Source organism: Salvelinus sp. IW2-2015, linkage group LG1, assembly GCF_002910315.2.
Source record: "Salvelinus sp. IW2-2015 linkage group LG1, ASM291031v2, whole genome shotgun sequence".
NCBI classification, from domain to species: domain Eukaryota; kingdom Metazoa; phylum Chordata; class Actinopteri; order Salmoniformes; family Salmonidae; genus Salvelinus; species Salvelinus sp. IW2-2015.
In genome coordinates, this window is record NC_036838.1 from 43411940 (window position 1) to 43470538 (window position 58599).

The 58599-nt window shown below is 42.6% G+C and overlaps 1 pseudogene; it reads right to left on the reverse strand.

The window, feature by feature from the left end:
* Window positions 1-6264: 6264 nt before the first annotated feature.
* Window positions 6265-31811, reverse strand: LOC111968130 (coiled-coil domain-containing protein 3-like; annotated as a pseudogene).
* Between the last annotated feature and the right edge of the window lie 26788 nt (window positions 31812-58599).

The window sequence follows — 58599 nt, forward strand, 5'->3', positions numbered from 1 at the left end:
GGTGCTAATCAGAAGCTAGCAGGAAAGCTGACCAGAAGCTAGCCGAAGCTAGCAGAAGCTAATCTGCAATCTGCCCAGAAAGTTAGCCGTTGCTGGCTAGCGTTGGTGTTTCAGCGTGCACACCACGTTTTGTGGTCATCAGCTATTCCTTTAGCTCGAGAAGTCTACCGGACTTTTGTGCAAGGCGCGCTCGGCACCGGCGCACGACCGGCCTTTATTCTCTCTCAGTTTCCGCCAATTTCAGCCGCAGGCTTGGAATTTGCACGCGTTGATTTTTCGCAGCTAGCTAGTGAAACCGGTGAGCTATGGTGGCTTAGCTGTCGGAGTCTGCCCCGGCCGCAGAGCGAACGTTAAATGTCCGAGTCGACTCAGCGCCAGGGCTGAGGAGTCCAATCAGCAGTCTCCTCGGGCTACATGTCAGCTTCGGACGCGGCTTGTTTTTTTTTTTTTGCTCAGATAACGAGCCCCACCGGGCCTTCACGACTGACTGCCGACGTTTATTGCCCCGAGGAGTTATCCAACTGGCACCTCCGTCGCGACATTACCTGAACGCTCATCGGGGCCGGCTAATCGTTAGCTGTTCTATCGGCTGCTATCTGAATAAGTATATCGGACAATTTTTTTCTGGGTCACTATATCTATTGCCAATTGGATTGATCCCCTCTACACACGAACCCCACTAATCTACCGACGGAAACGCACGAGGTGTCTAAAAAATAGACCTCCATCCTATGCTATCTTGCTACCCGATAGCCATCTACCCGGTCCAGCTGTCTGGATCGCCGTGACCCCAACCACCTCTACTCACTGACCCTATTGATCACTCGATTAGCATTGCCTCTCCTTAATGTAAATATTGCCTTGTCCATTGCTGTCTGGTTAGGTTTATTGCTTATTTCACGGTAGAGCCTCTGCCCTGCTCACTATACCATATCCAACCTTTCAGTTCCACCACCCACATATGCGATGACATCACCCTGGTTTCAATTATGTTTTCTAGATACAATATCTCTCTCATCATCACTCAATACCGTAGGTTTACCCTCCACTGTATCACATCCTACATACCTTTGTCTGTACATTTATTCCTTGAAGCTATTTATCGCCCCAGAAACGTCCTTTTACTCTCTGTTCTAACGTTCTAGACGACAATTCTCATAGCTTTTAAGCCGTACCCTTATTCCTACTCCTCCTCTGTTCCTCTGGTGATGTAGAGGTGATCCAGGCCGCTGCACTAGACCTAGCTCCACTCCGTATTCCCCAGGCGCTCTCTTTTGATGACTTCTGTAACGTAATAGCCTTGGTTTCATGCATGTTAACATTAGAAGCCTCCTCCCTAAGTTTGTTTTGTTCACTGCTTTAGCACACTCTGCCAACCCGGATGTTTAAGCCGTGTCTGAATCCTGCTTTAGAAAGACCACCAAAAATTGTGACATTTTCATCCCCAACTACAAGATTTTCAGACAAAGTAGAACGGCAAAGGGCGGTGTTTGGCAATCTACTGCCAAGATTCCCTGCAGAGTTGCTGTTACTTTTACTATCCAGGTCTGTTCCCAAGACAATTTGAACTTCTACTTTTTAAAAATCACCCTCTCTAAACAGTCTTTCCACCTGTGCCGCCTGCTTAGACCACCCTCGTGCCCCCAGCTGTGCTCTGGACACCATATTGAATATTTGACTTGCCCCCATCTATCTTCAGAGCTGCGTGCTGCTAGGCGACCTAAATTTGAAACATGCTTACACCCCAGCCATCCTACAATCTAAGCTTGATGCCCTCAATCTCACACAAATTATCAATGAAACCGTACCAGGTACCACCCCAATTCCGTAAACACGGGTACCCTCATAGATATCATGTCCTAACCACTACTGTCTCCTCCAATCAACCTCTGCTGTGTTTTCAACAAGATTCTAGCGATACGGCACTGCATGCTGCATCTGTAATGGGTCGGCGTCAAACGGACCTCCACTCATCACTGTCAAACGCTCCCTGAAACACTTCAGCGAGCAGGCCTTTCTAATCGACTGCTGCCGGAGTATCTGGAAGGATATTGTCTCATCCGTCAGTAGAGGAGTGTCCTGGATATTTTTTTTAAATGCCTTCCTTCACCAATCTTGAATAAGCAAGCCCATTCAAAAATTGAACCACGGAACAGATATAGCCCTGGTTCTCTCCTGACCTGACTGCCCTTAACCAACAGAAAAAACATCCTATCTGGCTTCTGCATTAGAGCATCGAACAGCCCCGTGATATGCAACTTTTCAGGGGGAGACTAGAAACCAATATACACAGCCAGTTAGCAAAGCCAAGCTAGCTTTTTCAAGCAGAAATTTGGCTTTCTGCAACACAAATTCCAAAAAGTTCGGGACACTGAGTAAGTCCATGGAGAATAGAAACCTTCTCTCCCAGCTTCCAACTTGGCAACTGATAGATAGGAAAACACTTGGTACACACCGAACAAGTCCACTATAGTTGGAATTAATAAGAGCATTTTTCCTACGGGCTGGCCATGCTTTCCACCTGTGCATACCCCTTACCCCGCGGTCAACCACTGCTAATGCCCTCCCCTCCTGCTACTCTGCCCAAGCTTTCCCGCATTTCTCGTCTTCTCCCAAATTAACAGTCACTGATTTCCTGACGCATGCCCAAAAATCTGACCTTCTTTACAATCAGCGGGCTAATAAATCCTGGCGTACCCTTCTTTCTAAAAAACTATTCTCTGGCTAGCTTCTGATTAGCCCCTGGCTAGCTTCCACTGTGGATTTTCAGATTTGAGGTAAATAATACTTTTTTTGTAATTGGTGAGGCGGGTTGCAGKAAAGCTTTTGCAGGAAAGCTTTTGTAGTTGAGTTCTTGGATAATAAAATATATAAAAGATATGCGAAGAAAGGTGTAAATATATATATATACAGGACACGACAATACGAGGACAGAAATTACGTCTGACCTGCTAAGCCATCTTGGATGATCTTATAATGAACTGTATGTGTAAGGAATTGTATATTTCATGAAATTAGGCAGGGATTCAATCCAATCACGAGTTATAGACATTTCAGGTTTTAAAGGCAATTTCCGATTGAGCCAGCCTTTAAAAACTGCAATGCTTATAACCCCTACAGTGTATATCCAGGCCTTAGTACTTTACATAGATAATTRATGCAATATTTTCAAGGGAAAACTGACAGTTGAATATTCCTAAAATCCCTTTACCGTTTATTATCCCAGCAATCAGAATATTCCAACATTGAAATTATATGAAAACAACAACATCCAAAAACACATAAATAAAATAAGACCAGGTCTATAATTAGACTGAATGCACCAGGGAGGACCACCACAAATGCGGCCATATTATCTGACATCTGTTTTGCAGCTTGTCGGTGCGCGCAGGGTTTATGTTGAGAAGGCAGCGTGAGTATATCATTTTTGGCCCACTTCCACAGGGCTATGGCAGATTCCTGCAGGCAAAGCCGTCTGATGTAGTGCTTTGGGAGAGGGGGGATGGAGAGAGTTATATTCTGCAACTGTCTCCCCTTCGGAGGTCAACCAAAGCCTGCCAGAGGCCCCAAACACAGAGACAAGGCTCGTAAATGTCCCTCACACTCACCCATACTCATATTCTCTGTGATATGTCTCCTTTTTCACGACTGGAAGAGGCTTACACACCGTAAAATGTGGTCATTTCTGAGTTTTACTACCCCTTTTCCCTTTATTTTTTATGAAATAGCCTCATATGGAAGAGTTTGGGTTCAGTTCTCTCCTGGAAATCGTACAGAAAATTGAGAATGGTCCGAAAGAGTATTCCAGATTGGAAATTATCCTTTCCCCATCGCTATGCCCAACTATGTACAAAAGGCTCTTGGGAAGAGGTCAAAATATGGGCTGGCTATTTATAATCCTGCTTCATATTGATGGAGAAGAGAGTGATTTATTCATTTTGTATCACATTGAAGATCCCATAAATGCCAGAAGTAATCTATCACATGCCGTCACAGAGGAGAACAGAGGAAACATCTTGTCTGTTTTTGATTTGAGTCCTGTTTGAAAACAACAAGTCTGTTCTGCATGCTCTCTTTGCAACTAAATTCTCCCGGTGGTAGCTCTGACATTTGGCTGTACTCATCTATGTTGAAATACCAGAGCCATGGATAAAAAGAGTTTGGCAAACTAAAGAGTTTGGCAAACTATTCCTGATGGCACCAAACATTCCATGACAATTTGAATGTAATCGATTCGTAACCTTTGGTGCTAATATGGCACCCCTTGGAATTTTAAATCCCAAACAAATTCTCCTCAACATCTTACCAATGGCTCTGGGAACTCTCATGGATTCAAAGATCCTCCAGTCTATTTCTAGGGTATACTGTACAACACAAATCTACTCCAAGTGGTGGGGGAGTAGAGGGACGAAACTGCTTTCACACCTCAGCCTAATGTGGAACTAATTTCAGTTGATCTCTGTGCTGAAAGCTCTTTGGCTGACTGGGTTATCTGTAAATCAGCCCTGTCCCGTGTAACTCTCTGGGAAAAGGAGGTGGTAATCTGTAGATTTATCTGGTAACTTCTCTATAATATTTGTTCTAACTGTCTCGCCTTCCAAACCACATGTGAGAAAAGTGCAGGTTTGGCCTACAAAACACAGAACATAATGTAAAGTGACATTGATCTGAACGGTGCCAAATACTTATGTTCAGCAGACTACTTTGCTAGAATATGAAGATCTTGTTCCATCGGGATGCCGAGCTTCACACCAGTGACCTGGATGTTGCTAATGAGTGCTGGTCTATAATGAGATTCTGACATGGTTCAGATTGTGGAATGGTCAGTGTTGATCTTTGCGGTGCTACACCTGCATCTATGGAAGGTAATCACAACAGTTTTGCTAATAATATGCTGAAAGTTCCTACTTTTGAGAAATTGCAAGATGACGAAACAAACTTTGTAAAAATGAAAGTTTATTTTTGCCATTATTTGCTATMATACATGAATTAAAGGTTAAAAGCAACCAGATGCTTATTGTTTGAAAAGGACATAAACATACAAGCCAAGTACAACACATAATAGGAGACTAGGGATGCCTCTYAGTTCTGACACAGGAAAAGATTTTACGGTACCACAACATGCCTCATTGGCTAGTGGTTGTATTTATTGAGTGCTCAGCACCCTGTTTTCCAACATAAAAACAAAWTTTTCCCTCAGTATACTGTAACTGTATAAAACTATCCACAAAAAGCTGGAATCTTAAACAAATTAACAATAAATGTGGAAGTCCTTGGGATAGTTGTTAAAAATAGCTGAATTTTAACAGAATTTGGGGGGTTTCAACTGAATTTAAAACCCCTAGGTATCCTTGCTAATAAGAGTCTGGGCATGTTTGTTAATATCATATTAATATTATTTAATATACCATGAGGAGTGTGTTTACCTGTTCTTATGGCCAACCATACACTATCCCTGTGTTTACAATCCTCGGGCCTGAAAATTGGTTTCCTGTAAGTGCAGTGACGGTGTTGGGTGTGCTGTGTTAAAAAGGGAGGGTTCCGTACATTCTGTCATAACTGGTCCAAGGCAGCTCTTGTTGTTTGGTGTGAAATGGTAATGGCTGGGACTGCTGAGGGAAGGGAGAGCTGATCAGAGCCATAGATATTAAGAGTTCARCAGATTATTGCCTGTGTTGTCATTAAATCAAACTCCCTGTACTCTGTTAGCCTCGCAAAGCCGCCTGATCCTGTGAGCTCACACAAATGTTGCTGTATGGATATCAGTCTGGTATTTACGAGGCTAGTACTCTGTGACTCTGGATYTGATCCATCATCAGTTGTTAAGGACAGAATTGAACCTTTTACATGTAACACAATGCAGGTGTTCTTAGCCAGCAGGCCTATGACTGGTTTAAGTTCAGCATCCTCAAGTCAGCAGTGTGAGGTCCCTGGCATGGTATTGGCATCACACATGTAGCCCTTGTCTTGACTTTCCCACTAGTTCTCCAAAAGGTGTCAGCTACTACGGCAGCATCTCACCTGGCATTGAAATGGCATGGAACTCCACTCTGGGGAAAAACCTGTCAGCAGGAAGGCCTGGGCATGTTTGGGATGTGCGAGGTGGGTAGAAATGACAGGGTGAGACTTTATTGACCTTATTGAGCTGGGACCAGCGTTGAGCTATTTACAATTTGTTCAGTTGTCAATATTATATCCTCACAGGATAAGACTTCACAGAGCAGCACTGATCTCTACTGTATGGTATTGAGGTGAGGGGAACTAGGAAAGGGGGGATATGGGAGCGAGGTTGGGATTAGATATGGGGTTAGGAAGGCCCGGTGGGATGAGATGGGGACTTTGTGATTACCATATATCCCCTGGCATGCATTTTTGTAAGGAAGCAGTTGTATAACCAGTGAGTCATAATGAAGCATGAGAGCTGTCTTAGTCTGTGGTTGGAAATCACATTTGATCCAAGCCAACGTTCCCCTCAAATTGTCCTGCTACTCTTTCTGTGGTAAGAACAGTGACACAATGTGATTGCTGTGACAAGAAATGCTTATCACATTGTAGTGTAGGCATTTCACATAGATCTAAACAAAGTGTATGTGATGTGAAATAGGTGTGAAATTACTGCATTCATATTTAGAAATGTTGAAGGCTATTCCATAGCGTTATATTAATGTGGGGAAAAATAAGAAAATTCTGAAGAATACAAAACATTTTTGAYTTGCTGAAAGCACTTTCTTCTAAAGGTGTGACTAGTCTGCATCACATTAAGGGTATGCAATTCCTCTATCTCCTTAACTTGTGACATGATACAGTATTACATACAGTACCTATCTTTAGCATACCTACCTTTCCCCTGATGTCACATACTATACAATCCTTATGTCCTTTTATACAACCTGTTCGTGTCTGCAGTGCAACAGCTGGTGGTGGCGGCTGGTTGGGGTTCAGTTTTTAATCATCTTGGTGAGGATCTTTTTGAGTGCGGGTCTCTTCTGGTCCTGTGTGGTGTCTTGGTGTGGGTGGGAGGGCTTGGCGTGGTGCAGCTGTTTCAGGGGGAGGGTCTGCTGGTCCTTAGTGTCYCGTTTGGCCTGGCGTAGGAGGCGCTTCATGTTCTTCACCTTGTCCCGCAGGTGGCTGTTGGCCTTCTCCAAAGATCGCACCTTCTGRGAGAGAGTCTTCACCCTCTCCTCCTCCTCAAACAGGGCCTTCTGCACCGTTGAACACAGCAGCTGGAGGAAAAAGGATGTTAGTCAACAGGAAGTGAGAAGAATGCTAATGTACACCACAGATTGAGGTTGAGAATTGTTAATTGATTCAGATGATGAGTGAGTTCAGAGAATAAAGTCTCAGGCTGTTGTTTAACATGATGACCACATCCTTATTTTAGACTTTTGATGATCCATTACACAAACCCCAAGTTGTTACACTAATTCAGCCCTGATTCTTTGAATCATCTGGTTACTCAAGTTCCTGATCCAGTCTTAATGTTTGGAAATCTATAATTTACTTCAAAAGGCAAAGATATTAAATCTCAAAACCTCTTTAAAAAAAAACACATTTCAGGAAACAAATGCTTGCCTTGTGTGAATATGCTAAAATGGTAATGATGTCAATCCACATTAATTCATTAGAGATAAAAAAATAAAATAAAAAAAGTTTAGAAACTGTTCCACTTCAGTGATGGAAAGTCTGAGACAGATTCTAAAATTTTTGACAAGTTTCAGAAGAAAGTGCTTTGTTTAGGGCCATTTTGAGCCTGTAATCGAACCCACAAATGCTGACGCTCTAGATACTCAACTAGTCTAAAGAAGGACAGTTTTATTGCTTCTTTAATCAGAACAACAGTTTTCAGCTGTGCTAACATAATTGCAAAAGGGTTTTCTAATGATCAATTAGCCTTTTAAAATAATAAACTTGGATTAGCTAACATAACGTGCCATTGGAACACAGGAGTGATAGTTGCTGATAATGGTTCTTTGTACGCCTATGAAGATATTCCATAACAAATTGCAGTTTCCAGCTACAATAGTCATTTACGACATTAACAATGTCTACACTGTATTTCTGATCAATTTGATGTTATTTTAATGGTCAGAAAATGTGCTTTTCTTTCAAAAACAAGGACATTTCTAAGTGATCCCAAACTTTTGAACGATAGTGTACATCTCAAAGAGACTGAGTGAGAAACCTCTATGTCCAACATACTAGCCAACTGCCATTTAGTATACACATCATCAACCCAAATAAGGAATATTCCCTTCATTCAAATAAGTATGTCGCACAACTTCAATGATTAACAATAAACACAAGGTAATGTGTTCAGAATGATAACATGTGTCATCATTTAACAGTGGTAGCACTGAGGAGAGTAACCTAGCATGTTGATTGTGTTAAATCATCTAAGACAAACAGCTAAGTCTACTTGTATTTCATTCACAGGCGGCTTGTGGCACCTTATTTGGGAAGGACGGGCTCATAGTAAAGGCTGGAACGGAATACATGGAATGGTATCAAACACATCAAAGACGTKGTTTCAATGTGGTTGATACCATTCCATTTACTCCATTCCAGCCATTATTATGAGCCGTCCTCCCCTCAGCAGTCTTCTGTGATTTCATTAATCTCTTTCCCTTTTGAAAGAGTTTAAAACCATTTGTTATATCCTGTGTGATTTTCAGTCCTGCTGTTTTTGATAAGTGATGGAACCCCATGTACAGGGGCTTTGTTTAACGGGCAGGAGTTGTGGAACGTAGCATTCCTTGGCCTGTCCAGCAGAAACAACAGCTCATATATATGTCTTTCAGCATATTCTGGGCTTTTATTATGAGTGAGCCACAAGAGGTTGGATTTTTTTCGTTAGCAGCAGGCGTGCCTGTGGCCAGAGAACTAATACAGAGAAGGAAAGAAAAGGAAAAATAGAAAACATGTAATTTAAACAGAACTAATCTGATGGGGGGGTGGGGGGTTCTCTCCAGGGAGCGGCCTAAGGACATGTGGAAATATGAAAGTGGTTGGTAGAAAGATGCATGGCAAATGCCTTGTGCATTAGAAATGTGGTCAGAGTGGTGGGTGAGCTGCCCCTTATGGTCCTAAGTAGCAGCCTCCAACACAGAGCTGAAACCAAACAGTGTTAACGAAAAAAATKATATMTTTTTATTTATTTAACCTTTATTTAACTAGGCTATTAATGCTGGGGTCTTGGTCACACTTTATTTGGATAGTCCGGATAATCCATCTGTAGATGCTCTACAGATGATCATGCTATCAACAAACTTTCTGTAGATAAGCAACTGCTTGCTAAGGTTACGGTGAGGGTTAGGTTTAGAATAAGGGTTAGGATAAGGGTTAAGGTTAGGATTAGGGTAAGGGTAATGTTCAGGGTTAGGATAAGGTTTAATGTTAGGGTAATGTTTAAGTTTAGGAAAAGGGTTAAGGTTAGGGTTAGGGTAAGGTTTAAGTTTAGGGTTAGGATTAGGGTTAGTAGATAGTTAGATGAAATGTTACTGATAAAGCATCTACAGATGAGCTATCCATATAAAGTGCTACCAGGGTCTTTCCTGGGAGAAGCATACAGTGGCTTGCGAAGRTATTCACACCCTTGGCATTTTTCCTATTTTGTTGCCTTACAACCTGGAATTAAAATTKATATTTTGGGGAGTTTGTATCATTTGATTTACACAACATGCCTACCACTTTGAAGATGCAAAATATTTTTCTTGTGAAACAAACAAGAAATAAGACAAGAAAACAGAAAACTTGAGCGTGCATAACTATTCACCCCCAAAGTAATTACTTTGTAGAGCCACCGTTTGCAGCAATTACAGCTGCAAGTCTCTTGAGGTATGTCTCTATAAGCTTGGCACATCTAGCTGCTGATATTTTTGCCCATTCTTCAAGGCAAAACTGCTCGTTCTCCTTCAAGTTGGATGGGTTCCTCTGGTGTACAGCAGTCTTTAAGTCATACCACAGATTCTCAATTGAATTGAGGTCTGGGCTTTGACTAGGCCATTCAAAGACATTTAAATGTTTCCCCTTAAACCACTCGAGTGTTGCTTTAGCAGTACGCTTAGGGTCATTGTCCTGCTGGAAGGTGAACCTCCGTCCCAGTCTCAAATCTCTGGAAGACTGAAACAGGTTTCCCTCAATAATTTCCCTGTATTTAGCGCCATCCATCATTCCTTCAATTCTGACCAGTTTCCCAGTCCCTGCTAAAGAAAAACATCCCCACAGCATGATGCCTCCACCACAATGCTTCACTGTGGGGATGATGCTCTCAGGGTGATGTGAGGTGTTGGGTTTGAGCCAGACATAGTGTTTTCCTTGATGGCCAAAAAGCTCAATTTTAGTCTCATCTGACCGGAGTACCTTCTTCCATATGCTTGGGGAGTCTCCCACATGCCTTTTGGTGAACACCAAACGTGTTGGCTTCTTTTTTCTTTAAGCAATGGCTTTTTCTGGCCACTCTACCGCAAAGCCCAGCTCTGTGGAGTGTACGGCTTAAAGTGGTCCCATGGACAGATACTCCAATCTTTGCAGCTCCTTCAGGGTTATATTTGGTCTCTTTGTTGCCTCTCAGATTAATGCCCTCCTTGCCTGGTCTGTGAGTTTTGGTGGGCGGCCCTCTCTTTGTAGGTTTGCCGTGGTGCCATATTCTTTAAATTTTTTAATAATGGATTTAATGGTGCTCCGTGGGATATTCAAAGTTTCAGATATTTCTTTATAACCCAACCCTGATCTGAACCACAACTTTGTCCCTGACCTGTTTGGAGAGCTCCTTGATCTTCATAGTGCTGCTTGCTTGGTGGTGCCCCTTGCTTAGTGGTGTTGCAGTCTCTGGGGCCTTTCAGAACAGGTGTATATATACTGAGATCATGTGACAGATCATGTAACACTTAGATTGCACACAGGTGGACTTTATTTAACTAACTATGCGACTTCTGAAGGTAATTGGTTGCACCAGATCTTATTTATGGGCTTCATAGCAAAGGGAGTGAATACATATGCACCCACCACTTTTCAGTTTAGAATTCTTTTGAGTTTTTTGAAACAAGTAATTTTTTTCATTTCACTTCACCAATTTGGACTATTTCGTGTATGTCCATTACATGAAATAAAAATACATTTCAATTACAGGTTGTAATGCAACAAAATGGGGAAAATGCCACTGGGGGTGAATACTTTTGCAAGGCACTGTACATCAACAACAGCCTCAAATCAGCCATAGGTGAGCTTCAATGCGTGTCCATCTCCTAAAACATTGATTCCCTGCWCCGATCCTAATGCTTACACATGGAGCTGAGTAAAACATTGATTCCCTGCTCCGATCCTAATGCTTACACATGGAGCTGAGTAAAACATTGACGTAAATGCACTACCATCTCTGATAGGACTGTGTGGAAGGGGTTTTATGAAATTCAAAAAATTTGGTGGCTGCTGCCATCCTGCATCATCAATTAGTGTGTCACTTTATGTTATATTTGCCTACATTTGTATCCAGTGTGGTTTCTTCTGCAGCTCTGCCACAGGGCATTCTATCAGCTGTTCGGGCCCCAAATCAAATCAAATGTTATTGGTCACATACACATGGTTAGCAGATGTTATTGTTAGTAGCGAAATGCTTGTGCTTCTAGTTATGACAGTGCAGCAATATCTAACAAGTAATCTAACAATTCCACAACAACTACCTAATACACGCAAATCTAAGATAAGGAATGCAATAAGAATATATACATATAAATATATGGATGAGCAATGACAGAGTGGCATAGGCAATATGCAATAGATGGTATAAAATACAGTATACACATATGAGATGAGTAATGCAAGATATGTAAACATTATTAAAGTGGCATTATTAAAGTGACTAGTGATCCATTTATTGAAGTGGCCAATGATTTGAAGTCTGTATGTAGGCAGCAGCCTCTTTGTGTTAGTGATGGCTGTTTAACAGTCTGATGGTCTTGAGATAATAACTGTTTTTCAGTCTCTCGGTCCTAGCTTTGATGCACCTCTACTGACCTCACCTTCTGGATGGGAACGGTGTGAACAGGCAGTGGCTCAGGTGGTTGTTGTCCTTGATGATCTTTTCGGGCCTTCCTGTGACATCGGGTGCTGTAGGTGTCCTGGAGGGCAGTTAGTTTGCCCCCGGTGATGCGCTGTGCAGACCGCACCACCCTCTGGAGAGTCCTGCGGTTGTGGGCGGTGCAGTTGCCGTACCAGGCGGTGATACAGCCCGACAGGATGCTCTCAATTGTGCATCTGTAAAAGTGTGTGAGGCTTTGATGCGCTGTTGCACCTTCTTCACCACACTGGCACCMTTTATTTAAATTTTATTTATWAWWTTTTTTGAAAATGCACTGTTGGTTAGGGGCTCGTAAGTAAGCATTTCACTGGAAGGTCTACACCKGTTGTATTCAGAGCATGTGACTAATAACATTTGATTTGATTTGATTTGTCTGTGTGGGTGGACCATTTTAAATTGTCCGTGATGTGTACGCGGAGGAACTTAAAACTTTCCACCTTCTCCACTACTGTCCCGTCGATGGGAATAGGGGGCTGCTCCCTCTGCTGTTTCCTGAAGTCCACGATCATCTCCTTTGTTTTGCTGATGTTGAGTGAGAGGTTGTTTTCCTGACACCACACTCTGAGTGCCCTCACCTCCTCACTGTAGGCTGTCTCGTCGTTGTTGGTAATCAAACCTACTACTGTTGTGTCGTCTGCAAACTTGATGATTGAGTTGGAGGCGTGCATGGCCACGCAGTCATGGGTGAAAAGGGAGTACAGGAGGGGACTGAGCATGCACCCTTGTGGGGCCCCAGTGTTGAGGATCAGCGAAGTGTAGATGTTGTTTCCTACCTTCAACACCTGGGGTCAGCCTGTCAGGAAGTCCAGGACCCAATTGCACAGGGCGGGGTTGAGACCCAGGGCCTCAAGCTTAATGATGAGCTTGGAGGGTACTATGGTGTTGAATGCTGAGCTAGAGTCAATGAACAGCATTCTTACATAGATACTCCTCTTGTCCAGATGGGATAGCGCATTGTGCAGTGTAATGGCAATTGCATCATCTGTGGACCTATTGGGGCGGTAAGCAAATTGAAGTGGGTCTAGGGTGACASGTAAGATGGAGGTGATATGATCCTTGACTAGTCTCTCAAAGTACTTCATGATGACAGAAGTGAGTGCTACAGGGTGATAGTCATTTCGTTCAGTTTCCTTTGCATTCTTGGGTACAGGAACAACGGTGGCCATCTTGAAGCATGTGGGGACAGCAGACTGGGATAGGGAGAGATTGAATATCTCCGTAAACACACCAGCCAGCTGGTCTACGCATGATCTGAGGACATGGCTAGGGATGCCATCTGGGGCCYTGCGAGGGTTAACGCGTTTAAATGTCTAACTCAAGTCGACCTCGGAGAAAGAGAGCCCACAGTCCTTGGTAGTGGTCYGCGTCGGTGGCACTGTATTATCCTCAAAGCTGGCAAAGAAGGTGTTTAGTTTGTCTGGAAGCAGGACGTCGGTGTCCGTGACGTGGCTGGTTTTCCTTTAGTAGTCCATGACTGTCTGTAGAACACATACGTCTTGTGTCTGAGCAGTTGAATTGCGACTCCATTTTATCTCTGCACTGACATTTCACTTGTTTGATTGCCTTGCGGAGGGAATAACTACACTGTTTGTATTCAGCCATATTCCCAGTCACCTTTCCATGGTTAAATACGATTGGTCAAGCTTTCAGTTTTGCGCGAATGCCGCCATCTATCCACGGTTTCTGGTTAGGGTAGGTTTTAATTGTCACAGTGGGTACAACATCTCCTATACACTTCCTTAAAAACTCACTCACCGAATCAGCGTATACGTTGATATTATTTTCTGAGKCTACCTGGAACATATCTCAGTCCGCGTGATTAAAACAATCTTGAAGTGTGGATTCTGATTGGTCAGACCAGCGTTGACTAGTCCTTAGCACGGATACTTCCTGTTTGAGTTTTTGCCTATAGGAAGGGAGGSKCAAAACAGAGTTGCGGTCAGATTTGCCGAAGGGAGGGCAGGGGAGGGCGGGGGCCTTGTATGCATCACGGAAGTTAGAGTAGCAGTGATCCAGTCTTTTTCCAGCGCAAGTGCTACAGTCAATATCCTGATAGAAATTAGGTAGCCTTGTTCTCAAATTTGCTTTGCTAAAATCCCCAGCTACAATTAATGCAGCCTCAGAATATATGGTTTCCAGTTTGCATGAAGTCCAGTGAAGTTCCTTGAGGGCCGTCGTGGTATGGCCTTGAGGGGCGATATACACGGCTGTGACAATAACCAATAATTCTCATGRGAATTCTCACAGTCGGCATTTGATTGTGAGGAATTCTAGTTTAGGTGAACAAAAGGACTTGAGTTCCTGTATGTTGTTACAATTACACCATGAGTCATTAATCATGAAACATACACTCCCGCCCTTCTTCTTCCCGGAGAGATGTTTATTCCTGTCGGCGCGACACACAAAGAATCCAGGTGGCTGTACTGACTCCGACAGCATATCTCGAGAGAGCCATGTTTCTGTGAAACAGAGTATGTTACAATCCCTGATGTTTCTCTGGAAAGCAACCCTTGCCCTGATTTCGTCGACCTTGTTATCTATAGAGACTGGACATTAGCGAGTAATATACTCGGAAGCGGTGGGTGGTGTGCGCGCCTCCGAAGTCTGACCAGAAAACCGCTGCGTCTTCCTCTTCTCCSGTGGCATTGTTTTGGGTCAGCCTCTGGAATCAGTTCAAATGCCCTGGGTGGTTCGGACAAAGGATGTGGACGGTGCAGTTGCCGTACCAGGCGGTGTTACAGCCCGACAGGATGCTCTCAATTGTGCATCTGTAAAAGTTTGTGAGGGTTTTAGGTGACGTCGTTCTGATATCCAATAGTTCTTCCCGGCTGTATGTAATATCACTTGGGATAACAATGTAAGAAATAATACATAAAAAAACTAAATAATGCACATTTTCCTAAGGACCAGAAGCGAGGCAGCCTTCTCTGTCGGCACCATCTTGTTACAGAAAAAGGGTAGGCAGATTGCCCCAGGCGGTAGAGCAGTGGTCCTCAACCGGTCGATCTTCAAGGCATTCCTAGACGATCACCGGACATTTCTGTAGAAAAGCCAAGGATAAAGGCTTGCTCTCCTTTTCTTTTGTTATGCATGTTGCGCTGTTTCCAGTAGGTGCACTTGATTCAGAAGCCCTATACATCGGGTAAGGAAAGTGTTCCCATTTTGAACCATTTGATTTGTCTGAAAAGACAAACTCTGCCTACCCTGTGTACCGGGAGATCTGGGGCTAAATCGAGTGTGCYTACTGAGCTGGCCAATCGGATAGCCGTACCTCCAGCTTCCACGACCCCGGACACAACAAGGTTTGATAGTAGCCTATGTGAGTGTAACTTTTAAAACCAAGACCACAGAGAGACTGTCAAAGAATACAGCAAAGAGCTGTTTTTTTATGAGTGAGTTCATGTTTAAGTTTTTATTCAGCACTGTCCACACTGTTTTTATTCAACCCTATTACAAAACACAYTTCTCCCTACTTCCACTCGCTCTGCAGCTGAATTGAATGAGTACCCAAGTGTTTCGATAGCCCTGCGTTTTGATGATTATTAGCAGCTCGTTGTGTATTTTAATATCAAGGAATATTGCACTTTCTCTGGTCATATGAACATCATGAATTAGTGCATGAGGCAGATGCGGTGTGACTGGAGTTTAGCCATGAGGTGGAAGACGATGTCCCCTGTTTTTCTGGTCAGTCTCACCAGAGGAAAGGAAGGAGAGAGCAGGAACTGTGAGAGGCGGACCCTCTGCTGTTCTCTCCCTCCCTCCACTGAGACTAATGCTGGGTTCTAAACAACAGGGAACTCAGAAATCTCAGACTTCTGACTTCAGTGCATTCGAGACAACTGGTAACTCTGAAAAAAACTAGATCCAACTAGAAACATTTTTGAACGATCATCCAACTTGGAATTCCAAGTCGGAAACTTAGACGCTCCAACCTGAAGATCACTGGCGTCATGATTTGACCTTGAGTTCCCAGTTGTCTTGTAAGCACCATGACCGTCAGATGCAAGCACAATCAGTCCAGTAAAATAAAAAAGGAAATTATTTTCTAATTATTTCAATTTYTGCTCAGCAGTGCCTTGCAAAACCAACTGATCTATTTTGTTATCAAACCTCGAGATTTGAAATATATTATGGTCTGAGAAGAACAATATTGGCAGCCTAGGTATATACCAAATATTCTGTGATAATGCTATGGCGCCGGAGGGGATGGCTGCCGTTTTATGGGCTCCGAACCAACTATGCTATTTTGTGTGTTTTTTTGCATTGTTTGTAACTTATTTTGTACATAATRMTGCTGATACCATTTCTTATGACCGAAAAAAGCTTCTGGATATCAGAACAGTGATTACTCACCTCGAACTGGATAAAGATTTTTCTTTAATTAATGAGTCCGACGCAAAGGATATACTGCTTCTCCGAGACCAGGCCCAAATTCCCATCATTCACGTGAAGAAAAGACAGAAATACATGGGGCAGAGATCAGGGTGCCATGTTAGAATTCATCGGCGAGTGGGCAACCCGCCTCTACCATCCGTTCTATTTGCCAACGTGCAATCACTGGAAAATATATTGGATGATCTCCGTTTGAGACTATCCTACCAACGGGACATTAAAAACTGTAATACCTATGTTTCACCAAGTCGTGGCTGAATGACAACATGGATAATATACATTTAGCTGGGTTTTCTGTGCATCGGCAGGACAGAACAGCTACGTCTGGTAAAACGGGGGTTGGGGGTGTTTGTCTACTTGTCAATAACAGTTGTAGCGCGATGTCTAATATCAAGGAAATCTCGAGGTATCGCTCACCTGAGGAAGAGTACATCATGATAAACTGTAGACCACACTATCTACCAAGAGAGTTTTTATTTATWTTTTTCGTATCCGTATATTTACCACTTCAAACCGATGCTGGCACTAAGACTGCACTCAACAAGCTGTATAAGGCCATAAGCAAATAAGAAAATGCCAATCCAGAAGCGGCGCTCTGAGTGGCCGGGGACTTTAATGCAGGCAAACTTAACTCAGTTTTACCTAATTTCTACCTGCATGTCAAATGTGCAACCAGAGAGAAAAGAAAACTCTAGACCACTTTTACTTCACACAAAGAGACGCATACAAAGCTCTCCCTCGCCCTCCATTGGCAAATCTGACCATAATTCTATCATCCTGATTCCTTCTTACAAGCAAAAACTAAAGGAGGAAGTACCAGTGACTCGCTCAATACAGAAGTGGTCAGATGACGCGGATGCTAAACTACAGGATTGTTTTGCTAGCACAGACTGGAATATGTTCCGGGATTCATCCAATGGCATTGAGGAGTATACCACCTCAGTCACCGGCTTCAGCAACAAGTGCATCGACGACGTCGTCCCCACAGTTACCATACACACATATCCCAACCAAAAGCCATGGACTACAGGCAACATCCACAATGAGCTAAATGCTAGAGCTGCCGCTTCAAAGAGCGGGACACTAATGCGGACGCTTATAAGAAATCCTGATATGCCCTCAGACAAACCATCAAACAGGCAAAGCGTCAATACAGGACTAAGATTGAATCCTACTACACCGGCTCAGACCCTCGTCATGTGGCAGGGCAAGCAAACTATTATGGCCTACAAAGGGAAACCCAGCTGCAAGTTGCCCAGTGATGCGAGCCTATCAGAYGAGCTAAATGCCTTTTATGCTCGCTTCGAGGCATGTAACTCTGAAGCATGCATGAGAGCACCAGCTGTTCCGGACAACTGTGTGATCACGCTCTCCGTAGCTGATGTGAGCAAGACCTTTAAACAGGGCAACATTCACAAGGCCGCKGGGCCAGACGGATTACCAGGATGTGTACTCAGAGCATGAAAGTGGACCAACTGGCAAGTGTCTTCACTGACATTTTCAACCTCTCCATGAACGAGTCTGCAATATCTACATGTTTCAAGCAGACCACCATAGACCCTGTGCCCAAGAAAGCGAAGGTAACCTGCCTAAATGACTACCACCTGGTAGCACTCACGTCGGTAGCCATGAAGTGCTTTGAAAGGCTGGTCATGGCTCACATCAACACCATAATCCCAGAAACCCTAGATCCACTCCARTTTGCATACCGCCCCAACAGATCCACAGATGATACAATCTCAATCACACTCCACACTGCACTTTTCCACCTGGACAAAAGGAACACCTACGTGAGAATGCTGTTCATTGACTACAGCTCAGTGTTCAACACCGTAGTACCCACAAAGCTCATCACTAAGCTAAGGACCCTGGGACTAAACACCTCCCTCTGCAACTGGATCCTGGACTTCCTGACGGGCAGCTCCCAGGTGGTAAGGGTAGGCAACAACACATCGCCACACTGATCCTCAACACGGGGGCACCTCAGGGGTGCGTGCTTAGTCCCCTCCTGTACTCCTTGTTCACCCATGACTGTGTGGCTAAGCACGACWCCAACACCTTCATTAAGTTTGCTGACGACACAACAGTGGTAGGCCTGATCACCGACAACGACGAGATAGCCTCTASGGAGGAGGTCAGAGACCCGGCAGTGTGATGCCAGGACAACAACCCCTCCCTCAACATGAGCAAGACAAAGGAGCTGATCGTGGACTACAGGAAAAGGAGGGCCGAGAATGTCCCGATTCACATCGACGGGGCTGTAGTGGAGCAGGTCGAGAGTTTAAAGTTCCTTGGTGTTCACATCACCAACAAACTATCATGGTCCAAACACACCAAGACAGCCGTGAAGAGGGCATGACAACACCYTTTTCCCCTCAGGAGACTGAAAAGGTCCCCAAATCCTCAAAATGTTCTACAGCTGCTACATCGACCGGATGCATCACCGCCTGGTATGGCAACTGCTCGGCATCCGACCGTAAGACTCTACAGATGGTTGTGCGTACGGCCCAGTACATCACTGGGTMCAAGCTTCCTGCCATCCAGGAAGGCCCAAAAAATTGTCAAAGACTCCAGCCCACCAAGTCATAGACTGTTCTCTCTGCTTCCGCACGGCAAGCAGTCCCGGAGCGACAAGTCAAGGTACAAAAGGCTCCCTAACAGCTTCTACCACCAAGCCATAAGACTGCTGAACAATTATTCAAATGGCCACCCGGACTATTTACATTAACACCCCCTCCCCTCCCTTTATTTTTACACTGCTGCTACTCGTTGTTTATTATCTATGCATAGTCACTTTACCCCTACCTACATGTACAAATTACCTCAACTAACCTGTATCCCCACATATTGATTCTGTACTGGTACCACCTATATATAGCCTTGTTATTGTTATTTTATTGTGTTGCTTTTAATTACATTTTTTACTTTAGTTTATTTAGTAAATATTTTCTTAACTCTATTTCTTGAACTGCATTGTTGGTTAAGGGCTTGTAAGTAAGCCTTTCACGGTAAAGTCTACACCTGTTGTATTCGGCGCATGTAACAAATACAATTTGATTTGATTTGATTTAATGTATTAGGCCAACTTCACAAATCTCACTCCTAAAGATCTGTTTTCATTATGTTAATTTTTTTTAGGTTATTGTCATGTTTAAAAAAAAATCTGAGCGTTAGATTGCRATAGTGATATTGACTCAGAAAAGGTTGTAGAGGCTCAGCAGGTAACCATTTTGTAAAAATATTTTTAAGGTATTTTCTGACTTTATTGAACATATAGAGGGAGAGGATGGCCGTGGGGAAGGATAGAGAGAGGTTGTGTGAAAGAGCAGTAAGCCGGATTCAAACCTATGCCGACACTGTAGATACAGTATGTGTGTCGGCGGCTACGGCATTACCTCAAGACCAACCAGGCCACTCAGCAGATAACCCTAAACAACAAATTCCAGGTAACAAAATTAGATGGAAGGAGAGGTGGAGCTGTTTTTTTAACTGGGTGTGTGTTTCACTCAGACCAGAGGTACCTATAGTAAAGTCCCTATCTCCACATCTCCCTACCATTGTTATGGGACAGTCCATGGTTTCCTAAACCAAGCTCCATTGTGGACACATACCTATTTAATTGCCCTTGAACATGTCTGGAGTCTTGAATATATCTGGACTGTGATCTGAGCATCTACCTCCCACGTATGGTCCACACCTGCACCGCAGCTACAGAGTTGGGGTGCTTGCTTCCAAAGCCTGAATGCTATCCCTATCATATCTTTCCCATGGCAGACAACCCAGTTTTAAAAATAGTAATACATTCAACTGTTTACACAACCAAACCAACAAACTAATCTCAAGTGGCAGATGGAAGATTTATCACTGTGGTCATAATGGTAGAGACCTAGACTCAACAGAAACATAGACATTACATGCAATTTTGACACTCATCCAGTAAGAATTTTAGTAAGAAATATATTTCCAGTCTTACTGGGACATATTCCCACGTTAGCAGAGGGACATATTCAAGGTTTTTGAGGGAAAACAGCTGCGTGCCCCAGTTAAGAGTATCCCAGTGGGAATATGAGAATTTCATTATGAGCCATTCCATTCAGATATTTAGTTATAATCATACAAATTACTTTGTGCATTACCTTGGCTTTGCCTCTGATTACAGATTTGAGCTGAGCTGTGGTCGTTAATGGAAACATAAGCCCATTCTTAGACAGAAGGCTTTTATGTGTAGTCAGCACATGATTGGAGTTCAATGAACGGAATCCAGAGACGTTGAAATGCCAGATTATTAGTTACTATTGAGGGACTATGCATGACACTATGACGTGATCACGAGTGTTGATCTTGCAAATTGACACTGAAATGTTGAGTTGAGCCATGAATATGTTATGCAGAAATGTGTAGACTTCATACTCATCGGTATGTTAATTAGCATTTAGGTATTTTACAATGTGTATGAGGCTTTTGTGTACTTTTCCCACAAACTACTTCAATCTGGATTTTATGAGCAACAATGTCCCGCCGACCACGAGACAGGGCTTTGAAACTGATCCAATAATTTCTACCTATATAAACAGTCATCACTAAACTGATGGCTGCCCACCTACCATAACATTGGTATGAAAGGCTCAGGTACAGGCAGTACAGACTAATGAATGTAAGTTCTGTGCTCATAGTAGAAAACCCCATAGATGGTTAAAAAGCCTGCTGCTCCCTGTCTCTCAGCCACATCCCACATCCTGCTCTACAGCCAACATACTCTACCCTACATTGACACACATGAAAGAGAAGCACAAACCAAGGGGATTCTGACTGCCTGGACCAACTACTGATCAGAGCAGGGCCTCCATCCACCACCCAAATAATTCTGGTCTCCCAGACACCAAGAACATATTACACTTACAAGCCTTTCCTCACTGGACCTTTGAAGACTGTGGTTAGCCCTAACCACAAGCCACCATTAGCAGAATGATTTCTGGATAGCATGCATTTCCATCCCCTGCGATCCCTTTCATGATAGGCAAAGTTCCCTGATTGGGGGTTAAGGGTAGGTTAAGCATAACATACAATACTCTGCAGCACTGCCCTTTAGTTAATCCTTACTGGACTCTCAAGTGCAAGTGATCATGGAAGACTTGCTAGGACATAGTACGCTGAATGCTACCTCAGCCATGGAGGGACCAAAATGGATTAAGGGTGAATAGCAAGGAAAATTGATCAGCTGTCTATTAGTGTGTCTGTCAAAGGTTTCCTGCATGTGTTTTGATGAGATTCTTCCAACCTTGGCAGTTTTTCTTTGCCAGTCTTGCTCTTTGGTGGTATAGGAGCTGCTGTTTAGGAGTTGCTGTTGCTGACTTTCTTAACAACGGCACATAAAAACCGGAGTGATAGATTAGTTGAATTCGTACCCGGCTGTCCTCCTGAGCCTCCCACTCTGGGGTGTAGGTGTGGACGCATGGGTTCCGGCTGTGCAGTTGGAGAACTGGAAGAGGCTGGCGAACATGCGGTGGTTCTCTGGTGTGTCTGGGAAGATTGGGTCTTGGAAGTTAACCCCGTGGGGGATAATGCTGTAGTTCTCATCCATCCTGGGGAACAAAGATAGACAGGAGATTAAGATGCATTGCATTTTGAATTCCACACACACACACACACACACACACACACACACACACACACACACACACACACACACACACACACACACAACACACACACACACCACACACACACCACCACAACACACACACACACACACACACACACACACACACACACACACACACACACAGAAAACCCTCATACAGTATGGCTCTGAGACTGAGGTATGGCAGCTTGTGTGATGCTGCCGTTGGTGTCAGGCAGGATTAAAATAACATGTATTTTATCTTCCTTAGTAGCTAGGTTTCCATCCAATTGGTGACAGATTTCTTGCGAATATTCTAAATTCCGCATTAAATTAAAACAATATGCACATTTTGCCACCAGATGTGTTTACATCAAAGGCTGTGCGTGATGACGTAGTGCACATAACATACCTTTTGCGGTTAAATTCCCATGTACCAAATAAAAAGTACAAGTTAAATGGGTTTCTATCTCATTTTCAACTCTACTGATGAATTTTTCACAAAAKATTTTGTTTTATATAGCGAGTGTGCTCACTCTGGTATGGGCACATGCTAGAGCACATATGGCCTACATGATGGGATACTATTATGGACAAAGGAGACAAGATTATTTTTATTTGTCAAAGGCAGCCAAGCATTGATYATCATGTCWYCAGAATAAGACCCTTGATATTTATTGGAAARGAGCATCAAGCTCATCACCTTGCACTTTCACCACCCTGTRAAGTTYTTCATAATTGATTTAATCTGTAACCTAATAAACTGCATGCTTTCCCGATGAGTAGTAGTGCGAGGACCACAGAACATGTCATCGCGTGACTCCAAGTTTACTTTGATATGATGGTTATTATATCAGTATTTGCGCATAAAAGTGTTTCCACCAATATTTTTCGAATAATTAATATTATCGACACAAAAAGATCCCACCTTGTCTAGCGTATTTTGTTTTGTCAACATTTGGAAAGTTTACTGAAAAATGTTCTGTACTTTACTTGCATAAAAAGGTTGGATTAAAACCTCTGCCTTGGGACACATCTGTCTAATAAAACCTCCAATCGTGTGACAAGTAGGGGAATACCCATTGCATAACACACAGTTAGAGCACCTGCAGTACAACATTATGACACTTCTTCAGCAGCTACACTAAAGCACTTATGCATAACAAAGGCATTTGGCAACACAATTACATTAACCTTCAGGCGAAACATTTAATGTTCACATCTGAACTCATCCAAACAAAGTGGCATACTCTCCTCAATTCCCTCTATGTCTCTAACTTCCTCCCTTATTTCTCCTTTCTACCCCTCTCTTGTTTTCATTCATTATGGTGTTGAACCATGTCACTGCTAACCTCTCACAGCAGACATCTGCCTTCACACACAAAAACACACACACAAACCACATGCATTCACACGCGCACGCACACACGGACATCGCCAGCACATTCACACGCACTTGCACTTTGCACACACACACACACACACACACACACACACACACACACACACACACACACACACACACACACACACACACACACACACACACACACACACACACACACACACACACACACACACACACACACACACACACACACACACAACACTATTACATAGCTAACAAAATAGCTACACGTACCGAGTTTACCTTGTATCTTTATTGACCTTTAATTTCAATATTTTCACTGTCTCTATGCACACTCACATGGCCATACACACTCACACACACTGTCACTCCAACACACACAAACACTCACTCCATCAGTTTCTCACTCACACATAATATGCACATACATTTATACTGACTCTACACACACGCACACCTACTCACATACAAGCTGCTGCTACTCTGTTTATCTCATATCCTTGAAACTTGAAACTTGAAACACACACACACACACCACATCAGGATGGAAATGAAGGAAGTCCGTTATCACATCTCAGGGTGGCAAGAGAAATATTAATACAACAACATGGCATAAATTAACAGGAAATTTGGTTTGATCTGCCTCTCGTTAAGGGCATTGCTCCTTTCTTTACTGTGAGCTTTGGTTGCTTYCCAAGGCCAAGCCTGAGGAAAAGTTGACCTTTATTTCCCATTTATGTTTGTGCTACTCAATTACAGAGAATAGATCACATAATGGCCTGCAGAGTTGAAAAGCAATCATCAAGGCCATAAGTGGTGAAGGAAGGAGAAGTGTRTTCCATTAATAGTTTCTTAAGGCAGGAGAATGTTAACACCGCTGGAATTACATGATTTTGAATTTGAAAGGATCTGATTATCAGGAGTTAAACAGCTGTGTTATCCAGCTGTGTTATCCAAATTATTAAAAAAGAATTAACCTCTGACAGACGCTTGAACCAGTGATGTATCTCACGTAACAGTATACCTAACAGTATCTTCTTCAGTCAACAGTTTCCATGACCCCACCCAAAAAATAGMTTTGAGTCCATAGATACTGTGGCCTGGTTATGCAGTCTTATAGCTGTTATTTTTAATGTTGTTAGAGTAAAACTGGAATGGACCTTCAATCCACACGGGTCACATTTTCTCCAGCTATTAGAAGTGTGTCAGACTGAGGCGGAAGTGTTAGCTTGGAGGTTGACACTCGACAGCAGGCAGTCCATACATCTGGACTCCATCTAGTCTCCCTTGTGGGACATCAAAAGCTTGCTTATTGTTTCTCTGTCCATCAAAACGTCGGTCAGTGGCTGCATACGTGTTTGCATACTTGGGGTTTTGGGGGTGATGAATGAAAGTCGAGGATGGCACAAAAATACAAAATAAAAAGGTACCTCATGAGTGTTTGTGTGTTGTCAGCTCTACACTGTAATAAGTGGGATGGCTTTTACTGATTGGTATGATCTAAAATGACGTTTTGGTTCATTCAACCTATTCTAAAAATATATTCTTTTTTTCTTTTCTATTGTGTTATTGACTGTACGTTTGTTTATGCGTAACTTTGTGTTGTTGTTTTCGTCGCACTGCTTTGCTTTATCTTGGCCAGGTCGCAGTTGTAAATGAGAACTTGTTCTCAACTAGCCTACCTGGTTAAATAAAGGTGAAATAAAAAAAWWAAAAATGTAAAAATAATACATTTGACAGATCGATGTGATTTTTTAAATAGAATGATTGCTTCTAAATTGCTTTCAACACCTCATACAGATACACATTGCATAGCGATGGCAGCAATGTTGCAGCAGCAGCCTATCAGAAGAGTTGGGGGTGTGGCTTATTGGGGGCGTGGCTATCAGGCTGTTCTTTTCAGACACCCGTGAGAGTGAATGTCATTTAAATGAATCTGTTATGTTGTATTCTCTATGTGAATCTCCCATGTGAGCATAAACATTACGTTGGCGTCATGGAACCACCCTTTTCTACTGAAACGTATAAAACCCTGGTGTAAGCTAAGGTTGCAAATGGTTGAATTTCTAAGACCAAAACATGCTGGGTGACGCTGGTGTGTGAAATGGTTTAAACTACAACTCTACCAAAGGACAAGACTATACGTGGATCATTGGCTACACGGCTGGAAATGGTTCAACTCTGAGATTATCGATCCCCACAGAATAAGAGCAAATCTTAGACGTATAATTACTAGTCTGCAGCTAGAAATTACGTRAATCTAGAATGAGAATACTGACAACTGCCGAAGCATCTATTCTATGACAACATTTCTGAATGATACTCTGAAGTATCATTCTAACCATCTACAACCATAAAAAGCAGAGACTCTGAATAACCCTACAGGATGATCGAGGATTCCAACAGAGAAGACAACAACGACATACGGGCGTAAATATGTATACATTGCAATTATTCTTGAATGAGCGGCCGTTCATGTGCAAAGGATTAGCATTTCAATGAATATAATTATAGACTGTGTGTAATGAATCCATTTTGTCTTTCCCACTCTTTCTCAGTCCCACCCCTTTCCTTTTGTCTACCAAGCTGTCATATCAGCTTAGCCCACTAGGGACTTTTCCATCATTGTTATTAACCCACTAGTGTTTGTTTGTTTTGTATTTCTGTGATTATTTAGTTAGTTAGTAAATAAATAATTAAGCCAATTTGTACATATGTTGCAGATTCATAATTTATGCTAGGGTTCGTGCAGATAACCAATAATTTTACAAAGTTTGGAATGAGACTGACGRAAGGTAAAGATKAAKAATCATTAATAGAAGACTGTACTCGATGAGAAATGAAAATATCTGAAGTGTCACGTATACTCCCTCTCCAGCCTCTAGGTCGTCAGGCGGCTGATTATCCCGCACACCTGTCACCATCGTCTCGCGCACCTGCACCTCATGACACTCACCTGGACTCCATCATCTYCTTGATTATCTTCCCTATATCTGTCCCTCCCCTTGGTTCTTTCCTCAGGTGTTATTGACTCTGTTYTCATGTCGGKGCGTTGTTTATGTTTTGTGTTCATTGTTTATTTTATTTATTAAAACACTCACTCCCTGAACTTGCTTCCCGACTCTCAGCGCACTCATTACATGAAGAGTCCATTTGGGAAGTAGAGRCTATAAACATTTTCCCGTGGTGCCCCGACTTCCTAGTTGATTAAAGTTTACCTGATTCGTTTAATCACGTAATAATAATTATACATAGARAATTGATTTGATAAAATAACWGTTTTCACATGTAATGATAGTAATGACACGACACAAAGTAGAACATATGCACTTCCAGCACTGCATCTGTAATGATACTTGCTTGCAATGATACTAAAGAGCTTGGTAAAGTTTTCATTGGTAAGCTAGTTACCATTTGATTACACTATTGAAGTCAATAAATGTGAAAGTCTATGTAAAGAACTGTTGATATGAGTAATGATTCATGTTATCTGTACCAACTGAATTTATTGATACAGGAAATTTATTTAATTGCTTGTAAGCCAATTTGTATCGGTAATATCAAATGGAAAAATCTACTTGGAACAATATGAAAAAATTGGTTGTATTTACATTAAATATTAGTTTGGATTTAGGTTATTTATTAGGTTTTACCAAAGGGGAAAAGTAAGTTGAGTTTTGAAAGAAATAGGTTGCAACTTKAAATGTTTTTTGGTTGATCCAAAGAGTAATTTTTTACAGTGTATGTTTTTGTTTGACCCAGACAGCCTGATGTTTTGTCCCTACAGTGGGGGTCACTCATAATGTTGATAATGATGAACTACTGYGGCACTGGAATGTAAGCAGGGGCAACACAAGGTCAACCCTGAGAATTATGTGGATGGGAGAGAGGATCCGGAGGGAATAACACTCTGTGTTGTACTGTTGGCCCCAAAAATGCGCATGGTTCTAATTACCAGACTATTTAGCACAGACACAAGAACATACTCACAATGGACATGACCACTGATAATGGCTGTGTGTGTGTTCATTTCAATGGCTTTGAAATTAATTTCACTGCATATTTTGAGGGACATTGGAACCAATATCTTCCTCAAAACAATAACTGATGCTGGTTTTAATTAATTCCATGCTCCCGAGACATGAATCCTTCCCCATCCTGACAAGCATGGCTTTGTGGATTGTTTTATATATTTCATAAACTGTATGTTTTGTCCCTTTTTCTTTTTCTCTACCTTCCTCCATCCYTCACTCAATCGTTCTCACCCTCMCTCCATCCCTTCCTCTCTCACTCTCTGTCTCTCTCTGCTCTGTTGCATGTTGAGGGTTGTGGCCAGTGTTTCCCCTACTTCACAAGTCTAGCATGTAAGTTGAGACATTTGGTCCCTATAGGATTACAACTCGATGTATAAACCAACCAAATACTCCCAGATGGCGCAGTAATGTCAACCAGCACTAGTAAATGCAGTTTAATGGCCAATGTTTCCACTGGTTTCAATTTCTTCTCAGCTTCTACAAATTCCATGGCACTTAGCAGACACATAATTATGTCCTAACCACTTGACGTATACATTCCCAAACAGTTCCGCAGTCAATGGTTGTAGAAAAAAACGCTATCTTAAGAAAAAAAATGTCTACGCTGGTTTAGCCATCCTGGATGCTGTGTCTGTATTAGCCAGCTATATTGTCAAAGTTCTGCCAAACCAACGTATYGTCTCCATTACACTCTCAGCATAAGGTATCGACTGCATACAGTACAGTCAATGGGACAGCAGTTATAGGGATTATCCTGTGTTTCAAACCCTAATGGCTTCCAGAGAGCGTACGCGTCTGCTGGTTCTCAGACCCTTTTTCAAATCCACTCTCAAATTCCCCAACTTTAAACAGAGCTCACTTCCCTCTCTCTCCCATTTTTCCACACAAAAAAACCTGGTCCTCCCTAGGGAAGCTTGTCATCTAGTCTTAACATTGTTTAGTCAAGAGCATGTTGGTTTAATTAATGTTTCCATGCAGCCTTTCTCCTATTTCTTTGCTTTTCTCTGACRGTTTGACTGGTGAGTTTTGCCCTGTCAAAATGGAACCAGCTGGCTGGTTGGTTCATGGTTCAGCCACACACCAAAGAGTCAAAGGAGGAAGTAAACAAAAGGGGAACCGCTGGGATGTGCAATATACCTGAGCCAAATACCAAGCCCTCTCCATGGTAATGGAGACTAAGGCAGACACCCTGGAGTCAATTCCCCCAGTAGCACTATGCTGTGTCTCTCAGTTCTTCAAGCAAGCATCCTTTCTTGTCCTGCTTACAGTACATACGTGAACTGAACACAATGGAGAGATTATASCTATTGTTTATTGTTCTCAGTACTTTCACCTATTCTATCTTTTCAGATTGGTGATTCTTGGAATTAAAACATAGGGAAGGAGGCTTCTTCCAAACTACAGTAGCCCTCTCTAGGGGCAGGCAGCTGAGTGTCTTGAGGCTTAAAGCTCGCCAGAGCACCACCACTGCATTGAGATTTATTGACTGAACTTGTGGAGACATCCTTGAGAGTTCAGAATTAAGGGCTGTCATGACCCCTTCACTCCATTTGGCTAGATGAAAGCAAGTGATGAACTATTAAGTCATAACCGAGACATGAACTGTAAAGCCTTAACCCACAAATTATACTCACAGAATTACCAAGAATAATAATCTGTCCTTCACTTTGTTTAACAGCAGACAAGCAACAATGTTATGGGATTGAGATGACTACATTTGGCACAGACAGGCAGACCAATCAACAAGTCTACAGTTTCGGTCCTGTGGGAGACTCCTTGTTGCATTTCTTCATATACTAAACTCCCCTTTGTCCTGTCCTGAGCAGTCATAGTCGTGATTGATTGGGGAGGCTGTTTCAGACTGTGTCGTTTGGGGGGCTTTAACAGGAAATGGGAGCTCACTGGAGACTCTGATGGAAACTTTTCAGCACTAGCTTGCTGATTCAGCGCCTGAGAGAGCCAGCGTTGCAGAACAACGAGAACAATGCTTTCTGGAACTGGAGACTCCTCTGTTAAATGTTTACGACGGATGTCTGAGATTAGCTGAGAAGCTGCAGAGCAACACTAGGGGCTCAGGCAGACCCCCCCCCCCCCTCCATCCCAGCATCCTAATGGAGGGAGGTAGTCCAGAGATGCATCAGAGGAGGCATATTCTAATATAGGCTTTTTATGTAACTTTGAGTGACAGTTTAACACAGCACTTTTCATGTATACGTAGGATTTTTTATTCTAGTTTTCGTAGCACACTGAATCCTTGGACCTGTATGTCTGTGTCTTATTGTGATCCTTATTAGGTTGTTTCCTTCCATGGTCCCCTGGCTGATTGCAGGGCTAATCCCTATAGTTTGTAGTTTCAGGATGAGGAGACTTTTAGATCAGCAAAAACCTCAAGGCCTTATGGGTTTCCCAGTGATGGAGAACGGCTACATAGTGACACCATCAACCTTTCCTCTCAAACAGAAACACACAAGTTCCCGTCTGTGTCCGTGTGTGTGGTATGGTGGTGGCTGTGTGTGTAGGTGCTGCGTGTTGTTGTGTGTGTGGGTTGCGTGTGTGTGTGTGTGTGTGTGTGTGTGTGTGTTGTGTGGTGTGTGTGTGTGTGTTGTGTGTGTGTGTGTGTGTGTGTGTGTGGTGTGTGTGTGTGTGTGTGTGTGTGTATTGACTGGCAGCGGGTGCCTATGAACCTGGGGTCTTCAAAAAAACAATACAATTATAGCTGCCATCCAACCTATCAACAAAACACACACATGTACACACACTCTCCCCCTGACTATGTAAACAACAGTCCATTACTGTACTTGGCCGTGAACTCCATACGAAATAGCTGAATACTCCACACTGGAATGCCTTTTGAAATACTCTTTGATAGAATGTGCACTTATATGTTCTAGGTGCTGAGAATGAAAGAAACACAGGACATGAGACATGTTAAACCTGTCTGCACAAGTTCATCTCTCAGAACAGAAGGCTTGGTGTCTTCATCAGGTTGTTCTGTGTTTGGATACAAAGGACTTCCCAGAAGCCTTGGTGTGAGAGCCTCAGCCTAACTTCCAGCTTTAAGGTCTCCCTAAGCAGTTGGGAACTGTCAGTATTATAAGAAGCTGAATGCCATGGGCACTGTGCAAAGACTGATGCGTTGTTCCACTCTAAAACCAAGGGAGATTAAGTATTAAGGTGTCAATCATCTCACATTATGAAACCTGCCTTTTGGGAAACAAATCTACTGAATGCTGTAAAGTGTAAGGCATTTTAACTATCACAAAGTAGCACAGATGTTTACCTATAATATGTGAGACAAGTTAACTTTGGGTCAAACGTGTTGGCCCCCCCCCCCCCCACATTAGGACCTGTGACAGGTGTGACATCTGAGCAAATGTGCATCATGCATCTGTCCATGGTAGACATTGTAGTATCATTACAGGCGTAACTTCAGAATGACTGGTACCTGATCCTCTTTTCAATGTGTTGCTTTTTATCTCACAATCTAGCTACTCCATATAACACGCTTCATATTATACACATACACACAGACACACAGACACACACACACAAACAGCAGGTTTGGGTTATTATTCTTGCTGTGTTTGCATCCCAAGACAATCCTAAGGGCCAGACCATCACTCTCAACTCTATTTCACCAAGTATTTATCAAACACAAGTTTCTCATTGTGACTGTAAAAAAGAATAACAGCTGGAAATGTAAGGGTTATATTGTATCTAGACACAAGTTCAGGCAATTACACAACCAAATCACGTATGCCTATTTTCTGTTGAATTATGATTGTGTCATTTCTGACTTACAAAACCGCCACACTTGCTTGACAGTGATAAAGGCACCTCCAACACCAGGATGTCAATGTATCTTACCTCAAAAAGAAATAGTAAGAGTTGTTCTCCACTGCGCTGTAGGAGTAACAGGGGAAGTATCCCAGCCCGGTGACATTGAACCGGGAACCAGCAGGGACCTCCAGCATGCTGCCCCACGCCTGGTCGCATTGCAGCTCGATCTCGGCAGAGAAGAAGAGGTCCGTGTCATACTGCCAAGGCAAGTAGTTGTACACACTGTATGAGTCCTTGTGCAGCGCAAGCACCTTGGCGAAAACGATAATCTCCGCGAGCTCCGCGCGGCACGCCTCCGTCTGTGGTCTCCAGTCATGGGGCAACTGGCATCCCCAAACTCCGCTGAAACAGGTCGCCAGAATCAAAGCCAAAATAGCACCCATGGCAGGCAACTGCGGGTCTCGATTGCAGCCTCTATGAAACGTAATTTTGTGGCAGTGATGGGTGAGCGCTACACGACCAGTGACTTCTCATCAAACTGTCCGACAGGACTGTATTCCATGGGCTTGTGTGCAAATGCGCAGCACCAATGTGACATATAGTCACTCAGTTGTTGCAGTCAAATATAATAGCTCCGCAGCAGTTTATTGATTCAGTTCTCTCATGCAAACCCCTCTGTCCTCCCTCATCCCCTACTGCACGCTAGGCTACACTCTGTGAGTGATGATCTAATATTACGCGCAGCTCCCCTGTATCCTGTAGAATAGAATGAGGCGCTCAGAGGCGCTCAGTGCGCTTTATATCTGACACTCTATTCTAACCTAACGTAGCAGGCGTAAAAAGACGTCTGAACGGAGGGCCCACATCTGGTTTCCTGCTGAAGAGGAAGCTAGGTCGAAGTGGATGTGTGCCTGAAAACCGGATGCATCCGTTTGTTGGCAACTCCGCTAAGGGTGCACTATTCTGACAGCCTCCATAGAGAACATTCTCCACTTTGTCTATTACCTAACACTTTATATTACTTAACCTCTCTCGATCAGACATCCAGGGGGTCATCAGGCGTTATCTACAGTGTCATCATGTTTAAAAACTGAGACCCTATAACAAAAATGGTATGCCCATAGACATGCAGACCATTGTCTAATATAGGCTATTTCCATACATTTCCAATGTTACATAATATTGGGTGTATTTATATATTCCTCTTATATTTCTTTGGTAATAAGCACCTGCAATTTACAACTTAATTATCAGCAAATCCTGCAACAGCTACCTTATCCTTCTCACAGAGACAAACRATGTCCCCCTGGGGACATGACTTCTGAGACATAAGGATGTGGGAAGTGGCCCACAAATTACACCACCAGAAGCTGATAGAAATACAATATTTGACCACTTTCTAATCACTCTGGTGTCTGAAAGATAGACGAGTTGCTGCTAACATTAGTTCAGAGTTCAATAATAAATTTCCTAAATGTCTCAGGCTCAAGAGACCCTAGGCTGAACAGTAGGCCTGCTACAATGACATGTAACATCATGCCTTTATCCCAGCATTGCACATCTGTCATAGGCAGTGATGTAAAAAKAATACTCAATTGTCATACTTGAGTAAAAGTAAAGATACCTTAATAGAAAATGACTCAAGTAAAAGTGAGTCACCCATTAAAATACTACTTGAGGAAAAGTCAAAAAGTATCGGGTTTTAAGTACAGTGGTGGGAAAAGTACTCAATTGTCATACTTGAGAAAAAGTAAAAAGTAAAAGTAAATGCCATACATCAAATCAGAAGGCACAATTTTCTTGTTTATCTAATTTATTTACRGACAGCCAGGGGCACACTCCAACACTCAGACATAATTTACGAACACAGTATTTGAGCAGGCGCCATTACCTTAGCTCAGGGATCATCAACTAGATTCAGTCGCAGGCCAAATTCTTTCTTGAGCAGATGGTCAAGGGGCCAGAACATAATAACAAATAATTTATAGACTGCAAATTGACCGCAAGAAGCCCAAACAGATAAAATATGTGACGAAGAAATTATGATTTCAAACCTTGCTATACGATCACCTATATCTCTTTATTATGTGTGGGAATACTTCGGAAAAGATTTCTGAAATTAAAATCACTTACTGTAGAGCTGATTTGCTGGCGTTTTTATAGCCTTTTATGTCCCCCCCAAAAATAAAAGTTACCTTGGTGGGCCACGTAAAATCAATTGGGGATCCACCAACAATTTGAAATAGGGTACTGAAATKATTCMAATTCTGATTAAAAGGCAAATGCAGTTCAGCAGTAATAAAAGGCTGACTTTAGGACCATGCATACACCTGGGAGCAGGAGGGAAGGCTGTTTGTATGGCTGGCTGGCTTTATGGAGAGCTCATGATGCAGATGCAGGGAATAGTGCAACTTTTTCTCAAAAACAGTGCAGAGGTAAAGATGGCTGTATTAGATGGYGTTGGCTAGGTAACTGCTGTTTGACATGACATGACACATACCAGCTAATTCTTGTTTAACATGTGTTTGTAGAATGTTAAGTCCCATATTGACTGAGGTGAATGAAGCTACAGCAACACAAAGTGATAATGGCTGCAGTGAATTTATTTTGTTGTTGCTGTTCTTCAAATTGCATTTTGGAGTTGTAAAATTCTGTAAAAATGCAGTAAATGAGCTTCAATTTGATAAAATAAAAATCCACTTTGCTATACCTTAGGTTTAGCTGAAATGATGCCCCCGGTGGGAATTTGACCATTTTGCTGTCCTCCCTGAGCATTCGAAATGTAACATGTACTTTTGGGTGTCAGGGAATATGTATGGGAGTAAAARGTCCATATTGTCTTTACAAATGTAGTGGAGTTRAAGTTGTCAAAAATACAGATACTCCAAAAAACTAGTACTTCAAAKTATTTTKACTTAGTCTGTATTCCCTTTTACACTGCCGCCACTCTCTGTTCATTATCTATGTATAATCACGTTAACTCTACCTACATCTACATATTACCTCAATTACCTCGACTAACCGGTGCCCCCGCACATTGACTCTGTACCAGTACCCCCTGTATATAGCCTCGCTACTGTTATTTTACTGCTGCTCTTTAATTATTTGTTACTTTAATTTAGAATTTATTACTTATCTATTTTTTACCTAACACTTATTTTTCTTAAAACTGCATTGTTGGTTAAGGGCTTGTAAGTAAGCATTTCACTGTAAGGTCTACACCTGTTGTATTCGGYGCATGTGACAAATACAATTTGATTTGATTTGAAGGAGAGTCTGATGAGCAAAAGAGAATTCTACTTTAAATTTCCATTAAATCTTTGCCTTACCTTTCGTCGTGTCTGGCAACGTGGCATTCTTGGTCGGCAGTTCAAATTTACAGTAAATATCACAGTAGCCACCAGCCAGTAAGCACAAACTATTCAACAATAGATGCGGTTCAGGGGTCAATGGAACGCAGACCATCCCATTGTTCAGATTGGTGTACATTCAAATCTGATCTAACAAAGTGGATACTCGTCAAATCCCTCATGATTTATGTATTGTAACAGTCCGACAATGTGGTTACTTAAGTCTGATTTGGATATAAACGTCCCTTTTTCAGGACCCTGTCATTCGAAGATCATTTGTAAAAATCAAAATCAAAAATCACAGATCTTCATTGTAAAGGGTTTAAACACTGTTTCCCATGCTTGTTCAATGAACCATAAACAATTAATGAACATGCACCTGTGCAACAGTTGTTAAGACACTAACAGCTTACAGACGGTAGGCAATTAAGGTCACAGTTGTGAAAACTTAGGACACTAAAGAGGCCTTTCTATTGACTCTGAAAAACACCAAAAGAAAGATGCCCAGGGTCCCTGCTCATCTGCGTGAACGTGCCTTATGAATGCTGCAAGGAGGCATGAGGAACTGCGATGTACATTAAATTGCAACGTCCGTACTGTGAGACGCCTAAGACACAGGGAGAAAGGACGGACAGCTGATCGGCCTCGCAGTGGCAGACCACATGTAACAACTGCACAGGATTGGTACATCCGGACATCACACCTGCGGGACAGGTACAGGATGGCAAAAACAACTGCCCGAGTTAACCAGGAATGCACAATCCTTCCATCAGTGCTCAGACTGTCCTCAATAGGCGGAGAGAGGCTGGACTGATGGCTTGTAGGCCTGCTGTAAGCAGGTCCTCACCAGACATCACCGGCAACAATGTCGCCTATGGGCACAAACCCACCGTCACTGGACCAGACAGGACTGGCAAAGTGCTCTTCACTGGCGAGTTGCGGTTTTGTCTCACCAGGGGTGATGGTCGGATTCGCGTTTATCGTCGAAGGAATGAGTGTTACACGAGGCCTGTACTCTGGAGCGGGATTGATTTGGAGGTGGAGGGTCTGTCATGGTCTGGGGCGGTATGGTCTGGGCCGTCATGGTCTGGGGCGGTGCATCATCGGACTGAGCTTGTTGTCATTGCAGGCAATCTCAACGCTGTGCGTTACATGGAGACATCTTCCACCCTCATGTTATACCTTCCTGCAGGTTCATCCTGACTCCAGCATGACAATGCCACCAGCCATACTGCTCGTTGTGTGCGTGATTTCCTGCAAGACAGGAATGTCAGTGTTCTGCCATGGCCAGCGAAGAGCCTGGATCTCAATCCCATTGAGCACGTCTGGGACTGTTGGATCGGGGGGTGGCGGCTAGGGCCATTCCCCCAGAAATGTTAAGGAACTTGCAGGTGCCTTGGTGGAAGAGTGGGGTAACATCTCACAGCAAGAACCGGCAAATCTGGTGCAGTCCATGAGGAGGAGATGCACTGCAGTACTTAATGCAGCTGGTGGCCACACCAGATACTGACTGTTACTTTTGATTTTGAACCCCCTTTGTTCAGGGACACATTATTCAATTTCTGTTAGTCACATGTCTGTGGAACTTGTTCAGTTTATGTCTCAGTTGTTGAATCTTGTTATGTTCATTCAAATATTTACACATGTTAAGTTTGCTGAAAATAAACGCAGTGGACAATGAGAGGACGTTTCTTTTGTTGCTGAGTTTGTTTGKCTGTTTTYGCTGCATAATATGTAGAAGTCCCTTTTCAGGTTTATAAGATTTGACTGCTAAATGCTGACTCCTGTTTGTATAAGCGGGTTAGCATAGCTACAGTAGCATACAGAAGTCATTGGTGGTAATCAAAGTAGTTTTTTAAACTATAATGCAGTTGATTTGTAACAATGACAAGAACATGTGTTAGGATTGACATTCATACAAGCATTATACTCACATTTTTACCTCAACATAGTGTGAAATACACATAAACATAAATCTAAATGTAGGCACATTTTGCTGGGGGGCAATGAGGAGACTCGGGATCTTTGCCCCATGGCCCTTTCCCCTACGCGTTTCCATGGCAATTCTATTGTTTTGGTCGAGTTCGATTGACCTCTTTAACGTATCTATGACAGAAACCTTTCTTCTAAAATATTACACTATTGAATAATGCGACCAAAACATATTGCACTCTTGAATAATGCAACAATTCACAAGCATGTGGAGAAAATTAAAGGGTTTATTTTCTTGGCTATAGGCTACACTCATTACATTTTAGCTTCAAGACAAAATCACAGAGTTACTAACAGCATGTCTTCATCAAGTAACATGAGCCTATCAAAAATTTACAATGAATCCTCTCATACTAAGATAAGTACAGTAGGCCGACCTGACAACATWACAAGAAACCACACTTCGTGTTTTAAATATCAATATCAAATTTGACTGAAAACATGGGTATAAGTGAATTCACTGCGAGTAGCTGTTATATGGAAACCCATAGCCGACCACARTTAGTCCGTGCTTCAGTCTGATCAACTGTAGCCTACTGATAACAACCACAGCTGCAGGTAGCTTAGAGAAGCCTATGTGCTCTGATCCCATCTGGGCCTGGCCAGGGGAAACGTAATGTTTTTATAGCGAAAGCTATGTATTCATAGCCTAAAATATTTGTGTTCTGAGAAATGTGAATGTTATCAAATTTGTTTTATATTCAAACTTCGGGTGGCTAAGATACCTAGGCCTTTTTAATCCACARTTATTGACTGGAATTAATCAATCAAYACAATAGTGATGMCATACAGTACGGGTATCTTTTTAATTACAGATGCAAAGGCCTGCATRATGCAACCATGCATACAACAAGCTCAGCCCTGTTAAAACAAATGAACCCCCACAACTCTGGGACCTGTGGTGCCACCTCTGTAATCACCACACAATGTTATACATTTAAAAAAACATATCCCATTTGTATGATCTACATTTTAGAAGTTTTTGGTGGTGGGGATAGGCTTCCATAGTTTTACATGGCTCAGTGCAGCCAGCGACAACAGGCTGTTACTGCAATTTCAGGTAAAAACTYAATAAAACAAGTCTCAAATATTAGGAAAAAGTCCATACATTTCAGCTGTTTCAAAAACTGTTAGTACCATTTATACTTTAGTGTTGGCTCAACATGTCAATTCTGTTTACGCTGCACTGCTTCAAGGGGGGCAACTGTCAGGCGAGTGTCGTGYGCTACCTCTGGAGGTAGTGGTTAMGACGTAGCAAGCAGCCTATTCAAGTTTACATTTATAATATGTAATATGTGTAGCCAACGGTATGTTTTACRCAAATTGTAAAAGAAGCGCTTAGTTACTTTACAACACTGATCATGGGAATGTCCTTCCCAGCAGAACAGCTCCCCAGTTGTCTCCTCTTTAGTAATCTCTTMCAAGAGGTGGTAGGTAGCCTAGCGGTTAAGTGCGTTGGGACAGTAAAGGTTGCTGATCTGGATCCCAGGTGGAAAAATCGACCGTTTTGCCCTTGAGCAAGGCAATTAACCTCCAACAACAACTGCTCCCTGGGCGCCGACGACGTGGACATTTATTAAGACAGCCCCACACACCTCTCTGATTCAGAGGGTTCGGGTTAAATGCGGAAGACACATTTCGGTTGAATGCATTCAGTTGTGCAGCTGACTAGGTATCCCCCTTTCCGGGTACAAGATTACCTGTTAGAGGTGAGTGATAAATTAACCCATGCCAACCATGCAGAAAAATAGTAGGCCTAGGCGAAGATGGCTCAAAGGTTCTACATTTTTACTTTTGGCAGATCTAATGCCTGAGGCAGGCCTTTACACCAATAGGCCTAGGCCATGTTTTTAAGATTACACTAGAGCCTGTCCTACTGTTGTGTAATTTGACAAAGGGTTTATATTTTCAACATGCATTACCCGGTTTAWACCTCAGGCTTTTTGGTGTTGATATAGGAGCGTGGACATCAGTGAGTCCACTCTTCCTCTTTAATCCTCCACAATCAAGCCAAAATAAGCATGTGGATTCCTGTCGCTTTTAATGTCGRGTGACACAAAAAGAGAGCCGTTTGATCAGCCACGTGGCTCCATCAGTTCAATCAGCAKTCAAAAACAGACAACAATGATCAGCCTCGTCTCAAAACAAAACATATGATATTTTACTAAAATCCGTGCCACTCCATTTAGTACGATATGTTACTTTTCTGGTAACATTTGGCCGACTTAAATCCAGGACACTGAAATTAGTATGATATGTTACGTTTGGTATGACAGTAGCTTACTTAAGACAAAAACAATAGAGAGATGAAACCAGAGTACCGGTAGGCCTAGGGAAAAATTCCTATGCACCTTCTTACACTGGAGAATTCCGCCATCACAATATTTTCTTAAAGGGGAATTTCACCCTGGCTCTGCCACGGCATATAGCCATTACTATATTAAACACAACAAGTTTTTGTCATAAACATCAACATTATTCTCCCTCCCTCCTTCCCTCCTACACAACATCACTTCCTGTTGAATGAGGAATGAGGCAGCGCTCGGTTTGTTGGTTTAGAAAATTTTAAAAGTGTTTGAAAAATTGTTCTATTAGAAAAGTTTGGTTACTAGCTAGCTATATTTTGATTTTGGATCACACGACGCGGTTGCCATCAGTTGCTGGGACCTMTGCTATCTGTCCAGGGATCCTGTCAATCGATGGTCTGATGATGAGTTACTTTCGGTCCCAGCTTTGATGCACCTGTACTGACCTCGCCTTCTAGATGATAGCGGGATGAACAGGCCGTGGCTCGGGTGGTTGATGTCCTTGGTTATCTTTTTGGCCTTTGAAACAAACAAAAATCTTTGAAACAAACAAAAATCATTCTACAAGCAGTTCTTACAACAACCACAAAAAACTTMAACTGTTGTGTCCAAATACTTGTGGAGTAACTAATAAAATAATGGACGAACTGACAAGAGAAGTCCAGGACCTGAAGAACAGTTTGCATTTCTCCCAGGGTCAGCACAATGAGTTTAAACAGGAAAACAGCAGGATGACAACAATCTGTAAGTCATTGAAAGAGGACMTTAGTTCTGTATGTGAATCCATGATAACAATGACAGAGATCTCAGATTATCTCGAGGGACAATCAAGGCGGAACAACATCATTGTAGACAGAATTGCAGAATCTCCACATGAGACCTGGACGGAGTCTGAGGAGCTCCGTTTAAGACTATCCTACCAACGGGACATTAAAAACTGTAATATCTTATTTTTCACAGAATTTGTCGGCGAGTGGGTAACCCGCCTCTACCATCCGTTCTATTGCCCAACGTGCAATCACTGGAAAATAAACTGGATGATCTCTGTTCGAGACTATYCTAMCAACGGAGCATTAAMAACTGTAWTATCTTATTTTTCACCGAGTCGTGACTGAATGACGACACGGATAATATACWGTTGGCTGGGTTTTCCGTGCATCGACAGGACAGAACACCTGTTTAGAAACTGACTGTTAGAACTGTTAAGGCTCCATGGATTGATGAGGAATTAAAAAACTGTTATCTATGCAAATTCACTTTACCACCTACATGCAGTAAATGGCAACAACGAACAGTGATCCATCGTATTCATGCATAAAAAAACKAATAATGAAAGAAAAGCATCGTAAGTTTGAATTTTGTAAAGTTAGTGTGGAACAGGTGGGAAAATTATTGTTATCGATCAATAATAACAAACCTCCTGGCAAATTGAAACTTAGATGGAAGGCTACTGAGGATGATAGCTACTCTATGGCCACTCCTAACTGTCATATCTTTAACTTCTTATGGCTGCAGGGGCAGTTTGAGTAGCTTGGATGAAAGGTGCACAGAGGTGCCATATTAAACGGCCTGCTCCTCATTCCAGTTGCTAATATATGCATTTATTATTCATATTGGTATAGAAAACACTCTGAAGTTTCTAAAACGTTTGAATTATATCTGTGAGTATAACAGAACTCACATGGCAGGCAAAAACCTGAGAAGTTCCACTTCCTGTTTGTATTTTTTTCTGGGGGGTGCCAATTTTCAACCAACTCTCAAAGAAATACAGCGAGCCATTGATGTTTTCATTTCCTACGGTTTCCATAGATGTCAACAGTCAATAAAACGTTGTCTGATGAATTAATGTGAAGGGGGCCGAAGGAGACAGAAATGATTCACCACTGCCATTAGCCGCCATGCTTTCACCTTGCGCGTTCACGTGATAGGCATTCTCCGTTCCATCTCTCAATTGAAGTCGATGTAATTCCCGGTTGGAACGTTATTCAAGATGTATGTTACAACATTCTAAAGATTGATACAGTACATCGTTGACATGTTTCTACTGACTGTAACGGAACGTTTGACATTTCGTCACGTTATAGTGTCCGCGCTTTGAGACTTTGGTTAGGGCGTTTGGTAAACAATTTCGAAAGTAGCTATGTCTGATCTGATAAAAATAACGGCCATTAACGAACAAATCAAGCATTTATTGTGGACCTGGCATTCCTAAGGACTGCATTCTGATGAATTCATCAAAGGTAAGGACTTTATCATGTATTTCTGGTTTCTGTTGAGTCCAACATGGCGGCTAATTTGGCTATTCATCTGAGCTCGCGTCTCAATTATTGCATGGTTTATTTTTCCGTAAAGTTTTTTTCAAATCTGACACAGCGGTTGCATTAAGGAGAGGTATATCTATAAATCCATGTGTATAACTTGTATTAATATCTAATATTTATGATGAGTATTTCTGTTGAAACGATGTGGCTATGCAAAGTCACTTGATGTTTTGCAACTAGTGAATCTAACGCGTCAATGTAAACTCTGATTTTTTATATAAATATGAACTTAATCAAACAAAATATGAATGTATTGTGTAACATGAAGTTCTATGAGGTGTCATCTGATGAAAATAATCAAGGTTAGTGATTAATTTTATCTCTATTTCTGATTTTTGTGAAAGCTATCTTTCGCTGGAAAAAATGGCTGTGATTATTGTGGTTTTGTGGTGACTAACATAATCGTTTGTAGTGTCTTTCGCTGAAAAGCCTATTTGAAACCGGACACTTTGGTGGGATTAACAACAAGATTACCTTTAAATGATATAAGACACATGAATGTCTGAGGAATTTTAATTATGAGATTTCTGTTTTTTGAATTTGGCGCCTGCACTTCGACTGGCTGTTGTCATATCGATCCGGTAGCGGGATGCAGCCATAAAGGTTAACTTCTTTCAGCTAGGGGGCAGAATTTTTATGTTTGGAAAATAACGTTCCAAGGTAAACAGACTATTTCTCAGGTCCAGATGCTGAATATGCATATAATTGACAGATTAGGATAGAAACACTCTAAAGTTTCCAAAACTGTCAAAATATTGTCTGTGAGTATAACAGAACTTTTTGCAGGCGAAAACCTGAGGAAATCCAACTGGAAGTGCCTTTTATTTGGAAAAATCCCTGTTCCGTTGCCTGCCCCTCCTCCATTTAAAGGGGTTTTAACCAGATTCCTTTTCCAATGGCTTCTCAGGCTGTGACCAGGCTTTAGACATAGTTTAGCTTTTATTTTGAAAAATGAGCGAGATTTTTCAAAACGCGTCAGGTGTGCTTTTGATTAGTTCCTGCGCGGAGAGATGCCAGAGCATGCCCAGAGTAAACTGCCTGCTACTCAGTCCCAGTTGCTAATATATGCATATTATTAGTAGATTTGGATAGAAAACTCTCTGAATGATGTCAGTGAGTATAACAGAAACTCATATGGCAGGCGAAAACCTGGGAAAAATCCGACCAGGAAGTGGGAAATCTGAGGTTTGTAGGTTTTCAACTCTTGGCCTATCGAATACACAATGTCTATGGGGTCTTTTGCACTTCCTAAGGCTTCCACTAGATGTCAACAGTCTTTAGAAACTTGTTTGATGTTTGATGCAAATGAGAGGGAATGAGTCAGGGCTCTGGCAGAATGCCAGGAGCTCGTGACGCTCGTTCACGTGAGAGCGAGCTCTGTTCCATTGCTTTTCTGAAGACAAAGGAATTCTCCGGTTGGAACATTTTTGAAGATTTATGTTAAAACATCTAAAGATTGATTCTATACTTCGTTTGACATGTTTCTACGGACTGTAATATGACTTTTCGTCTGAACTTGTGCCTGGACCTGCCCGCGCGTCGTGAGTTTAGATTGCGTACTGAACGCGCAACCAAAAGGAGTAATTTGGACATAATTGATGGACTTTAGAACAAATCAAACATTTATTGTGGAACTGGGATTCCTGGGAGCGCATTCTGATGAAGATCATCAAAGTAAGTGAATATTTATAATGCTATTTCTGACTTATGTTGACTCCAACATGGCGGATATCTCTTTTGTTGATTTGTCGTCTGAGCGCCGTACTCAGATTTTGCATAGTTGCTTTTTCCGTAACGTTTTTTTGAAATCTGACACAGCGGTTGCATTAAGGAGAAGTATATCTTTAAATCTGTGAACAACACTTGTATCTTTTATCAATGTTTATTATGAGTATTTCTGTGATTTGATGTGGCTCTGTGCAAATTCACGGGATGTTTTGGAGGCAAAGCCAAATGTAAACTGAGGTTTTTGGATATAAATATGAACTTGATCGAACAAAACATACATGTAYTGTGTAACATGTTGTCCCGGGAGTGTMATCTGATGAAGAATATCMAAGGTTRGTGATTAATTKTATCAATATTTCTGCTTTTKGTGAMTYCTCTCTTTGGTTGGAAAATCGCTKTATGCTTTCTGTGACTAGTTGCTGACCTAACATAATGATATGTTCTGCTTTCGCCGAAAAKMTTTTTTKAAATCGGACTCTGTGGTTGGATTAACGAGAATTTTATCTTTAAAATRGTGTCTAATACTTGTATGTTTGAGAAAATGTAATTATGAGATTTCTGTTGATTGAATTTGGCGCCCTGCAATTTCATTGGCTGTTGGCGAGTCCTAGACAGGTTAACTCCTAGACACATAACCCTCGCCGTGAGCATTTCCTATGGACATGCTGCACCATTAACTCAATGTTTTTACCTTGGTGTTATGGATTATCATCGTCTTCATCAGACATGTAATCAGACATAGGAAATAAATCAGGTAAATATGGTTCTGAGGCGTCTCCCTCAGGGGTCAGTAATGGCATGGCTGCACAATTCCTTAACACAAGTTATAATAAACATTATTGTAAAAAAAAATAACTAAGCCATAAATCAACCAATTATATATTGCAGCTCCCATAACACAAAAGAATTACTGAACCCATCCAAATGGATTCCAATCGTTGTCTGGTCGGTGTTCTTTTGCGAGATCACCACTAAGCTTTTTCAGATGTTCCACTACAATAGTAAAGTTACCCTCACCCTGGGGTATGAATGTACAGCAATGGTCACCTGTCATTTGGCACACTCTTATGCAAACRTTCTGTCCCCGTATGTACTTAGCCTCCGGCTACAAATACATTTTGCACAATTAATCATTCTACCAACCCATAACACGTTAGTCACTACTGCTAGTCCACTTACATAGTTATTAACATACTAAAACATGCTCAAGTCAATTGTACTGTATCATCCAGAAAGCCATATCTATTGATACGATTTAACATTGGAATTCTGATGGTAAAACAAAACCCCTAATATCAATGACAGTCTTCAATGCTCCATGTTGAGTCTATCACTCAAATTCAACACCAACACAGTTAGAATGTGTATTTACAAACAGGGGACCATACAGTTTGTACTACTTATTACCATTATTAACTTTTCTCATTACAGCCCCCGTCTATCCCTGTCTTACACTGTCGTTAGTGGCATGTTACTGACAGATTGGTAGCTCAATGCATTCTTAGTCTAAATTACTATACATTTTGCAGTGTGCAGACCTCCACAATCAACCTGATACCCCAAATAAACAATTACGGGCACGGTTGACCACCCCCACCCTCCTCCCGGCACTTCTCCTTCTGGTGTGTATTCATGTTCTTCTTCAGATAGTGTTTCAGTTCATCCTTCCAATGGCACATGTTCAAAGTGGATGGCACTTGATACTGCTTCGCACCTAAGCCGCCAYTGTTCTTTACAGTCCATTATGTCATGTACATTTTGCTACCAGTACACCAGCAGCATGAAAGAAGTTTACAGGATCTCTCTCCATGCTCACTCCATGTGGACTCATGTTGCACTCCTGAGAGAAAAAGCATGAGAGAAAAGGCAGATGATAGCTTTGACTGGATGCTGTGTAAAGGTTGCTGGCTCGGTTTCACAGTAGGAGTGGCGCAGGACCATACTGAATGCCATTGTCACCATTGCTTCAGCCAGTTAGGGAGGGTTGAGGTTCACACTGTTCTTGGTACTATCTATTTATCCCTTCCAAGCATCTAGACACAATCTGTGGTCACATTTGCCATAACCTCGAAAGAGGATAGAAATCCAATTATTTCTGCATGAGAAATTATTCTAACTATTATTCTTAATACAGATTTCTAAAACAAATGTCAAAAAGAATAAGAATACACAGTTTAAACAATTTCCCCCAAAATTGGCTTATACTCCTCTATCATCTTGGCGATCTCACTGCAAAGTCACAGGGTCAGGGAGTTTGAGGGMCAATCCTTAGGGAGTCATCCCGACCATACAGCAGACCCAATTTGTTATGGAASCAAGACAACAACAAACAACACAGCAAGAGCAATACACTTATTCATATTAAACTAGAGGTGGGAAAAACATTTCTTCCTTTCATAGGCAGACATATGAAGAAACAAATTTGCATATTTACCAAAGGCCCCAGGGGACGGTAATTAAAAACAACAACACCGCCTGTTAAATCAAAAATAAACAAATTAGAATAACAAATCAAATTAGAATTACAACTCTTGATAACTTCATAAGGAAATAATTGTATCCCATAAGGTAATGGTATAATGGACTAGAGACAGGTGTCCCTCATTCAGGAGCAACACACTCTCTCTCTCTCCTTCTCGTGTTCCAAATCACACATATGACTACTGCTAAATTATAAACTTCTTCCTAATTATTATTGTTTACATAGCCCATTTAAATCTCACCCAATCTCTTCAGTCTTTCTAGTGARGGTGATCAGGCATCACTAGGAAGTCATAACAAAGTTCATTCAACCCCATTAAGTGTTTTCTTTCCCTTTTCTTTCGAACCCATTTAAAACCATTTCAAACATTTCCATCATTCTGCATACCCAGTAAACAACCGCCCCCCCCCCCCCAAAAAAAACACACAATAAATCAAACAAGGTAATAACGCCACGTAACACATATTCATAACCAGTGAGTTGTGTGTGCGTGTGCTGGTAAAACGTATGGCAAAACAAACAAACCAATAGCCAGGTCTTACTTATTTGGGAGCTCCCTCTACGTCCGGATCGGATAACTTTACACTTTTAYAAAACTGCAGAATTTCACTAACTACTCTCCCAATGCAACAGCCTCGGGAAACATTTCAAAGGGAGAGAAAATAAACATTTTGTTAATTTCCATTTTGCTAAATCTTAATCAGTCCAAACAATTCAAATTCGAAATTCTTACTTTCCAATTACCTTTGTTACCGTCACTAGTCTACATCTCTGTTTCCTTTAACTCAGAAGCCCTCTCAATCTCTACTACAGTATACTCTACCTCTGGCTTTCCATCTAACTTTACTTTACCAGGTGAACAAAAGGTTTAAATTACAGACAAAACAAAACATGACATCTCTTCAGCGGGAGTCCACTTTAATTACTCGTACACTTTAATTACTCACTTACTAATTTCTCTCCTAAAACACGGATCTATCGCCCTACGCTTTGGTATTTTTCTCCTAACCCCCCCAATATCCATTTTGATAACAGGTTTCAAACCTGTCATGGGAATTTCATAATTCCTTTATGTGCTCATTAATTAAAATCACTCTGTCTGTTTCTAAGAATTTGTAAGATTCTTATTTGCATAAAATAGACAGGGACCAGTCTTATTAAAATKAGATAATAGTATTTATTCTCGGAGCGCGCTCCCATTGAATCACAAACAACAGTTTACAGTATATACAAAATATGACGTCATTGGTTACAGAATGAATCTCCTCCTCTCGACCAAGACAAAACAGGCTCAAAAGTTAATTCCAACTCACCAGCGCACACACATGACACACAATATAACTGGATTAACTCCTGAAGTTTGACCATCATTTATTACCACTTTAGCAGACAACTCCAGATAATGAAAAACCTAGGCAGTCACTCACTGCCTTATCTAAACATCCCAGGGCTAAGTTGAGTCGGTTCAACCATAGGTTAACGATCCTTTTTGCTTACTTAATAACCCACAACACATACCTCTCCAACTAAGTTGGAATGGTGTTTATTATGTTTTACTTACTCCTTGTTCATGCTACATAATCCCTTCCTTATGAATTAACATTATTAATCAGAAATAATAATACAGGGTAGAGTTCAATTAGTTATAGTTCTATTTAAATGTAGATATTGTTTAGTCATTATTCATAAAATCCCTAACAAAACCTGCCATCAAAACATATGTACGCATTTAATCAATATACTCACCTACTCAAGCTGTGTTCGAATACCCATACTAMTATACGGTATACTATATCATTATTGAGTATATACTTTATACTATTAATGCATTGCATCCTAGTCTAATTCTCAAGGGAGATTCATTTTTCAGATAATGTGAGAAATTAGAAAGCAGCAACTGCATAAAGGAAGGCATTACATCTGTCATTTCTGAGACCAGTGTGACTGTTTAATCCTATTCTCAGATTCTTTTAACAATGCAACCTCCTCAGATTAGATTTCTGCTACTTAAAAGACTGCAGGTAACCTGTCAGTTGAACTTTGCATGTCTACCGGAAGTTGATGCTGTTGCTATGCAGCCTCTTGCTAGCTTGTTAGAAGTTAGACATTTTACAACTTCAGTTGTTTTAGAAATTCAGACTGTTCAGAGCGAACACTGCCCGCTCCGGACGAGAAGCAGGGTTGATCAGAACGTTCTGACCTTACAATGGCAGTCAAACACCCAAGATAACTGGCTTAAGTTGACTAGCTTGCTAGCTACTTCCAAAGACAAATAAGAGAACACCTCCTCACTCTGACCATTTTACTCACCCTAGCAGAGCTGGTTTGGCTTTTCCCGTGTTATCCAAAGCTTTGATGACTAACTGTGCTGCTGGCAACAATTTAATTACGTTATTTTCATGTTTTCAAGTCTAATGAGCGCATTTTCTGTGGTCCCGTTTGCCCATTTTCTCTTTTTACCTTTTCTCTTTGCAAAACTCAAGTTATTTGAAGTTCTTCCACAGGCCCTGCCGAAAAAACCCCAAAGCGGCGGCATTTTGGGTACACGAACATGAGGGAGGGGACACACCTTGCGGTTATGAAGCACAACAAGATTGAGTGACAAAAACGAGCAAGGTACTCTAATACAAAGACACTTCTACAAAAATCCCCTGCCAAGGGCTACTATTGACAAGAATGATCTGTCAAAGTAAATGTGCTGGGGGAGGTTTACATATAGGTCTTTGAGATTAATCTTCCGAGTTGCACATTCGATCCTGGGCTGTATCACAACCGGCCGTGATCGGGAGTCCCATAGGGTGGCGCACAATTGGTCTAGCATCGTCGGGGTTAGGGGAGGGTTTGGGCGGGGTAGGCCAACAGTAAATGTAGAGACAGTAAATGTATTGTTGTGTATGAGAAAAAATGAAAGGTGCCATTTCTCCTCAATATCCCATACACAACAATACATACTGTGTAAGAAGTATTTTCACACCTTCTGCAGCCCCCCAGCCCATTCACTTAGTTGACTGATCTTTCATTTACATTTACATTTAAGTCATTTAGCAGACGCTCTTATCCAGAGCGACTTACAAATTGGTGCATTCACCTTATGATATCCAGTGGAACAACCACTTTTACACATACGCCTGCACCTCCTAACCTCTCTCGAAGCGCTCGGGGGTGTGGGGGTAGCAAGCTCATAGTCTTATCCCTTATCCCTCACGTACTCCTCCTAAAGACTGGTGGTTTCAGTGTCTCGACAGTTTACTGAGTCCATTGACCGCTGATCTTCGCTCTCTGAGGGATTTGCTTCCACCATTCGGCTGCCAGCAGCACCGAACCAGTTTGACGGCTGAGCAGTAAACATGTACCTTCCCAGAGTAGGGATGCAGCAGCCATAGCAGGTGATGGAACCATTATCTGGTGTACCTTTATGTCCAATTCGCTCGAAAGTACCTAGTATAGTCCCTTTCCCTCACTAGCTCGTCAGCAAGCGACCCATGTCCTGCCTGACGGATCCAACGCTTCAACTGAGAGCCAGGGAAGATTTTCTTTGGAGATTGGAGCCTTGGGGTGGGTGGGGCGCCCGTGTTCCCACTTCCCACTCTCTGACCTCACCTCTTCGCGCTTCTTTCACGTCTCTCTCCAACCCTCTGCCCGACGCTCCACGCTCGCCTGCGCAGCCAGCGGTACACGTGAGAGAAACTTGGAGAAGGTTGAACACCACGACGGGCTGCGGCGTTCTGATGAGTTGTAGGGTTTAATGGCAGCATACAGGGGGGAGCCCAGCCAACAGCGAGTTGCAGTAATCCAGACGGGAGATGACAAGTGCCTTGATTAGGACCTGCGCCGCTTCCTGTGTGAGGCAGGGTCGTACTCTGCGAATGTTGTAGAGCATGAACCTACAGGAACGTCACCTGATGTTAGTTGAGAACGACAGGGTGTTGTCCAGGATCACGCCAAGTTCTTAGCACTCTGGGAGGAGGACACAATGGAGTTGTCAACCGTGATGGCGAGATCATGGAACGCAGTCCTTCCCGGGAGGAAGAGCAGCTCCGTCTTCCGAGGTTCAGCTTGATGTGGTGATCCGTCATCCACACTGATATGTCTGCCAGACATGCAGAGATGATTCGCCACTCAGGTTATCAGAAGGGGGAAAGGAGAAGATTAATTTTGTGTCGTCTGCATAGCAAATGGTAGAGACCATGGTAGGATATACAGAGACCAAGTGACTTGTGTATAGCGAGAATAGGAGAGGCCTAGAACAGAGCCCTGGGGGACACCAGTGGTGAGACACGTGTGCGGAGACAGATTCTCGCCACGCCACCTGGTAGAGAGCAACCTGTCAGGTAGACGCAATCCAAGCGTGGGCCGCGCCGGAGATGCCCAACTCGGAGAGGGTGAGAGGAGGAATCTGATGGTTCACAGTATCAAAGGCAGCCGATAGGTCTAGAAGGATAGAAGCAGAGGAGAGAGAGTTTACTTTACAGTGCGAGCACCTCCGTGACACAAGAAGAGCAGTCTCAGTTGAATGACTAGTCTTGAAACCTGACTGATTTGGATCAAGAAGGTCATTCTGAAGAATAGCAGGAGAGCTGGCCAAGGACGCACGTTCAAGAGTTTTGGAAGAAAAGAAAGAAGGGATATCTTCTGTAGTTGACATCGGAGGGATGCGAGCTGAGTTTTTTTCAGAAGGGAGTGCACACTCTCGCTCTCTTGAAGACGGAAGGGACGTACATCGGTCAGGATTATGTTGATGAGCGAGGTAGGTAAGGAGAATCTCCGGAAATGGTCTGGAGAAGAAGGGGGATAGGGTCAAGCGGCCATTGTTGGGCGGCGGCACCGGCCGTCACAAGACGCCGAGATTTCATCTGGAGAGAGAGGGGAGAAAGAGGTCAACAGCACAGGGTAGGGCAGTTGAGCCAGAACCCAGCGTGTCGTTTGACTTAGCAAACAGGATCGGATTCGCTCGACCTTCTTTCAAAATGGTTAACGAAGTCATCCGCAGAGAGGAGAGGGGGTGGTGAGGAGGATTCAAGGGAGGAGAAGGTGGCAAGAGCTTCTAGGGTTGCAGATGCTTGGAATTTAGAGTGGTAGAAAGTGGCTTTAGCAGCAGAGACAGAAGAGGAGAATGTTAAGAGGAGGGAGTGAAAGGATGCATCCTCACGGGAGGCAGCTTTTCCTCCATTTCCGCTCGGCTGCCCGGAGCCCTGTTCTGTGACTCGGCAATAAGTCGGTCGACCACGCAGCAGGAGGGGAGGACCGAGCCGGCCTGGAGGATAGGGGACATAGAGAGTCAAAGGATGCAGAAAGAGGAGAGGTTGAGGCAGAATCAGGAGATAGGTTGAGGAAGGTTTGAGCAGAGGGAAGAGATGATAGGGATGGAAGACGGAGAGAGTAGCGGGGGAGAGAGAGCGAAGGTTGGGACGGCGCGATACCATCCGACGTAGGGGCAGTGTGGGAAGTGGATGATGAGAGCGGGAGAGGGAAAAGGATACAAGGTAGTGGTCGAGACTGATGGAGTTGCAATGAATTAGTGAAAACAGCATCTAGTAAAGATGAGGTAAACGTATTGCCTGCCTTGTGATAGGGGGGGAAGTGAGAGGGTGAGGTCAAAAGAGGAGAGGAGTGGAAAGAAGGAGCAGAGAAGGATGAGTTCAAGTAGACGTGGGAGGTTAAAGTCACCCAGAACTGTGAGAGAGGTGAGCCATCCTCAGGAAAACTTATCAACGCGTCAAGCTCATTGATGAACTCTCACAGGAACATGGAGGCGATAAATGATAAGGATGTTAAGCTTGAAAGGGCTGGTAACTGTGACACATGGAATTCAAAGGAGGCGATAGACAGATTGGGTCAGGGAGAAAGAGGAGAATCCCACTTGGAGAGATGAGGATCCAGCCACCACCACGCTGACCAGAACTCTCTCGGGTGTGCGAGAAACACGTGGGCAGACGAGGAGAAGAGCATAGGAGTAGCAGTGTTATCTGTGTATCCAGTTTTCCGTCAGTGCCAAAAGTCGAGGACTGGAGGAAAGCATAGCTGAGATGAACTCTCCTTATTGGCCGCAGATCGGCAGTTCCAGAGGCTGCCGGAGACCTGGAACTCCACGTGGGTCGTCTCGCGTGGGACCACCAGGTTAGAGTGCAGCGGCCACGCGGTGTGAAGCGTTTGTATGGTCTGTGCAGAGAGGAGAGAAGAGGGATAGACAGACACATAGTTGACAGGCTACAGAAGAGGCTACGCTAATGCAAAAGAGATTGGAATGACAGGTGGACTACACGTCTCGAATGTTCAGAAAGTTAAGCTTACGTTGCAAAAAATCATTATGACTAAAATGATACACTACTGCTGGCGGTGAAGGTAGGCTACTAGCAGCATGCGCTGTTTGACCTTGTTTGAAAGGTAGCTGCTGGCTATACGTAACTCTGATAACTGGCTATACCATCGAAATTACTCTAAACTACACAATTATCTCTTGGATACAAAGACAGCAAAGACAACTATGTACTAGCTAACAATACACTAATCAGGTCGTTCCGTTTAATGTAATAGTTTCTACAGTGCTGCTATTCGGTAGAAGTTGGCTGGCTGGCTAGCTAGCAGTGTCGATATAGAGAGAACGGCAGCGCGGCGGACGAAATAGCTATGGCTAGCTAACCTCGATAATTACTCTAAACTACTACAATTATCTTAGATACAAAGACAGCAAAGACAACTATAGCTAGCTAACACCACACTAATCAAGTCGTTCCGTGTAATGTAATGTTTCTACAGTGCTGCTATTCGGTAGCATTTTGCTAGCTGGCTAGCTAGCAGTGTGACTACGTTGAAGGACGAAATAGCTGGCTACTAACCTCGATAATTACTCTAAACTACACAATTATCTTTGATACAAAGACGGCTATGTAGCTAGCTAAGAACAAATTGCTATGATCAAACAAATCAAACCGTTGTACTGGAATGAAATGAAATGTAATACTACCTGTGGAGCGAAGCGAAATGCGACTACTCGCTCCAACCCGGAAGTACCAATCCTCCCTCTCAAAAGCAGCTCCCAATGTCCGTCATTGTCCCTAAACAATACACTAGTCTGCCTCCAAACACTTTGGTCCCAATCGGTTGACACCTTTACAACAAAGGCGTGTTGCCCTACATCCCTTCCACAWAAAGTGTAAAATGGTAACACCACAGCCATGTCTTTCCAGGAGACATGCAGTACCAGCAAATCTTCTGCAAGAGGTCAACACAATTGGTGGTTAAGGTCTACGAGCCCTACACCACTTCCGGCAGTCTTATCCAGCTGGCCGTACACCGCAGACAGGACAAGACCCCTCGCCACAAGCACTCAGCTTTCACAGCCCACCATGCCAAACACCATTGCCAGTGGACCAAAGGCGGACAAAAGGACCATAAAATAAATATGGATATTTTCGATCAATCTTTGAAATGTTTGAAATGTGTCTGCCTTTATGGATTCACAGAAGATATTTATATAACATGTACAGGGCTCTGTAGCATCAAACATATGTTAGACATTCAGATATATCCAAATAATGTTAATTTGTCAAAATAAAAAAAACAGGGGACTGTACAATATTTAATGCTAACTCAAAAAGAGAACTGGCTATTCAACAAGAATGTTATATGGTAAAAGTAACATGCAACAAAAAGACGGTATGAATAGTGTTGTACAGTTCAGTGTGTCCGAGTGTGTCTCAGGTGTAGTAAAGTGCAAAGAACTGTAGCTACAGATTGTTACAACAGATCATTTTTGGTATCCGTTACTCRGGTTTTTTGGTATCCACCCACTGGTTTAGCTTATTTATAAAACCCTCTGCGGCATCACTCCACCCTATCTGAGATATTTACTGCGGCCCTCATCCTCCACATACAACACCCGTTCTGCCAGTCACATTCTGTTCAAGGTCCCCAAAGCACACACATCCCTGGGTTGCTCCTCTTTTCAGTTTGCTGCAGCTGCAGCTAGCGACTGGAACGAGCTGCAACAAAAACTCAAACTGGACAATTTTATCTCAGTCTCTTCATTCAAAGACTCAATCATGGACACTCTTACTGACAGTTGTGGCTRCTTTGCATGATGTATTGTTGTGTCTAACTTCTTGCCCTTTGTGCTGCTGTCTGTGCCCAATAATGGCGGCAGAAGAAATGGCAGCCGTTTTTGAGGATCCGCCGACGGCGAGTGGGACATCTGCCCAAACTTCAATATTACTTGCCAAAGTACAATCATTGGACAATAAATTAGACGAGGTACGATCATGAATATCCTACCAACAGGACATCAAAAACTGTAATATGTTATGTTTCACCGAATCATGGCTGAATGGCGACATGGAAAACATTCAGCTGGCGGGATATACGCTGCACTGGCTAGATAGAACAGCACACTCCGGTAAGACAAGGAGGGGGGGTGGGGGGGGTCGGTCTGTGTATATTTGTAAACAACAGAGCTGGTGCACGAAATCTAAGGAAGTCTCTAGATTTTGCTTGCCTGAAGTAGAGTATCTCATTATAAGCTGTAGACCACACTATTTGCCAAGAGAGTTTATWAAAAAAATTCTTGGCTGTTTATTTACTGCCACAGACGGATGCTGGCACTAAGACCRCACTCAGTCAGCTGTATAAGGAAATAAGCAAACAGGAAACCGCTCGTCGGATGTGGCAGGGCCTGCAAACTATTACAGACTACAAAGGGAAGCACTGCCGCGAGCTGCCCAGTGACACGAACCTACCAGACGAGCTAAATCACTTCTATGCTCGCTTCGAGACAAGAAACACTGAGGCATGCATGAGAACATCAGCTGTTCCAGAAGACTGTGTGATCACGCTCTCCGTAGGAGACGTGAGTAAGACCTTTAATTAGAAAGGTCAACATTCACAAGGACGCTGGGCCAGATGGATTACCAGGACGTGTGCTCCGGGCATGTGCTGACCAACTGGCAAGGGACTTCACTGACATTTTCAACATGTCCCTTATTGAGTCTAATACCAGCATGCTTCAAACAGACCACCTTAGTCCCTGTGCCCAAGAACACTAATGTATCCTGCCTAAATGACTACCGACCCGTAGCACTCACGTCCATAGCCATGAAGTGCTTTGAAAGGCTGGTATTGGCTCACATTAACACCATTATCCCAGAAACCCTAGACCCACTCCAATTTGCATACCGCTCAAACAGATCCACAGATGATGCAACCTCTATTGCACTCCACACTGCCCTTTCCCACCTGGACAAAAGGAACACCTACGTGAGAATGCTATTCATTGACTACAGCTCAGCGTTCAACACCATAGTGCCTTCAAAGCTCATCACTAAGCTAAGGATCCTGGGACTAAACACCTCCCTCTGCAACTGGATCCTGGATTTCCTGACGGGCCGCCCCCTGGGGGTGAGGGTAGGTAGCAACACATCTGCCACGCTGATCCTTAACACTGGAGCCCCTCAGGGGTGCGTGCTCAGTCCCCTCCTGTACTCCCTGTTCACCCATGACTGCATGGCCAGGCACGACTCCAACACCATCATTAAGTTTGCAGAAGACACAACAGTGGTAKGCCTGATCACCGATCACGACGAGACAGCTTATAGGGAGGAGGTCAGAGACCTGGCCGGGTGGTTCCAGATTAACAAGCTATCCCTCAACGTAATCAAGACAAAGGAGATGATTGTGGACTACAGGAACAGGATGACCGAGCACACCCCCATTCTCATCGATGGGGCTGTAGTGGAGCAGGTTGAGAGCTTCAATATCCTTCCAATCACCAACAAACTAGAATTGTCCAAACACACCAAGACAGTTGTGAAGAGGGCACGACAAATCTATTCCCCCTCAGGAGACTTAAAAGATTTGGCATGGGTCCTCAGATCCTCAAAATGTTCTACAGCTGCAACATCGAGAGCATCCTGACTGGTTGCATTACTGCCTGCTACGGCAACTGCTYGGCCTCTGACCGCAAGGCACTACAGAGGTAGTGCGTAYGGCCCAGTACATCACTGGGGCTAAATTGCCTGCCATSCAGGACCTCTACACCAGGCGATGTCAGAGGATGGCCCTAAAAATTGTCTAAGACCCCAACCACCCCAGTCATAGACTGTTCTCTCTGCTAGTGCATGGCAAGCGGTACCGGACCGCCAAGTCTAGGACCAAAAGGTTTCTCAACAGCTTTTACCACCAAGCCATAAGACTCCTGAACAGGTAATCAAATGGCTACCAGGACTATTTACATTGTGTCACCAAGCCCCCAGCCCCCGTCCCCACAGGAGGCCTTTTGCCTTTTGGTAGGCCATCATTGTAAATAAGAATTTGTTCTTCTCTGGGATAGGGGGCAGCATTCGGAATTTTGGATGAAAAGCGTGCCCAAATTAAACTGCCTGCTACTCATGCCCAGAAGCTAAGATATACATATTATTACTATATTTGGATAGAAAACACTCTGAAGTTTCTAAAACTGTTTGAATCATGTCTGTGACTATAACAAAACTTATTTGGCAGGCAAAACCCAGAGGACAAACCATTCAGATGTTTTGTTGTTGTTGAGGTCACTCTCTTTCAATTGGTTTCATTGGGAATCCAGATTTCTAAGAGACCTTCTTGCAGTTCCTATAAATAATAATAAAAGGTGCAGAAAGGTGCAGAAATTAAAACGCATGAAGGATTGTTTTTCCAGGACAAAAAAAAGGTAACCATGAATTAAAAAGTAAAGAGTAAAACAATACCATCTAAAACATAAAATACAATGTGTTTTAATTGAAGAAAAATAAAATAAGCCCACCAGAAAGTCAAGTGCATGTTACTGAAAGTGGGTCAACAGACTTTAGAAATTGGTTGAGGTTTTTCCTTTGAGAAATTAAGAAGTAGCCATGTTCAGAATGAGGCTCGAGGGAAGCGTACTCTTTGTTAGAGGCGCGTGACCTGAAAGCTAGCTACATGTTGTTTTCCTCCGGTATCGAACACAGATCATCCCGTCTTCAATTWTATCGATTATTTACGTTAAAAAATAACTAAAGTTGTATTACAAAAGTAGTTTGAAATGTTTGGACAAAGCTTACAGGTAACYTTTGCAGTCATGTTGCGCGAGTTGGAACCGTTGTTTTTCTGGATCAAATGCGCCAAATAAATGGACATTTTGGATATATATCGACGGAATTAAATCGAACAAAAGGACCATTTGTGATGTTTATGGGACATACTGGAGTGCCAACAGAAGAAGCTCGTCAAAGGTAAGGCATGAATTATATCTTTATTTCTGCGTTTTGTGTCGCGCCTGGAGGGTTGAAATATGATGGTCTGTGTTTGTTTGCTTGGGTGCTATCCTCAGATAATAACATAATTTGCTYTCGCCGTAAAGCATTTTTGAAATCTGACACGTTGGCTGGATTCACAACTAGTGATTTGGTATATTGAATGTGTGATTTCAAGAAAGTTAAAATTTTATAGTAATTTATTTGAATTTGGCGCTCTGCATTTTCACTGGATGTTGGCCAGTTGGGACGCTAGCGTCCCACATATCCCAGAGAGGTTTTAATTGACTTGCCTAGTTAAATAAAATAAAAAATATAAAAAGAGTTACAGGATAGGTACTGTTTGGTGTAGCACAGGGAATTTTCTAACAACCTTAGCTTGGCGATGCTGTCTTCATCCTCAAATCGTGGAAACAGGAGTCTCAAAATGTCTGTGTCCAGTTGAAGGGGGTCTGCTTAAATGTAAAAAATGCTCCGTTAAGAAAATAAAAACGTTTTTGCTCCATGAAGTAATCCAACAAAGTGTACACTGCCATCTTATCTGTTTCAAGTCTTTTCTCATTGAGTGTCCACTCCAAAGTGCTGCATGTCATGATAACAGACATCTCTCTCAGACATTGTTGGACTACTGCATGGAGCAAAAAAATATTTTGTTGACACAGCTTCTAAAATGGAGTATTACGTCAAGCATTTCATTAACTGCAAAACCACTCATGCCATCTACAGATTGGAATGTCCACAGTGCAAGGTGTTCTACATTGGACGGACAAAGAGACGCCTTGACGACCGCTTAGAGGAATACAAGTACGCCATACGGGTAGGCAATGAAGACTACCCCATGGCCAGGCACTACAAGTCCTTACACCATGGCAACCCTGCCTCCCTACATGCTATGGGTATTGATCATGTTCCGGCCTCAATTAGAAAAGGGGACCGTCTTAAACAGTTAAACTAAAGGGAAMGTTTTTGGTTTTACAAACTACAGGCCACTAAGTACCTTGATTTAAATTAAGATATGGATTTTTCACCCTTCATGTAGGGTTGTGATAAGTCCATTTGCTGTCATCTAGTGGACATTTTGCTCAATTGCCCTCAGCTATGTTTAGACTGTTTTTGTCCATGTTTGCTGTCTTCTAGAGTACTACGGAATATATTGCTTTSTTATTCTTGACACTTCACTTCATATTTAAGGTTAGAACTACCTTTGTAGGCTTTCTGATACTTCTAGCGTGGAGTTGAATTTTTTGATAACATACTTTTCACTTYTTAATGTGTATAGTATTGCTTACTAGGTGTGTCCAATGAATTTTGCAACCACTCCCTCTTCAAATTAGGGATAACTGGTAAGCTGTTCAAAAGAGGACATTGTATTATTTCTTTGTACTCCCTGAAGAAGGCCATGCATCCGAAATGCATCGGATTATTAAAACTTTGTTTCTATTGAACATGCCATACAAATAAAGGCATTTTAATTAATTATATGAAGAGTGCCTTGGTCCTCCTTTCTTTTTGATGACCAATTCACCCGTTTTACCAAAGAGCACCTTCTGTCTACCAAAATGTACTATTGTGTACCTTAGTAGCGCTTCCCTTCCTCCTCTTTTGTAACRCTTGTCGTCTGGAGGAGAAGAAGAGGACCAAGGTGCAGCGTGGTAAGTGTTCATATCATTTAATAAAATATGCAACACTAAACAAAAACAACAAACACGACAAACGCACAGTCCTGAAAGGTGACAAACACTAAACCGGAAACAACCACCCACAAACACAGGTGGGAACAGGCTACCTAAATATGATTCTCAATCAGAGACAATGATAGACAGCTGCCTTTGATTGAGAACCATATCAGGCCAAACACACAGAAATACAACACAAGGACAACATAGAACACCAGACATAGAATGCCCAC